The 72,089-nt window shown below is 36.9% G+C and overlaps 3 protein-coding genes and 1 pseudogene across 4 annotated transcripts; 3 read left to right on the forward strand and 1 right to left on the reverse strand.

The window, feature by feature from the left end:
• The first annotated feature begins 6,356 nt into the window (after positions 1–6,356).
• LOC145793767 (uncharacterized) lies at positions 6,357–7,184 on the forward strand. The gene has a single exon (XM_082876638.1). It carries the CDS (start codon positions 6,357–6,359, stop codon positions 7,182–7,184), a length of 828 nt encoding a protein of 275 aa, XP_082732764.1.
• Positions 7,185–33,856: 26,672 nt separating this feature from the next.
• Positions 33,857–36,343, forward strand: LOC114284751 (uncharacterized; annotated as a pseudogene).
• A 5,250-nt stretch (positions 36,344–41,593) lies between these two features.
• On the forward strand, positions 41,594–46,726 carry LOC145793004 (cysteine proteinase inhibitor-like). Its single transcript, XM_082875232.1, has 3 exons — positions 41,594–42,075; positions 44,236–44,443; positions 46,469–46,726. The coding sequence occupies exons 1-3, from the start codon at positions 41,794–41,796 to the stop codon at positions 46,537–46,539; spliced, it is 561 nt and encodes a 186-aa protein (XP_082731358.1). The 5' UTR covers positions 41,594–41,793; the 3' UTR covers positions 46,540–46,726.
• Positions 46,727–47,976: 1,250 nt separating this feature from the next.
• Positions 47,977–54,484, reverse strand: LOC114275494 (uncharacterized). Of its 2 annotated transcripts, none has more exons than XM_028217530.2 (5): positions 54,218–54,484; positions 53,169–53,984; positions 50,650–52,175; positions 48,608–48,668; positions 47,977–48,389 (listed from the first exon to the last, which is right to left on the reverse strand). In XM_028217530.2, exons 2-4 carry the CDS (start codon positions 53,887–53,889, stop codon positions 48,609–48,611), a joined length of 2,307 nt encoding a protein of 768 aa, XP_028073331.2. In that variant the 5' UTR covers positions 53,890–53,984; positions 54,218–54,484; the 3' UTR covers positions 47,977–48,389; position 48,608. The 2 variants fall into 2 exon arrangements, with proteins under 2 accessions (XP_028073331.2, XP_028073333.2); XM_028217532.2 differs by having other exon boundaries at positions 53,169–53,987; positions 54,218–54,363.
• Positions 54,485–72,089: the final 17,605 nt, after the last annotated feature.

Below are 72,089 nucleotides of genomic sequence, written 5' to 3' on the forward strand. Positions count from 1 at the left end.
TGTGCCTTAAAATCATTAAAAAAGCAGATGCACACTGTTACTTATGACTAGTTGTTTGTTATACAAAAAAATGCAAAAATTCTTTGATATAAACTTTTCCCTTGGTAATGTATTCAATTCTTCCTTCCTAAACATTGATTCGCTAAACATAGCCATAAAGCCTGACTTCAAAATTTGCATGTATTCTGCCCATAAAATTGGCCTGTATTCTAATGAAGTCATTTAAAGGGCTTCATTTTTTATAAGAAATTATAATTTATATATGGCCGTAATGCATCATCCAAGAGTTTTTCTCCATTTCCTTCTCCGTTTTACCTAGTAACATAGATTAAGGGAATAAAAAATGACTTCCATTTCTTCCTCTTTTGATACTTAGTGTTTGGACTGCAGCTTCCATGGTAGATAAAAAATACCGCCAAGTGAATCTTGTTTATTTATTTTATTGTATTTTTTCAGAGACTGGATTTTTTTAACAATTTGGCAGTTGGTTGCAATAATAAAACATTGAAGTTTTCACTGCAAGGTTAATTGAAATGGATGCAGCTAAGTGTAACCTTATTACTTGAAATTTCCTTCTTTCTGGATTTCAGTTTCTTTCAAGTGATATTTGAAATGATGGTGTCAGCAATACAGACTGTTGTCTTAATTAAGACATTTTTGGCATTATATAGGTGCTATTTGGGTCACTTGACAATATGGATATGTTTCAAGTCATAATCTTTGGTATCATTTGATACAAAGAGCGGGCATTTAGCCAATTCTTACATGTTTTATACTAATATTGAAGAATTGTCCAATGTTGAATCATGTAATCTGTAAGTATCAACATCAGTAAGCGGTGGTGGAGCAACATGAGGCTTTTGACCTCCATGAAAATGCAATTATTTCGAGTTGTTCCCACTGAAACACAATTTCCCCAAAAAATATTCCTATAGCTCCGCCCTCTCTGCTCCCCTAAACACAACATGTCCCCCATTTGTTGTGCATTGTAGATGTACCTCGGAGATTTGATTTGACACGACATATTTGTGGCTTTCCACAACTTTGCAGTAGCTCTTGTGGAATTTGTTTTCTTTTCAAGTCTTGTATACTTGTGGCATGAAGCCAAGTTTGGCATGATTGAAAAAAGACAAAAAGTCAAAAAGTCACTATCCTATTTAAGTCACATCATCTTATTTAAGTCACATCACCTCTCTAACATATCACTTCAAACCCAACCCAAACCCAACCCATATTTCATAAAAAGTCAAAAAGTACACTTATTTAGTTTTCCCAAACTAGGCAGTCAGAATGAAATTGATTTTCAAAGTCTAGCCATCTTGTCAAATGGAAGTTTCGTTTGGGAATATTAGTCCCCACCATTTTGTCTAGCTAATAGTATTGCTTTAGTCAATCCAAAGGCAGCAACTAATGTTGTGAATTGTTCCAAATATAGTCATGCTATTCTGCTTGTGCTTCCTTTAGGAAGTAAGTAAAATTTGGATAAGGTGATAGAATGTGTTTTGTTATCCTTTCCTTTTTTTACCCTCCCTCACTGTGTGGGTTTGAGTTTGAGCGTCTTCCAGTGTTTGGGAAAACCTCCAAAATGGTTACTCGGAATATTTTGAAATCAAGAAAAAGGAGTTTATATGAAAGTTCAAATTAAATCCAACTAGGTCTTTAAGCAACACTTGTGATATCCTGTTCATACCGATAGTATTAATTAGATTGTTAGCTAATTGATGTTGGTCTCTTCTTGTTTATATGCAGGTGATTTGAAACTGCACGAAGCTGTTATGTTTTATATGAATCAAATGAAAAAAGATTTATACCGAATCTAAATATCTAACTTCACGGCTTTAGAATGTTGGCTTAGCATTGCTGTCTATGCCCTAATTCACCAAGGACATCGACTGCTTATGGAATGACAGATAAAGTTATATACATATTTCTTCTTTGTGAAATTATGGCAACTGTTTGTTCTTTCTTGCACAGTATTCTCTTGTATTAGAGGAGTCTCATTCTGTCTATGCCTTTCTTGGCTTATGATGAGCAATTTAACAACGAAGATTTGGTACATTTGTAGAGACCTTAATTTTTTTGTAATTACACTTGAAACCCTGAGTCTTAGGTTAATAGCATTTTAGCCCTAGTTCTGTGAAAGTCTGCGTAAGAGCCCAAGTATAGAATAATTTCTCCGTGTGTTATCATAATTAAATCATAGAACACCACTTTATGATTGGAACTATCCTAAAATTTGGTTTTATTTATTTTACCTCATAATTTCTAAATTAATTCACACATATTATTTTTATTTTTATTTCTATTTTTTTTGTTTTTGTTGTTCTTTCATTTATTATTTATTTGAATGGAATACTATTGCTTATTTGAATATATACATAGTTTAAAAATATATATACATATATATATAATATATTGGTGGAAAAGTTGATTGGATAATAACAAACCAAAAATAAAAAAAAATAAATATCTAGATATTTAGTTCCCTTAGCCATTAAGTCACTCTTATGCTCTATAATTTGAGAGCTTGTCCAAATCCATTCCCACGTTTTTCAACAGCCCAAGAAGAGGGTGAGAGAGGGAGAGTTGGCTCAAGGGAAGTAGAGAAGTGAGAAGAAGAAAGAAAAAAAAAAAAAAAGAGAAAAAGAAGGAATTCTTGAAGGTAAGAACATACCTCTCCCTTATTTTCTCCAATCCTTTCATCATCTCATTCTATTGTCTAGTATGCCTCTTGTGTTACAAATTAATGGTAAATAGGTTTTGTTTGGTGTGTGTGAAGGTGTGGGTATGATATAGTGTCATTGTCTTGCAAATTTGTGAAATTAGGCACTGCTGCAACTTCTCTAATTTAAAAGAAATATCAAATCTATCTAATTCTCAAATCTGAATTTATTGTAGGATATTTTATGTGTTTAGAGCTTGTGACAATTTTATTAGCTCCTAATTGTGTTTTTAGGGCTTGGATAATTTGTTGAAAAATCTGGTGCTGAATCTTTGAAAAACAGTCCACTTTTAGCAATTTTATAAAATTCTAGAAAAATCATCTCATGTTGGTTCTCCTGTCAAAATTTAGAACTCTGAGTCCTCTTTTCAACAGATTTTATTTGAGTGAAAACCGTCAGGTAGATTGAGAGAAAAGCTAGTTTTCCCAAATGGTGACAAATCTGGACAGGTTTTCAAATTTAGTTTGTAGATGAATTTTTGGTGGGGCTGTGCAACTTCTGAAAATTGGAACTGAAACTAGACAGATTGAATACTGTTTCTGTGCAATTTCAGCCCCTAATTTGTCCTAGAAGTATTTTTACCAAAGCGTTCTTGTTAGCCCTGCAGAACCAAACAGTGCTGGAAATTGTGTTCTATTATGTTATTTGTTTCTAAGTGTTACAAAGCATTTCTGATGTTGTTTTCTTGCCTTACTATACTTATGAATGATGATCATGGACTATATTTCCTCTCGTATGTTTTTCTCATACTCTTTTATATGACCGAATTACCGAATGTGACTAACTTATCTAGCAAAAGATCTAACAAACAGGAAATAATAAGGGGCTGGCAATGGGTGACGTTCATCTTAGTGTTTTAGAACAATTTTATACATATGCATGACATGAATTATGATGGGATTAATACCAAATGAGTTAAGTCTTGTGTAAGCGTATTGAGCGAGCCCCTAGGTTGACACGGACGTATTCTGACTCTATACGGTGGTTTCAGGGTGTAAGCGAGCCCTTTGGTATGGTATGTGTAGGGTGTAAGCGAGCCCTAGGCATGATTTGGAGTGTAAGCGAGCCTATTTGTTTGGCCGTCCCTTTTGAGGTCCATCGATGTCATTGACCGGTAAATAACCAGGAGGTGGGCATGGGTGGTAAGGTCTGCAAAGTAGCAAAAGGGGGAGTTCTGAGTAGTCCGGTGCTTAATCTTGTGGTTGGGTAGAAGGATCTCTTTGGGGGGTTCTAGATGCCTAGTCTAACTACTAATTCATAAAACCTTAACGTAAGTATGTTATGTTTCCTGATTTATTTTGTGTATGGTTGATTGATTGATAGAAGATATAGGGGTGTGTGTGTTTTTATTGGGAATTCCAAGCTCATGGCGTATTATGCCAGGTGAAGAAGTAGCTTACGACGGGGAGGGTTATTCCGAAGACAATCAAGATGAAGTTTTAGAGTCGTGGTTCACTTGAAAAATTTGAACTAGTAGTTTGTTTTTGTTTTCTCTCTCCTTTTACCTTTTGGTTTGACAATGTTTTGTAAACCTCTAGTAGAACTCAAATCGGTTATCTATGTTATAACTCTACTTATATGTGTATATTAAAATATTGTGGTTATCTCTTTTGTTTGAGTTGTACTTTATATATTTCTCTTGTGGTCTCAAATTTTGAGGCGTGACAAATTGGTATCAGATCCCTAGGTTCAACCCTTAACCCACGCGTGCTGAGTTGTGATTTTTGATATCCTTGCCTTTCACATTACTATATTTTGTTAACATTATACTATATCATATTAAAGGTGGACTAAAAAAAAAATTGTTTACCTACCATAGGATGGTTTCCACGTCAGAAAGCATTGATGACTGGGGAGTTTTTCGTTTCCCGAATAGACGGGCAGTAGCTGTTAGTCCACAAAGACTTAACCGACGATGTCAATTGGGAGCGGAGCGTGTGATAAAGAAAGCTATTCGAAAAACAAAGGATGATTTTTCATACTACACCACGCAAGCAAGACAGACGAGCGTTGGTACGCCGACGCCTCCAGTGCAAATACCGGGAGCTTAGGTTTGCCCTACAGATAGAGCGGAATGGTTAGACTTTTGCTGAGCTTAGGCAAGAGGTATTCGCTGAGGATCCGCGTCCTGTGACGCGTCGCGTTGGACCCGAGAGCTGTGGCTCTCATCATCCTGAGTTAGAGGTTCCTTTTGTCTCAGTACTTCCCGGAGCTTCCCCTGCATTCCCTATAGAGGTGTCATCAGAGTACTCCCCTACATCGGCTCAGCAGTTTCTAGCCTCCCCGACATATGCTCCTTTACCACCAGAGGATCCCGAGGAAGATCCTAAAGAAGATCCCGAAGAAGACCCAGAGGAATCGTTTGACTTAGGGCTGTAGTAGTCGTGAGATGAACCTTTTTGTGTACCTTTGTAAATAGTGTTTTGTGTGGTTGAAGTGTGTTTTGTTTTATTGTATACACCCTACACGCTAACCTAGATAGTGTAACCTTTGTAAGAAGAAGTTATATATGTATATATAAAATATCTAGTTGGTTATTCTAGTGTATTGTATGTTATTTTATTTTATTCTGCTTGGTTTAATTGCATCATCCATTTAGAAAAAAAAATTAATTAATTACACATCGGACTACATTAAATTAACCTATTTATTGAACGCCTCTTCGCCTTCACAACAATCCTAAGCTTATATTACCCACAAACTTGGCAGATGGCGGACAATGTGGAAGCAAACGATCAAGTTAGACGCCGACGAGGACGTCCAGCTCGCAATCAAGGTGTTAATCGCGGTAGACCTTTACCTGCTGAGGAGTTGCCAAGACCAGTCGGAAACTAGATTCTTGAAGAATTAGGAAGGCTTAGAAGAACGCAACTAAATGAGCGGATATATTTGTTATCTGAGTTCAGAAAACAAAGACCGCCGGTGTTCACAGGTGAGCTTGACCCGAGAGTCGTTGAGAGCTGGATTCATCAAATAGAAAAGATGTTGGAAACCATGGGTATTACTGTGCATACAGACAAGATCGCCCTGGCAAGTTATCAGCTAGAAGGAGAAGCGGATCATTGGTGGTCTTTGATGAAAAATTCTCGGGACACGACAAGCATGACTTGGGCTCAATTCAAAGAATTGTTTCTAAGAAAATATTTCCCAAACAAAGTTAGACAAGAGCGAATTTGGCAATTTCAAACTTTGAAACAGGGTGAGATGTCAGTGACTCAGTATGTAGCCAAGTTTGAAGAGCTGGCTCGATATGCAGCCCGATATGTCGCAGATGAGGAAGAGAAAACACGAAAATTCGAGTGGGGTTTAGACCCTATTATTAGAGGTAAAGTGTTACCCTTGCGCCTCCCTACATTTGCTGATGTGGTAGATACGGCATTGGATGCAGAAAGAGAGTGGGCAGACTCAAAAAGGATTTGGATGATGAAAACGAAGAAAGGGGGTCAGTCCTTTGTAGGGCCAAGAAGAAATGACCGAAGAAATGTGGTGTGGACACCATACACCAGACTGTCGCAACAGTCGTAACAGTAAAGCTAGAAAAGAAGTTTACAAACCAAGCCTATTACACAAATTCAATGCTTTCACTGTCATCAGATAGGGCACAAGAAGTCGGAATGTCCCCAACTTTCTGGGATGGGAAATCAAGCAGGGGGTTCAAGTGCGAATGCTCAAGTTATCGGCGGGCAAAGGCCATGGATGAACAAGTCAGGAGGAAACCAAAAGGTTGGACCAACCGGTAATCAAAAAGCCATAGGCAGAGTTTTTGCTCTCCAAGAGGAAGATAATGAAGATCCATCAGTAATTAGAGGTAACATTGTACTCTATAATTCTTGGGTTCACGTTCTATTCGATTCTAGCGCATCGCATTCTTTTATATCTACATCATGTGTTAAATCATTAGGTCTTAAATGTGAACCTTTAGAAACTACTTTATGTGTTGCATCACCCTTGGGAGGAAGTATTAGGGTAGGATTAATTTGTCGAGGGTGTGAATTAGAAGTGTCAGGGTTACACTTGAGTTGTGACCTTCGGGTCATGAACATGTCCGATTTTGACATAATCTTGGGAATGGATTGGTTATCTGCACACCGAGCAGTGATTGATTGCTACCACAAGAGGGTGACGGTTTGCACACCTAGTGGAACGTGTTTCCAATTTAAGGGGGATAGAGAGGATTCCCTGAGCACGACAAATCGTAAAATGCAGTGGCATCGACAATTTGCTGGATGGTTAGCAAGTTTGATCATTAACGAAGAAGCTCAATCGGAATTAAATCTTCCGCGTATAGTTTGTGAATACGCTGATGTTTTTCCTGAGGAATTGCCAGGATTACCACCACATCGTGAAGTAGATTTTAGTATTGAGTTACAAGCGGGTACTACACCAATATCCCTGACACCCCACCGTATGGCTCCTGCCGAACTTCGGGAGTGGAAGACGCAACTGCAAGAATTACTGTAAAATGGATTTATCCAACCAAGTACCTCACCGTGGAGCGCACCAGTTCTATTTGCAAAGAAAAATGACGGAACACTAAGATTGTGCATAGATTATTGGTAACTCAATCAGGTGACGATCAAGAACCGATATCCACTTCCACGGATTGATGACCTTTTTGACCAACTTCGAGGTTCGAAGTGTTATTCAAAGATTGATCTTAGATCTGGCTATCATCAATTGCGAGTCGCTGATGATGACATACCAAAAACTGCTTTCCGAACCCGATATGGCCATTATGAATTTGTGGTAATGCCCTTTGGATTAACCAATGCACCAACCGTGTTTATGAGCTTGATGAATAAGATTTTTACTCCGTACTTGGACCAGTTCGTGGTGGTGTTTATCGATGACATTCTAGTCTATTCACCGTCGGAAGAAGAACACGAGCAACACTTGAGAGTAGTTCTCCAGGTTTTAAGAGACAACCAGCTGTACGCAAAAGCAAGTAAATGTGAGTTCTGGTTGAAGGAAGTCACATTTTTGGGACACGTCGCGTCGGAGCATGGAATCGCTGTAGACCCGGCCAAGGTAGAAGCAGTATTAGATTGGAAGTAGCCAACCTCAGTATTCGAAGTTCGTAGTTTCTTAGGGTTGGCCGGCTATTACCGACGGTTTATTCAAGACTTTTCTAAACTAGCTAAGCCGATGACTCATCTAACACCAAAAGCGGTAAAATACGATTGAAACGAAACATGTGAACAATCTTTTCAAGAACTCAAGAGGAGATTGACTAGTGCCCCAATACTCATCATTCCGGAGCGAGACATAGGATATACGGTATATTGTGACGCGTCCAAGGATGGGCTAGGCTGCGTGCTAATGCAAAAAGGAAAGGTGTGGCTTACGGCTCCAAACAACTGAAACCGTATGAAAAGAATTATCTGACACACGATCTAGAGTTGGCAACAATGGTTTTTGCGTTAAAGCTGTGGTGTCATTATTTGTATGGTGAACAATTTGAGATTTTCACGAACCATAAGAGCTTGAAGTATTTATTCACATAGAAGGACTTGAACATGAGACAAAGATGATGGCTAGAATACCTCGAAGATTACCATTTTACTCTATCCTATCATCTTGGCAAAGCTAACGTGGTGGCGGATGCCCTGAGTCGCAAGAACTGGGGAATTATTGCTAGTTTGGCACTCAAAGAATGGAACATGGTCGGAACACTTAATGAGTTTGGAGTACAGATGAAAGCTCAGGACGAGAAAGTATACCTTGGTGCACAAATCGCTACACCCAAATTACTGAACGAGGTAATAGAGTCACAGAAGTATGATCAAGAAGTGGCATTCATAAAAGCGCGAATAGCATCTGGCGATCCTATACCTGATTGGACGATTCATTCAGATGGAAGTTTGAGACATTAGGGTAGAGTGTTTGTACCACAAGATGAGTCGCTTAGAGAAAAAGTTCTGAAGGAGTTCCACCATTCGGTGTTCGCAGTGCACTCAGGAGGAACGAAAATGTACCAAGACTTAAAACGCCAATACTGGTGGAATGAAATAAAGAAAGATGTGGCTCAATTCGTAGCCAGATGTCTTACGTGTCAGCAAGTAAAGGCAGAACACCAGCGACCTGGAGGGATGCTTCAGCCCTTGCCGATATCAGAATGGAAATGGGAGTATGTAACAATGGACTTCGTCACTGGACTACCCAGGTCACCTAAAGGACATGATGCTATATGGGTTATAGTTGATCGTTTGACGAAAACTGCGCACTTTTTGCCATATAAAATCTCCGACACTTTGACATCGCTGAGTCATCTCTACATTAAAGAAATTGTCCGATTACACAGAATTCCTGTATCAATTGTGTCCAACCAGGACCCGCATTTTATCTCCCGATTCTGGGGAAGCTTACAGGAAGCGTTAGGGACCGAATTATGTTTCAGTACCGCATTTTATCCTCAAACTGACGGACAGTCGGAGCGTACCATTCAGACTTTGGAGGACATGTGTAAGAGCTTGTGTGATGGATTTCAAGGGGAATTGGGAGCGACACCTACCGTTGGTAGAGTTCACATACAACAATAGTTTCCAGTCTAGCATTGGCATGGCTCCATTCGAAGCACTGTTCGGTCGGCCTTGCAGATCACCAGTTTGTTGGACTGAAGTTGGAGAAGTGAGTCTATTGGGCCCAGAGGTCGTGCAAGAAACTACAGAAAAGGTGAAACTTATTCGACAAAGATTAGTGGCAGCTCAAGATCGTCAGAAGAGTTATACAGATAAAAGGAGAAGACCACTAACCTTTGCTGTCGGTGATTATGTTTTCCTGAAAATTCAGCCCCGCCGAGGGATCATTCGTTTTGGAAAGAAAGGAAAACTATCACCTCGATATATTGGACCCTTTGAGACATTTCAGAAAATCGGAGAGGTTGTGTACAAGTTGGCTTTACCCCCACAGTTGGCTGGAGTACATGATGTTTTCCATGTATCTATGCTACGGAAGTATATAATGCACCCTTCTCACATCATTAATTGGGAAGAAATCCAACTCAATGAAGACGCTACCTTTGAGGAGGGACCAATAGCAATTATAGACAGACAAGAAAAGAACTTGCGAGAGAAGACAGTTCATCTTCTTAAGATACTCTAGCGTCACCATGGTATTGAAGAGGTCACCTGGGAACGTGAAGACGCGATGCGGGCAAATTATCCACAACTATTTGAGACGTAAGGTACGATCTAATTTCGAGGACGAAATTTATTTAAGGGGGATAGGTTGTAGAGACCCTAATTTTTTTGTAATTATACTTGAAACCCTGAGCCTTAGGTTAATAGCATTTTAGCCCTAGTTCCATGAAAGCCTGCGTAAGAGCCCAAGTAAAGAATTATTTCTCCGTGTGTTACCATAATTAAATCATAGAACACCACTTTATGATTGGAACTATCCTAAAATTTGGTTTTATTTATTTTACCTCATAATTTCTAAATTAATTCACACATATTATTTTTATTTTTATTTTTATTTTTTTTGTTTTTGTTGTTCTTTCATTTATTATTTATTTGAATGGAATACTATTGTTTATTTGAATATATACATAGTTTAAATATATATATATATATATATATAATGGCCCCGTTTGGTGTAACTGTTAAAACAACTTATAGATTATACCTTAACAGATTCTAGATTATGACTTTAATCAGAAGTTGTTAATCTGTTTGGTGTAGCTGTTGGATTATAGATTTAAGTTGCCGAGTAGTGTTTGTTAAATAAGATGTGAAATAGCTTTTTCAATTAATTTTTATTTTTTGTTTGTGTACATTTCTCATAAATAATAATAATAATAATCTATAGTCCATTTGAGTCTTTTTCTATTTTTAAAAAAATAAAAAATAAAAAAATTTAAGAGTATAACTATAAATTAACATGTCCACAGCAGAAGCTGATAATCAGAAACAAGGGGTGAGCAGCTTCTCAGAATCAGCTTTTTTGAGTTAAAATAAGTTGTTAGAATCAGAAACTGTTTGAAATAAGTTTAACCAAACAGTCCAAAATAGTTTTTTCAAAGTTAAAAGCTATAAGTTGGCTCTGAAAAGCTGAAACAAACACCCCCAATATGTTGGTGGAAAAGTTGATTGGATAACAACAAACCAAAAATAAAAAATAAAAAAACAAAAAAAAAAAACAAATATCTAGATATTTAGTTCCCTTAGCCATTAAGCTACTCTTATGCTCTATAAATTGAGAGCTTGTCCAAATCCATTCCCACGTTTTTCAATAGCCCAAGGAGAGGGTGAGAGAGGGAGAGTTGGCTCAAGGGAAGTAGAGAAGTAAGAAGAAGAAAGAAAAAAAAAAAAAAGAGAAAAAGAAGGAATTCTTGAAGGTAAGAACATACCTCTCCCTTATTTTCTCCAGTCCTTTTATCATCTCATTCTATTGTCTAGTATGCCTCTTGTGTTACAAATTAATGGTAAATAGGTTTTGTTTGGTGTGTGTGAAGGTGTGGGTATGATATAGTGTCATTGTCTTGCAAATTTGTGAAATTAGGCACTGCTGAAACTTCTCTAATTTAAAAGAAATATCAAATCTATCTAATTCTCAAATCTGAATTTATTGTAGGATATTTTATGTGTTTAGAGCTTGTAAAAATTTTATTAGCTCCTAATTGTGTGTTTTTAGGGCTTGGATAATTTGTTGAAAAATCTGGTCCTGAATCTCTGAAAAACAGTCTACTTTTAGAAATTTTATAAAATTCTAGAAACATCATCTCATGTTGGTTCTTCTGTCAAAATTTATAACTTTGAGTCCTCTTTCCAACAGATTTTATTTGAGTGAAAACCGTCGGGTAGATTGAGAGAAAAGCTAGTTTTCCCAAAGGGTGACAAATCTGGACAGGTTTTCAAATTTAGTTTGTAGATGAATTTTTGGAGGGGCTATGTAACTTTTGAAAATTGGAACTGAAACTAGACAGATTGAATACTGTTTTTGTGCAATTTCAGCCCCTAATTTGGCCTAGAAGTATTTTTACCAAAGCGTTCTTGTTAGCCCTGTAGAACCAAACAGTGCTGGAAATTATGTTCTATTATGTTATTTGTTTCTAAGTGTTTCAAAGCATTTCTGATGTTGTTTTCTTGCCTTACTATACTTATGAATGATGATCATGAACTATATTTCCTCTCGTATGTTTTTCTCATACTCTTTTATATGACCGAATTACTGAATGTGACTAACTTACCTAGTAAAAGATCTAATAAACGGGAAATAATAAGGGGCTGGCAATGGGTGACATTCATCTTAGTATTTTAGAACAATTTTATACATATGCATGACATGAATTATGATGGGATTAATACCAAATGAGTTAAGCCTTGTGTAAGCGTATTGAGCGAGCCCTTAGGTTGACACGAACGTATTCAGACTCTATGCAGTGGTTTCAGGGTGTAAGCGAGCCCTTTGATATAGTATGTGCAGGGTGTAAGCAAGCCCTAGGCATGATTTGGGGTGTAAGCGAGCCTACTTGTTTGGCCGTCCCTTTTGAGGTCCATCGATGTCGTTGACCGGTAAATAACCAGGAGGTGGGCATGGATGGTAAGGTCTGCAAAGCAGCAAAAGGAGGAGTTCTGAATAGTCTGGTGTTTAATCTTGTGGTTGGGTAGAAGGATCTCTTTGGGGGGTTCTAGATGCCTAGTCTAACTACTAATTCATAAAACCTTAACGTAAGTATGTTATGTTTCCTGATTTATTTTATGTATGGTTGATTGATTGATAGAAGATATAGGGGTGTGTGTGTTTTTACTGGGCATTCTAAGCTCATGGCGTGTTATGCCAGGTGAAGAAGCAACTTACGACGGGGAGGGTTATTCCGAAGACAATCAAGATGAAGTTTTAGAGCCGTGGTTCACTTGAAAAATTTGAACTAGTAGTTTGTTTTTGTTTTCTCTCTCCTTTTACCTTTTGGTTTGACAGTGTTTTGTAAATTTCTAGTGGAACTCAAATCAGTTATCTATGTTATAACTTTACTTATATGTGTATATTAAAATATTTTGGTTATCTCTTTTGTTTGAGTTGTACTTTATATATTTCTCTTGTAGTCTCAAATTTTAAGGTGTGACAACATTTGTGTCTGAAAAATCTAGAAATCCCCCAGATGTTGATTTGTGATTATGTATCAATTTTAAGCAGAATATAACAATCCCAATCAAACAATTAAGACAAAGAGACACAACGATTTAACGTGGAAAAAACCACAATTGGACACCTCCAACTGTGATAAAAAAACCACGGGTAACAGCCACAAGAACAATCCACTAAGAAGATTTAAAGGAATTACACAGGTATACTCTCAATTACTGTCACGACCCAAACCCGGCCCTATGGGTTTAGCACCGTAACCGGCCAGTAACCCGAGATTACCGAAGGCCTGCAGAACAGTAATACAGTAAAACAGAGTACAGGGCCTGGCGGAAGCCAATACAGTAAATAAATAGTGTCCATTGAGCTGTGACAGTCTGTATGCAAAAGGCTTATCATACAGTTATACACAAACAGTACAGAACAGTATACTCAATATTTACAATCATTCAGACTCAACCCTATGCAACAGTACAGTAACACTCGGTCTATACAGAACAGTAAAACAGTACAGAAGGGGGAAAAACAACAAAACACCCCCAAGCCATAGCATGGAAACTCGGAACCTCGCAGTGAGGCACAAAGGCTGGCTTGACAAAACTGGAGTAACCCTGACGCCTCTAGCTGCGGTCTGGTGCCTGAACACCTACATATATATATATGAGCAGTGAGCTAAAGCCCAGTGAATAACATAAAGCGTAAAGGGGTTTAGAATGAATGTCCTTACAGTAATGAAAACAGTTCAATTCAATCAGTATTTCAGTCGTTCAGTACAGTAAACAGTCATATGTGGTACATCCATTAGCATAACAGTAACAGTAGGTCTTGAAAGACCGAATAGTAATGATGGCCATCAGTCAGTAAACAGTAGTGGTTCCACGAGGGAACCGACAGAGATCTCTGTAACAGTAACAGTAACAGTAAACAGTAGGTACTAAGGATGCCACAGTACAGTTCAGAAATAAAGGACATACATTCATTCAGTTAACAGTAATCAGTTCAGAAAACAGTACAGTTCAGTTGTTCAGAAAATAATCATTTGTGAACATATCTTTACACAATCGTTACTCACAGAGTTCTGGGCTACGGTATGCTAGAGCGTGTCTCCCCAGTCGCCAACCCTACACAGTTAACAGAATGAACACACTAAGCTACACAGTTGGGAAATCTCATAACTTAATCCCTAATTTGCCTTGGTGTGTTCTACAACGATATCCTCATCTAAATGTCTTAAACTAGGCCTAAGAATGCCTAGGATGAGATGAGGATGCAAAGATGCGATCAGAAAACAGTTACAAAATTTTCAGTAAAACAGAGTCCCGCTCGAGCTCAGGTTTCCCCGCTCGAGCGGTCATGCAACAAAGGTACACGCTCGAGCGTAACTTTCCCGCTCGAGCGTACTGTAAAAGTACTGGATGGGTGAAATCCCCGCTCGACGCCCGCTCGAGCTTGAGACATGACTCCGCTCGAGCGCCCAATATTACGCTCGAGCGGACTGTAAAACAGTGCAAGATGCTGGAAGCTCGATTTTCCCGCTCGAGCGGCACTTCCCCCGCTCGAGCGGACGACTGAAATCTGGAAATCCCAGATTCGAGCTCCAGGTCCAAAACCAAGCTCAAAAGCATCAAAACCAATCCTCTTGGGCCCATTTTCTGAAAAACATTTATAAACACATAGAATAACATGAATCAAGGCTCAATTTTGAGAAATCAAGGCCCAAGGGTGGTTAATTCAAACCCAATTTCAAACCATTCTCCAAGAACAATCCTCAAACATGACATGCATGATCATAAATCATTTTCAAAGCTTCAATGCTGTTTCAAAAGAGCTCAAACCTTCAAAAACAAGATGAACTCATGGAGTATGACCAAAAGATGGACATGCATGTGAGGCATTATGAACTACAACCTCAAAACTTCAATATATGTACATGCATGCAACAATTAAGCTACAATTCGCCATCTAAACCATGTTTGGCTCTACACTCCTTCAATATGACATAAATCATGCAAGATTCAACTTAAAACATGAACAAGAAGACAATGGAGCTACCTTAAGTCTTGTATTTCAAGAAGGGAGCTCAAATATGCAATCACTTCAACAATTTCTTCAATTACCAAGTAATTTACAAGCAAAATTGAGATGAACTCCACTCCTCTAGTTTTTCTCTCTCTAAGGTCGGTTGAGGCAAGAAGAGGAGAAGAAATGTTTGGTTTGATCACATACGTGGAGTGTAAAAGGCTCAAGAGGTGTGATGTGGTGGCCACTAAGTGGCGGAACGGTAATTAGGCCAAACCATGCGATTAATCGATATTTAATCTAATTTAATCATACCTAATCAATTTTCAGATAAATATACCATAAAATCACATAAATTATGAGGGTCATAAAACACTAATCGGTTTCTAATTCGGCCGCCGATAAGGCCTTCAATTAGCAGTTTAAACATATAAACATGAACAGATAATCAGACAATCAAACAGATAGAATGCAATTAACTAACATATACTCAGTCAATTCAATTTCCAATTTCAGTCAGTCAGTTCAGTACTTTAATCAGTTCAATTATCAGTCAGTTATCAGTCATCATCAGTTCCATTTAGTAGTAATCGGTGATTATCGGTAATCAATCAGTCCCTAATCAGTAAACAGTATGAGGGTTGTTACAGTCTCCCCTCCTTATAAAGAGTTTAGTCCTCTAAACTCAAGTTACCTTCATTTTGGAAGAAAACAGGATTCAGTGGAAACAGTTCAGGATATCTTTTGGCCATGTCATCTTCCCTTTCCCAAGTGGCATACACGCCACCGTGGTTTTGCCAGTCAACTTTCACTAACGGGATCTCTTTGTTCTTCAGTTTCTTGATTCGTCGGTTTACAATCTGTATAGGCCGTTCCTCGTAAGTGTAGTCATCACTCAACACTACGTGGATAGGCTCTATTACATGGAAGGGATCCCGGAGATAGTCTCTTAGCATAGAAATGTGGAAAACATTATGCATGTGTTCCATTTCAGGAGGAAGCGCAACTTGATACGCCACCGGATTGATTTTCTCAATAATCTCATATGGTCCGACGTATCTCGGCGCTAACTTGCCTTTGACTCCAAAACGAGTCTGGCCTTTCATTGGTGTCACTTTCACAAAAACGTGATCACCCACTTCATACTCTCTGTCCCGTCTCCTGACATCTGCATAACTTTTCTGTCTACTCTGTGCAGTTTTTAGTCTTTGCTGTATCAGTTTCACTTTTTCAGTTGTTTCATACACAATCTCGGGCCCAAGCAACGGCCCATCTCCAACTTCTGCCCAGCAGATTGGAGATCTACATTTTCTGCCATACAATGCCTCAAAAGGCGCCATTCCAATACTCGAATGGTAGCTGTTGTTGTAGGCGAATTCAACTAATGGCAGATGACTTTCCCAGTCTCCCTGAAAATCAAGGACACACATTCTCAGTAAATCCTCCAGAGTTTGGATGGTCCTTTCTGATTGGCCATCTGTCTGAGGATGATAGGCACTACTCAGTCTCAGTTCAGTACCCAATGCAGTTTGTAGACTTTGCCAAAACCTCGATGTAAACTTCGAATCCCTGTCAGAAACAATAGACACAGGCACTCCATGCAGTCTCACAATTTCATCAATATAGATAACAGCCAATTTGTCCGCATTATAAATCGTCTTGACAGGTAAGAAGTGAGCAGATTTGGTTAGTCTATCAACAATAACCCAAATTGAATCCATACCTTTCCTGGAGCGAGGTAATCCAACGATAAAATCCATCGTGATATGCTCCCATTTCCACTCTGGTATGGGTAGGGGTTGCAATAGTCCGGCAGGTCGTTGATGTTCAGCTTTGACCTGTTGGCAATGAAGACATTTGGATACAAAATCAGCAATTTCTTTCTTCATTCCCAGCCACCAGAAATTCTGTTTCAGATCTTGGTACATTTTCGTATTCCCCGGATGGATAGACAATTTCGAATTGTGGCCTTCTTGCAGAACTCTTCTTTTCAGTTCAGTATCATTTGGTACACACAGTCTTTCTTGAAATTTCAGTACATTATTCTCAAATTTGAATCCCGGTCTCTGTTTGGATTCTCTTTCCTCGATGATCTTCTTCAAGAAATCATCCAGTTGCTGTTTTTCTTTAACCTCTTCAATCAGTGCCGGTTGAGCAGAAATAGCAGCTAAGATTCCACCTTGTTCTCTCAAAACAATTTCAATTTCAGATTTTTCAAGGTCACAAAGCAACTCTTTCTGTCCTGTAAGCAGACAGGCTAAGTTTCCAATCGACTTCCGGCTCAATGCATCGGCAACGGTATTGGCTTTTCCCGGATGGTACAATATCTGTAGGTCGTAGTCTTTAATCAGTTCCAACCATCTCCGCTGTCTCATATTCAGTTCTTTCTGTGTGAAGAAATGCTTTAAACTCTTGTGGTCGGTGTATACTTCACATGTCACCCCGTACAGATAGTGACGCCAGATTTTCAGTGCAAATACTACTGCAGCAAGTTCCAGATCATGGGTCGGGTAGTTCTTTTCGTGCGGTCTCAGTTGTCGGGAAGCATAAGCAATAACTCTCCCATTCTGCATTAAAACACACCCCAGACCCTTATGAGAAGCATCACTAAATACAGTATAACCATCCGTACCTGAAGGTAAGGTAAGAACTGGTGCAGTCACTAATCGAGTTTTTAACTCCTGGAAGGCAGATTCCCTTTGGTCAGTCCAGTCAAATGATGTCCCCTTTTGTGTTAACTGTGTCAATGGTAGGGCAATTTTGGAGAAATCTCTGACAAATCTTCTGTAATATCCAGCCAATCCCAAAAAGCTTCGGACTTCAGTCACATTGGTCGGTCTAGGCCAGTTCACTACAGCTTCAATTTTCTGCGGATCAACAGAAATTCCATTTTTGCTAACAACATGCCCCAAAAACATAACATGGTCAAGCCAAAATTCGCATTTAGACAGTTTAGCATACAGTTTCTGTTCTCTTAAGGTTTGCAGGGCAAGTCTCAGATGATGTTCATGTTCTTCTATACTCTTGGAGTAAATCAATATGTCATCGATAAATACAACAATAAAGTCATCAAGGTATGGTTTAAAAATTCTGTTCATGAGGTCCATGAAAGCAGCAGGGGCATTCGTGACTCCAAAAGGCATAACCAAAAATTCGTAATGTCCATACCTCGTTCTAAAAGCAGTTTTATCAATGTCATCTGGTTTAACCTTCAGTTGATGATACCCCGATCGGAGATCGATTTTGGAAAACACTTGTGCACCCTGTAACTGATCAAATAAATCATCAATACGCGGTAATGGGTATTTATTCTTTACAGTTATCTTATTCAGTTCACGGTAGTCAATGCACAGTCTTAGTGAGCCATCTTTCTTCTTGACAAACAAAACAGGAGCACCCCATGGCGAAGTGCTAGGTCTGATGAACTTTTTGTCTAACAGTTCTTGCAGTTGCACTTTCAGTTCTTTCAGTTCAGTTGGAGCCATTCTGTAAGGAGCTTTAGAAACTGGTTGTGTTCCGGGAATCACGTCAACGGTAAATTCAATCTCCCTGTCAGTCAAATCTCCTAGGAGGTTATCTGGAAAAACATCTGGAAATTCTCTGACTATAGGAATACAATTCACATCAGTTTGAATGCTATCATCAGTAGACACAGTCAGTACAGAACACAGATATCCCTTACACCCCTTTCTAATCAGTTTAACAGCCTTCACAGATGAAATCAGATACGGGGGAGGTACTACTCCAACCCCATTAAACACAATTTCAGGCAAACCAGGTGGACGAAAAACAACTTGCTTGGTCACACAGTTAATAGTGGCATGATATTTTTGTAACCAATCCATCCCCAATATTACGTCAAAATGATCAATGTTCAATGGCAGTAAATCAATAAACAGATGCATATCCCCAACAATAATTTCACATGCGGGGTACATATAAGCACATGTCATGGATCCCCCTACGGGTGATGATACGGCCAGCAAATAGTTCATAGGTTCTAAGGGTCTATTCAATTTCCGTGAAAAAGCATGCGATACATAAGAATGCGTAGACCCCGAATCAATCAATACATATGCATTTTGCGTACAGATAAAAAGGATACCTGACACAACGGTCTCGGTATTCTGCACATCTCCCGGTACTAGTGCGAACACTCGGCCTTGCCTCACAGGCTCTTTCCCGGTAGCTTTAGAGTTAGGCTTTGGTGGAGCATTTGATGCTGCGCCGCTGGCTGCAGCTTTGCTATTGCCTTGAGGAGCAGAAGGGCAATCTTTAACCATGTGGCCCACCTTGCCACACCTGTAACAGGCTCCAGATAATTTGTGACAAACCCCTTTGTGCCTGTTGCCACACTCAGGACAGGGTGGTATGAAACCACTCCCTTGGCTGGGGCTAGTTGTCAACCCCGTATTCTGTTTCTTGTTGGCTGGGTTGTGCTTGCCTTTCTTGAATTTGAAACCCTGCCTTTTTCCATGCCATTCAGCTGTTGGTGTTTCAGATTGTTTCACTGCCGCAATGTTCGACTCGGCCATCAATGCCCGGTCGAGAACACCCACAAAAGTCGGTAGTTTTAAAACATTTATCCGGTCAAGTATTGCCACATTAAGGCCACCTTCAAATTTTCTGGCCTTCTTATATTCAGTATCCACCATGTGCGGTGCATAACGGGCAAGCTCAGTAAATTTCGTCTCATATTCCGCAACAGTCATTGTGTCCTGCTTCAGCTGTTCAAATTCAGTCACTTTTCTATCCCTGACACACTGAGGGAAGTACTTTTCAAAGAAGGACTCCTTGAACTGAGCCCAAGTCATAACAGTATTTGTATCACGGATCAACATCCACCACCTTCTAGCCTCTTCTTGTAAGGTGAAGGTAGCTAACAGTACTTTATTCGCTTCTGAGCACGGAAACATTTCGAATAATTTTTCTGTTTCCAGAACCCAAGCTTCAGCTTTTAACGGTTCAAGGCCTCCTTGAAAGGATGGCGGTTTCATCTTGCTGAATTTATGGGTGAGAGCAATAATATCCCCATCATCCACATTCACATTAGGCTCCGGCTGTACCGGAGGAGGAGGAGGTGGGGGCGGTTGGTTCTGTTGTTGTTCAAGTCTAGCAGTTATCAGTTCTATCATTCTTTCCATTCTTTCCATTCTTGCCTCAGTAGATGAGGACTCAGGTTCATTTGCATTGTCCATTTCACTATAAGCAGTTATAACGGTTTTAAACATAAGCAGTCATTTGTTTACCAGTTTAACACATTAACAGATATTCAGTCATAACATAACCACACACTTATCATGCTCATGAGATGCCCTAATAACTTTTCTAGGACACCCTATAGCTCATTTGGACACGTGTGTGCGGTATAACTCGTGGTAAGTATCGCTCTGATACTACTCTGTCACGACCCAAACCCGGCCCTATGGGTTTAGCACCGTAACCGGCCAGTAACCCGAGATTACCGAAGGCCTGCAGAACAGTAATACAGTAAAACAGAGTACAGGGCCTGGCGGAAGCCAATACAGTAAATAAATAGTGTCCATTGAGCTGTGACAGTCTGTATGCAAAAGGCTTATCATACATTTATACACAAACAGTACAGAACAGTATACTCAATATTTATAATCATTCAGACTCAACCCTATGCAACAGTACAGTAACACTCGGTCTATACAGAACAGTAAAACAGTACAGAAGGCGGAAAAACAACAAAACACCCCCAAGCCATAGCATGGCAACTCGGAACCTCGCAGTGAGGCACAAAGGCTGGCTTGACAAAACTGGAGTAACCCTGACGCCTCTAGCTGCGGTCTGGTGCCTGAACACCTACATATATATATATATGAGCAGTGAGCTAAAGCCCAGTGAATAACATAAAGCGTAAAGGGGTTTAGAATGAATGTCCTTACAGTAATGAAAACAGTTCAATTCAATCAGTATTTCAGTCGTTCAGTACAGTAAACAGTCATATGTGGTACATCCATTAGCATAACAGTAACAGTAGGTCTTGAAAGACCGAACAGTAATGATGGCCATCAGTCAGTAAACAGTAGTGGTTCCACGAGGGAACCGACAGAGATCTCTGTAACAGTAACAGTAACAGTAAACAGTAGGTACTAAGGATGCCACAGTACAGTTCAGAAATAAAGGACATACATTCATTCAGTTAACAGTAATCAGTTCAGAAAACAGTACAGTTCAGTTGTTCAGAAAATAATCATTTGTGAACATATCCTTACACAATCGTTACTCACAGAGTTCTGGGCTACGGTATGCTAGAGCGTGTCTCCCCAGTCGCCAACCCTACACAGTTAACAGATTGAACACACTAAGCTACACAGTTGGGAAATCTCATAACTTAATCCCTAATTTGCCTTGGTGTGTTCTACAACGATATCCTCATCTAAATGTCTTAAACTAGGCCTAAGAATGCCTAGGATGGGATGAGGATGCAAAGATGCGATCAGAAAACAGTTACAAAATTTTCAGTAAAACAGAGTCCCGCTCGAGCTCAGGTTTCCCCGCTCGAGCGGTCATGCAACAAAGGTACACGCTCGAGCGTAACTTTCCCGCTCGAGCGTACTGTAAAAGTACTGGATGGGTGAAATCCCCGCTCGACGCCCGCTCGAGCTTGAGACATGACTCCGCTCGAGCGCCCAATATTACGCTCGAGCGGACTGTAAAACAGTGCAAGATGCTGGAAGCTCGATTTTCCCGCTCGAGCGGCACTTCCCCCGCTCGAGCGGACGACTGAAATCTGGAAATCCCAGATTCGAGCTCCAGGTCCAAAACCAAGCTCAAAAGCATCAAAACCAATCCTCTTGGGCCCATTTTCTGAAAAACATTTATAAACACATAGAATAACATGAATCAAGGCTCAATTTTGAGAAATCAAGGCCCAAGGGTGGTTAATTCAAACCCAATTTCAAACCATTCTCCAAGAACAATCCTCAAACATGACATGCATGATCATAAATCATTTTCAAAGCTTCAATGCTGTTTCAAAAGAGCTCAAACCTTCAAAAACAAGATGAACTCATGAAGTATGACCAAAAGATGGACATGCATGTGAGGCATTATGAACTACAACCTCAAAACTTCAATATATGTACATGCATGCAACAATTAAGCTACAATTCGCCATCTAAACCATGTTTGGCTCTACACTCCTTCAATATGACATAAATCATGCAAGATTCAACTTAAAACATGAACAAGAAGACAATGGAGCTACCTTAAGTCTTGTATTTCAAGAAGGGAGCTCAAATATGCAATCACTTCAACAATTTCTTCAATTACCAAGTAATTTACAAGCAAAATTGAGATGAACTCCACTCCTCTAGTTTTTCTCTCTCTAAGGTCGGTTGAGGCAAGAAGAGGAGAAGAAATGTTTGGTTTGATCACATACGTGGAGTGTAAAAGGCTCAAGAGGTGTGATGTGGTGGCCACTAAGTGGCGGAACGGTAATTAGGCCAAACCATGCGATTAATCGATATTTAATCTAATTTAATCATACCTAATCAATTTTCAGATAAATATACCATAAAATCACATAAATTATGAGGGTCATAAAACACTAATCGGTTTCTAATTCGGCCGCCGATAAGGCCTTCAATTAGCAGTTTAAACATATAAACATGAACAGATAATCAGACAATCAAACAGATAGAATGCAATTAACTAACATATACTCAGTCAATTCAATTTCCAATTTCAGTCAGTCAGTTCAGTACTTTAATCAGTTCAATTATCAGTCAGTTATCAGTCATCATCAGTTCCGTTTAGCAGTAATCGGTGATTATCGGTAATCAATCAGTCCCTAATCAGTAAACAGTATGAGGGTTGTTACAGTTACCTAGCGAATCCACAACGCCTAATTGAACCAACCTCTATGTGCCTCTTCCAACCCCATCTTCACCACGGAATTGTCTTTCTGATGAGCCACTCCGGATTCCACCAAAGCTTCAGGCTCGAACTCTTCAGAAACCACAACTGAAGAACAACTCTCTATTTTGTGTATAACAAACAAACCTTTGATGTACTCTCTTTAAATCATGAGTTGAAAACTCAATAAAAACATCAAAGAAAACTAGCAAAATCTCTCCAGATATAAACCTTAAGATCCAAAAATAAGATCTGGAGAGGTTCCCCTAGTGTTGGGAGAAAACCAACTATTTATAGAAAACCAAAGCAATCCTAATTTCAGAAGAAAACCAACTCTTTAATCAAATCTGGAAATCTGGGATCGCGCAGTCCGCTCGAGCTCAACACAGCCCGCTCGAGCGGACTGACCAAAAACTGCGTGCGAACAAACTGAGATGTGCTCGAGCGTAGGAGAATCCGCTCGAGCGTAAAATCACACCCACCAGTATTTTTTGCTTGCCCTGACAAAATACTGAGACCTGCTAATCTACGCTCGAGCTCACAAGGCTCCGCTCGAGCGGACAGAACAAAAACACAAAAAATTACATTTGAATCAACACAATGTTTTGTCTCCGGATTTGACAACATAGGTAGTACCTTCTCTGAAAAGCACAATTCGGGTTGGATTCGCATCTAAACACTCATAGCCTCACTGAAATAAAAGTGCGAAAATAAACACAACTGAAAGGAGTTTTGTCAAACGGGATTGCCAAGAAATAAAACCTAACAATCTCCCCCTTTGGCAATACCGTGACAAAACACACCTAACAAATAAAACCTAACAGTGTCCTTTCTAAGGTTGTGTTTAGATAATGGATTTGTAAAAGGTTAAAAAAGAAAGAAAAAAGATTGATCCAAACACAGCATCCAAACACAGCTAAGTGTTTGACACGAGGATTCGTTATACACCCAATTGACATGTTTCCTATCAGTTTATTCATTCTATTACCTTAATGCTCTGAGTCTGTTGCCACTGAAAACCAAAACTAATTCTCCATTTGTTTCAAGCTGAAATTAGTTTCTTGGAGAAAATATTTTTGGGAAAATGGTTTGATGAAGCGTAATAATAATAGTAATCAGTGCCAACCCTGTACTACTGGATCAATAAAAAGAAAATTACCAAATACTTGTTGGCTTATTAAACTCGAACTTAAAAATTAACAACTATCAAAGTGTACCCAAGCTTCAAGCTGATTTATTTGTTTATTATCTTTCTTCTGAGAGAGAGAGAGAGAGAGAGAGAGAGCTATTTGGCAGTGTGTTTTGTTGAACACAAAATTGCATTTTTTTTTTTTTTGTATAAAAACTAGTCTTCCATTAAAATTTTCCATTAAATACTTAAAGATAAAAACTAGTCTTCCATTAAATTTTTCCTTCAAGGCCTCTTGTATGACTGGACTTTCAGGCTTCAATAAATTAGTTTCATGACAAAAGGATATTAGTTGAGAGAATTGGCCACAAAATAATCAGCTTGTTTAGTTCTAATTTTTAGAAAACAGTTTTTAAAAAATTCTACATTTTTATTTTTTGTATTTTTATGTTTTCAATGAATTTTTTTAATATTTTGAGTATTTTTTTTTTAATTTTTAGACACACCTAACATAAATACGCTTAAAAGTATAATATTTGTGAAACTTTTTTTAAAAAATACACTAAAAACCAAAAAATACAAAAAAAAAAAAAGAAAAGAAAATTCAATACATTTTTTTTTTATGTATTTATTAATTTTTTAAAATATTTTTACTATTTAGATACATCTAAGTAAGGTGCATCTAAAAAAGTAAAAAAAAAATTACTTAGAATTTAAAAAATATTCACTAAAAACAAAAAAACACCAAAAATAAAATAAAAAAAAAACTCAATTTTCAGAAAACAAAAACCAAACACACTGAATATTTTTCTTCATTTTTTATTTTATTTAGTTTTTTCTTCTTTTTTTTCATAAATACACTTAAAAAATAAATTTTTTTTGAAAAAAATCTTTAGAAAATTCACTGAGGACCAAAAATATAAAAAACAATATAAGAATTCAATATATTTTTTATATTTTTGTTTATTTATTAATTTTTTAAAATATTTTTTATAAACATTTTAATTTTGGGAGACTTATTTATAAGTCCTTTTTCGAATACTTATGTTATGCTAAGTCCTGTGTAATTTCTTATAGAGTCTCAAGTCCTATGTACATAGGAATGTATTCCACAAGATCCTATGAGTTGTAAATAAATGGTATTAAGTTTGCGAAACGTAACGTGACACGTTATGTTACGTTACGTTTATGTAGGTGTCACGTTACGTTACGTTTATGTAGGTGTCACGTCACGTAACGTTACGTTTATGTAGGTGTCACGTTACGTTTCGCAAACTTAATCTATGGTAACATTCAATTTGTTATATAGGAAATTGAATGTTACCATAGAAAGTAGCATTTTCACATTGAATTAAAATATCAAAAACCTAGTAAGTTTGCAAAACGTGGTAACATTCAATTTGCTATATATAGAAAATAACATTTTCAAATTCAATTAAAAAAATCAAAAACCTAGCAAGTTTGTGAAACGTAACGTGACACGTTACGTTACGTTTACGTAGGTGTCACGTCACGTTACGTTTATGTAGGTGTCACGTCACGTTACATTTATATAGGTGTGAAATGTGTCAACAAACTTCACACAGAACTTAGGGGAACATAAGTTTTTTTATAGAACCATATGTAGCATAAGTCACCCTAATAGGACTTATAAATAATTTTTCCTTTAATTTTTAGATATATCTAATTAAGGTGCATCTAAAAAAGTAAAAATATTACTTAAAATTTTAAAAATATTCACTAAAAATAAAAAATTTAATTTCCAAAAAATTAAAAACAAACACACTGAAAGTAGCCATTTTTTTTCAATCTAAAAACAGTCAAAGTAGATGACAACAATGTATATAAGAAGCATTGATAAAAAAAAAAATGTATATAAGAAGCAAAAGAGGAAAAAAATAATTATTAAATTGTTGCATGTGGAGCTATATTGTCATATTGGCAACATTTAAGGATTCGTTGTAGCTGTAGCTCATAAGTTAGGGCATTTACAATGATTCATCTTTTTTTATTAAATTTGAGTAAAAATTTAAGTAAAAAATTCATTTGATATCAAGTGTTTCAATAGAAGTTTTTAGGGCTTCATTGAACACCAAGTTGACCTGGTGGACGACCTAACGGATGTCTGGGTGGTCGATCGACCAATATAATTTTTTCACAAATTTTTGTCTTGAGGTGGTTATTCGAGAAGACATCCGGTGGTGAAAATCTAACGGATATGAACAGTGATTTGATGAAAGACACATCCATCCTCAATTTGATAAAAGATTTGAAAAATTCTGGATTTAATAAAAGATTTGGTGCTGGGTTGGTGGAGAAAAAAACGAATTTTTTTATCAAATTGGAATTTGATAAACTGTTTGGTGATCCATTGGAAAGGGTCTTAATAAACGCTTTTTTGTTTTTAATTTTTTTTTAAAATTATGTAAAATTTATTTATTTTTAAATGTTTTTCAATTAAATTAAAAAAATTGAAAAATATTTAGGAAAGACAAAAATAAGTCAATTTTTATAATTTATATATAGGAGATGTTATAATGTACACCTAAAAAAAGATATGTATGATATGCCTTGTATAACTTTTTTACAAAATTTTATAACTTAAACACAAAATGTCATAATTTTTCTTCACTATAAAATATCTAACAAAAATCACAAAAGTGTCGTAATAAAACTACAAAGTGTCATAACAAAAATCACAAAGTATCATAACATTATTATTCCTAACTTTAGGGTTCATACCATAAATTCATTATTCATAACTTTACCACAAAATTTCATAACATACGTCATAAATAATCATAACTTGCATTATAAAAAATCATAACTTTTTTACAATGTGCACGTTGTAGATTTCTGCTTTATGTATATAAAGTTTGGCATATTTTCATCTTAAGTGATTTTTGTTTTTCAAAATTGATTCAATTATTTATTTATATATTTTAGAATTGTCTAGTCGGGGCAGACTTAAATAATACAAAATTTGATTCAAAGTTTCAAAAAAGCTCAGAAAAGGAAAAAAATAAGTAGGGAAAAAAAAAAAGAAGCTAGAGTTTCAAATCTAAAAGGTACAAAAAAAATTGAAAAAAAATTATAAAAAATAAAATAAAACCAACTGTTTTTGTTTTTGTCATTTCTGGATTTTTTTTTTCTTTAATTTTTACTGCCCCGGTCCATTTAATCGAGTTGGATTTAAAAATATAATTTTTTTGAAAAAATTAAAAAAAGTAACCCCACATATAACTGCTTCCCAAAGAAACCCAACCTTTTGTCCTTGCTAAAATTTGAAATACGATCCAACGGGCTTGCGGCGGTGGCATCCTCTAAATTTTGGTGTTGTTCACTAAACTGTTACTTAAAGGATTAATATGTAAAAGCACGTAGCCAATAAAAACTGCTATGTTCAGTTTCTCCCCACTCTCATCCATAATCTCCAGAGTAATTCAATTGCACACGTTAGTGTGCTTAGGTCTTCTAGTATATATATATATATATATCAATTTTACACTCGCGTGTGAGAAAAAAATTTCTAAAAACTTTAGATTTTCTTAACAAAAATTACAATCGAAACGTCTTAATAATTAAGATTTATAAGAGTAATGAACAAATTTTTGAGAGATAACTCAGAGATATACAAAAAGGTAAACAAATTTCATTACAACGCTAAAAGTAAAGTCATTAGAACTAAAAATGGTATACAAAATGGCATACCTTTATGCTTTGACGGAGTGATGATGTCGATGTAAAGATCTATGTTGAATCGACAGTCATTGGAAAGAGATTTCAAAAGGCCTAACTATAAGAGTTGATGGTAAAAATGAGTTAGTAAATCAATCTCAAAGCAATTGTTTGCATTTATATATTGTCACATTTCATCTTAAACTTCACAATTTGAGGTGAAACCAAATGCGTAATATAACGCTTTTTCTTGTTTTGGGTTTAATTACTTAATATATTTTTTTTTTGAGATTTGCAACAACCCACAGAAAACTAATCAAATTTAAGTTTTAATCAGAAAGATTCTCTTCTAATTAGTTAGCGTAACTAAATAAAGCGTTTTTGGACCCTCTTCATTATTTTAGAATATATATATATATATATAATCAACAATGTTACGGATTGGTTTAAATGGGGTGGAAATTTGCGATACGATACAATAACACGACACGAATCGTGCACAAAATTAGCGGGTTAGGGTTGACTATTTCCTGGCACAAGTACGTATATGACACAATTCAATAACACGAATATTAATACAGGTCGTATTAGTGTCAAATTTATATAACACAAAATTGACACAAATAACCCGTATAATGAAAAATTAGTTACACATTTTAATAGTATTATTTCTACTAAAAAGAATTATGACATTTTTTAACCTCTTACGTAATTGCATTCAATTTATTAAAAAATATGTAAAATAAGATTTTAAGTTTAATATAGGTTTTGTTTATACTTTTAATTGAACTTAATATATTTTTTGTCTATTATTTGAGTTGATCTAGTAAAAAATATAATATTTATAAATTAAGAAAATAAAATTAAGTTGAAATCAAATATTTTTATAAATGATTTTATTTAATAGAAATTAGTTTCATTAAATTTAACTTGTGAAGAAATTTTTAATTTTTTTCATACATTTGATATTATTAGTTAATAGTGAAATTTTTTGATATGACACGTTAACACAAAATAAACCGGACACAGATCGAAAATGACAGACACGATAGTACGAAATAATAAACAGGGCGAGTTAGTGTTGAGATAATTTTGACACGAATTCGAGATGGCACAGCACAGATATGACACGGATATGACATGATGCCCACCCCTAAGTTTAATGAGTCTCATTTTCAGTCTTATATCAATATATTGGTGACACATTATGATTTTTGAAATTTGGTACACAAATGTAGCAACCCTAATTTTCTTAAGTCATTTATTTATTATTATTATTATTATTATCTTATTTTATTTTTGGCTTTATTAATTATGTGGTCACATGAAAATTTAATGTGATATTTAATGAATTTATTGTGGTGGTTAATTAATTTAATTTGTTATTTAATTATATATAATTAATCCAAATATTTATATATTTATATTTGTTATAAAAAAAAAAGAGGTGCTATATATATATATATATATATTTTATCTTATATTTATATTTATATATATTGTAATTATGTTGTATTATATAATATAATATATTAAAATAGTTTACTAAGTTAGAATAGGATTAGGTTTTAATATAATATTATAAATAAATAAAAAACAAAAGAGAAACAAACAAAAGGGTGTTACATTATATAGTCAATTAGGTTAAAATGATTAGAGGCTTAGTAAGAAAGAAAGAAAAAAAAGGGTAGCCGCAGCAGAAAGCTTGGGAAGAGAAGAAGAAAAAAAAGGGCGAGACGACTCGGGAGAGGAAGGGGAAGGAAAAAAGAAGATGAAAAGATTAGGATTTTGTTTTGGTGGCTCTATTAATTTTCAGATATTCTTTAATCTTCAATAAAATATTGTGAGTACAAAACCCACTTTCTTTAATTTATGTTTAATTTGCTGTTTTACTTATTTATTTGTTTTTATTTGTTTGATGTTAGTTTGATTTTGTTTTACATAAAGATGATAGATTAATTTTAATTATTTTGATTAGTTTTGGATATAAGATTTAGGGTTTATAGATGATAGATTAATTTTAATTATTTTGACTAGCAGTATATGTAAAGTTTAGGGTTCTTAGATAAGTGATTGATTTTAATTACTTTGATTTGTTGTGTAGGTAAACTTTAAGAATTTTTAGATGATTAATTGATTGTAATAATTTTAATTAGTTGGGTATGTAAGGTTTAGGATTTTTAGATGATTGATTAATTTTAATTATGTTGATTAGACGTAAGGTTTAGGATTTTTAGATGATTAATTGATTGTAATAATTTTAATTAGTTGGGTATGTAAGGTTTAGGATTTTTAGATGATTGATTAAATTTTAATTATGTTGATTAGACGTATATGTAAGGTTTAGGATTTTTAGATGATTAATTGATTGTAATAATTTTAATTAGTTAGGTATGTAAGGTTTGAGATTTTTTTTAGATGATTGATTAATTTTAATTATGTTGATTAGACGTATATGTAAGGTTTAAGATTTTTAGATGATTAATTGATTGTAATAATTTTAATTAGTTGGGTATGTAAGGTTTGAGATTTTTTAGATGATTGATTAATTTTAATTATGTTGATTAGACGTATATGTAAGGTTTAGGATTTTTAGATGATTAATTGATTGTAATAATTTTAATTAGTTGGGTATGTAAGGCTTGGGATTTTTTTTAGATGATTGATTAATTTTAATTATGTTGATTAGATGTATATGTAAGATTTAAGATTTTAGATAATTAATTAATTGTAATTATTTTAATTAGTTGGATATGTACGGTTTAGAATTTTTAAACGATTGACTAATTTTTAATTATTTACATTAGACGTGTATGTAAGGTTTAGAGTGTTTTTTTTTTTTTTTTATGATTGATTGATTTTAATTATTTGCATTAGTTGGGTATGCAAGGTTTAAGGTTTTATTTTGGGTGACTTTATTAATTCTTTGAGTGATTCTTTGATCTTCAAAAATAATTGTGAGTACAAAATCCACTTCCCTTGATTTATATTTAATTCTTTGTTTTTATTTTTTTATTTGATGTTAGATTGATTTTGTATTTGCATGTAAATGAAGGATTGATTTTACTTATTTGGATTAGTTGTGTATGCGATGTTTATGATTTTTATATGGATTTATTTTATGGTTGTAATTACACTCATGGTCAAATGAAATTAAAATTAATTATGAACCTATAGATAAATTCCTTATACTCTACCATGACTCCATGGATTGTTGTTTTATTTGAGTGATGGGGAGAAAGAGTGTATAAAAAAGGTGAGGATTATGAAAGTTGTTTAATGCCTTATGCCTGGCATTGTTATATTTGCCTCATGATGTTGATGAGATGTTATTTATATTGTTGCCTCGTTCTCATGAGTAGACGAGTGCTTTGATTTACGCGCGTACGTATATGCTAACCATCCGAAGAGTGTGAGTCAAACTCGGGACGATATCCCCGTGCAAGTTTGGCTTCGGAGCGGTGTTAGATATACGGGAGGCACATGGGATATATGTGTAGGCCAGAAGTGGAGGGCCGAAGTGGTGGAGTTAAGGAATAAAGAATTTAATTATGAATTTATTAGTAGTGTGTATGGTATTGTTATGTACATGATAAAAAAAATAGTAAACGATCTTGATAAATTATGAAATTTGAGCAGAAGCATGTATACGTGATTTTGGACAACTCTTGTGTTGTAGCTTTTTATTAAAAAGATCGATTAGAACTTATAATCGGATGACCTTGGTTATTGTCGGTTTGATTCACTTTGGTAATGCAGATTCTATAGGCTGTTTTAACCCATGAAACGAGTTCATTTTTATTGGTTTCGCATAAACTGAAGTAAAACATTATTCTGCACACTTTTCATGTTTTGAACTTTTTCGGAAAAAATCATCTTATGGCAGTTTTTGTTCGTTTTCAGCTTCATATTTTTCGATTGAATTCCGTCTAGATTTTTAGATCGAATTCCGTCTAGATTTTTAGATTAAGCCTTTCTCTTAACCTGTTCAGTTTCTGTTAAATTCGTTCACGTTGTCTTTTAGGAAATTTGATTCTGTACAACTTTCGTTCTTTGAGTTTTGATCAATTCGAATTGTTTAAGTATGAAACGGTGTAATTTTATATAAATTTTTTTAATAAGTTACTTATGATTAAATTATACTAACTTTATTTGTTTTGCAGGATGGTGGGTCTTACTAACTTTTTATGCAAGGCTGACCCACCATATTTTTTTTATTTCTATTTTGTCTATTCTGTAATCAATTTATATTTCGTTGTGTACGGACAAGAAACTAAATGCCATCGTATCTCGGGAAACTACACATTCGTCTCGGTACGGTTGGAACTACTTGTCTTGTTCCGTAACAAGAAATAATGTACTTTTTGTTTGTGTCTGGTGGACACGTGGGTGTCAATTCTTGTACTCATACCAGTATACATGTATACTGACCCGTTTTGTCTCTTGACAACTCGGGTGCGTTCTGTTGGAGCGCAGCTGAACTTCCTTTGCAAGATTAGTAAAGGCTTTGGTGGTGACGAGAAATAACCGTGATCGTAGGACATGTCGTTTGGAGTTCTTTTATTTTTCTTGAGCTTAGGGTTGATACTAATTTATGTAATTATTTTTTTTTTTAATGACTTTAGTATTGGAATAATTTGACATGGTTTGTAACCGTATTTTATTTAAGTTGTTTTGACTATTTATTGTTACCTTGATGTTGAGGTATTGGTCAGTTATGAATTTATGGTGAATGGTTTGGTTATTGTAGTTTTTTTTGTTTCACTCCCAGAATTTGGATGATAGAATATCGATTGGGGTTTAGCCCTAAATTAATATTTAATTGTCCGAATTTTGGGGCGTGACAACAAATCTAATCATCATAATGTTGTTGACATATAGCTAGAAACCTAAAACATGTTAATTCCTTTTAATTTGAAATTTTATATTTAATATATATTATCAGGAATAATCAAAAATTAATAATATGCAAGAATGCTAATTAAACTAATATCCAAGCTTTCTTGGAGTAATGAACATATTTTTCAGAGATAACTTGGATATGAAAAGGTTTGCAAAATTTCATTACAACACATACAGGTAAAGCTATTAGAACTAAATATGGTTTAGAAAAATGGCTTACCTTTTATGCTTTGGCGGAGTGATGATGTTGATGTAAAGATCTATATTGAATAGATTGTCATCGCAAAGAGATTTCAAAGCACCTAATCATACGAGTTGATGGTAGGAATGGGTTAGTACATCAATTCTAAAGTAATTGTTTGAATTTATATATTGTCCCCTATCATCTTAAGTTTCGCCAATTGAAGTGAAACTTAATTCATAATATAACATTTTTTTTCTTATTTTGGATGTAATTAATTAATAATTTTTTTTCAAGATTTGCAACCAGGGGCGTAGCTATGCTTTGGTCAGTGGTGTCAATTGACACCACTGAACTTCAAATTTTTGATAGAATATATGTAAAAAAATTATAAATATTTACAAATTGAACCCAGCAGGTCTAAATAAAATAAATAAAATTTTAAATTTTTACAAATTGACCCCAGAAAAATAAATAAAAATTTAAATTTTTACAAATTGACCCCAATAGGTAAAAAGAAAATCAAACTTTATTCAGAAATTTAGGCTTCTAGTTCTAGAAATAAACCAAACGTTTGTTTACTCTGAAGACTGAACAGCGATTTTTAGTTTTGGTTCTCTGCATTGACTATTGCTTTGGGTGTCTCTTACCTTACTCTCACGTTGTTTCTTCTCTTCCTTTATTCTTTTTCTCTCCAATGTTCCATTCCAGTTACAGCAACTAGTTCATTCGTTCGGGTCTTCGTTCATTCGTTGTGGTAGTTGTGATTGCCGAGACTTTTGATCTAGTTTAGGCCCTTTGGTCTTTGATTGTGGCACCAAGATTAGCTTTCTTTTACTCTAAAACCTTCTCTCTGTTTTTTTGCGTGATTCAATTGTGTTGATGATGGGTTTGTCAATATTTGGGATTATACAACAACTATGCCTAGGGTTTTTTTTGGGGTTTATTAAGTTTTCAGATTTTGGGGCTTATAATATTGATGATCTTGAACAAGCATTCTGTTAAACTCTTTTGCATCAAATTCTAATTTTACTAGTTCACGATATTGATGATTTTGAATTCCATCTATGAAGTACATATGATAAATTTGTGTTTGTCCATTGTATTTTGAATTGGAAGTCTATAGGATATACATATATTTATATATATATATGGATGCTATAAATTTGTGTGTTTTATCATTGCTTTTGTATGATGTGTGAATCTAATAATACATCTTATTCTTATTATAATTTTAGGATCAGTTCTACTACTATGGATAAATTTGTGATAAAAAATTCTTCCAAGCAAGCCACTATGGATAAATTACTAAAGAGAAAATTGATTGTGTCTCAAGATTCATCTCCCATCCAAGAAACTTATAGTAGTGATCAGATAGAACTTGCTTCCAAGAAAAGTCATATTGACTTGGAAACTCTTCCCACAGATCCTGGATTACGTAAAAAAATATCAGGGTATCATCCTAATGATCAAGATGAGATTAGAAGGGCATATTTGCTAAAAGTCCCTTGTCAACCTCGTAGCCACAAATTTCCACAAAGAGGTGTCGGTGGGATTTTGCGTCGATTTAATCCAAAATGGTTTAAAGAGTTTGGCAATTGGTTAGAGTATAGCATAAAAAAAGATGCTACATTTTGTTTGTGTTGTTACTTATTTAAGCTCGACATTGGAAAACAAGCCGGAGGTGACACTTTTGTTACTGGAGGCTTCACATCTTGGAATAAAAAAGAAAGGCTAGCAGTTCATGTTGGAGATTGTAACAGTGCTCATAACCAAGCTTGGAAGCAGTGTGAAGATTTAATGAAGCAAAAACAACACATCCAAGAAGTTTTCCGTAAGCAATCAGATCAAGCTAAGATTGACTATCGGACTCGCTTAAATGCATCAGTTGACTGCGTAAGATTCCTTTTACGCCAAGGGTTGGCTTTCCGTGGTCATGATGAATCAGAGAATTCAAGTAATAGAGGAAATTTCCTAGAGATTTTACAGTTTCTTGCTGATCACAATGAGAGCATAAACAAGGTTGTCTTGCAAAAGGGTCCTAAAAATATGAAGTTGATTACACCTGAGATTCAAAAAGATATAGCAAATCGTGCTGCATGTGAAACTACCAATGCCATCATTGAAGAGATTGGAAATCAGTTCTTTGCGATTTTAGTCGATGAGTCTCGTGATGTATCAACTAAAGAACAAATGGCAGTTGTTTGGCGATATGTGGACAAAAGAGGGATCATTACAGAAAGGTTTCTTGATCTCATGCATGTTGCGAATACCACTGCTTTATCACTTAAGGCAGCAATTGAATCCTTGTTTTCTAAACATAGTTTAAGTTTATCAAGAATACGTGGTCAAGGTTGCGATGGAGCTAGTAATATGCAAGGTGAATTCAATGGTCTTAAGTCCTTAATTATGAAGGAGAATGGAGAAGCGTTTTATGTTTATTGCTTTGCTCACCAACTTCAATTGACTCTTGTAGCTGTTGCAAAAAATCACATTGATATTGCTTCGCTTTTCAATTTGGTTAGTAATGTATTGAATGTTGTTGGAGCTTCTTGTAAGCGTCGGGATTTGCTTAGAGAGACACAAGCTGCTAAAGTTGCAGAATCATTAAGCAATGATGAGATTCAAAGTGGGCAAGGGATGAATCAAGAAATTGGTCTTAAGCGGGCTGGTGACACGTGTTGGGGATCACATTATGGAACACTTCTAAACTTGATTGCCTTGTTTGCTTCAGTGATAAGTGTTCTTGAAGTTGTTGAAGAGGATAGCTCACACTCGGAGCAAAGAGCTGATGCTCGTACTTTTATATATGCATTGGAATCATTTGATTGTTCCTTTAATCTACACCTGATGAAAAATGTCTTGTCAATCACAAACGAATTATCTCAAGCTTTGCAAAGGAAGGATCAAGACATTATAAATACTTTGTCACTAGTCAAAGTGTGCAAGCAATGATTGCAAACAATGCAAGATGAAGGATGAGAATCTCTATTAACTGAGATTTCCTTATTTTGCAAAAAGCATGATATCCCTATTTCTAATATGGATGATATATTCATACTTCTAGGGAGATCGCGACGTAGGGCCCCACAAATTACAAATTTACACCATTATTGCATTGAGCTATTCTATGCAGTTTTAGATATGCAACTTTAAGAGCTAAACAGTCGTTTTACTGAGTTGAATATCGAGTTACTTATTTGTGTAGCTTGCTTGTTCTTTTGATAAATCAAGATTGGTTCGTCTTGCTCAATTATATCCATTTGAGTTTTCTACAGTGGACCTCTTGGCACTTGAGAATCAACTTGAAAACTATGTTGTTGATATGCACTCACACAGTGAGTTTTCTGAATTAAAAAATGTTGGTGACCTTGCAAAAAAGTTAGTAGAGACAAAGAGAGATATTGTATATCCTTTGGTCTATATGCTTGTGAAACTGTCATTGGTTCTACCAATCACAACTGCAACTGTGGAAAAATCTTTCTCTGCAATGAAATTCATAAAAAACCGATTGCATAACAGAATGGATGATAGTTGGATGAATGATTGTTTGGTTACATATATTGAAAAATATCTGTTTGATAGCATATGAGGCCATTATGCAGTGATTTCAGAAAATGAAAAGTCGTCACGGACAATTGTAGTAGTGTAGATATTTACTTATTTTTGTTAAAGTAATGGTGTTAATATCCCAATATTTTGTTTTTACTTATAATTTCACTAGTTTGGGTTACTTTGTCAATGTGATTTGGGAATATATGAAATTTACAGAGTATTGTGTGAATGTTAATGTTGACAGATTGTGTATAACTAAAAATATAATATATGACATTGATGATGCTTCGTCAAATGACCCCACTAAAGGAAATTCCTGGCTACACCACTGTTTGCAATAGCTCACAGAAAGCCAATCAAATTTAAGTTTGAATCAGAAAGAATCCCTTCTAATTAATTAGAGTAATTGACTAAAGCATTTCTGGATTCTCTTTATTTCTTAAGAATATATATAATCAATAATGTTACGGAGATTAGATAATATTTGATATGTCGTACATCATTAATTTAATGAGTTTCATTTTTTCGGTCTTAAATGTATTGCTGACACTTGAGTCCAGAGAGAGATTAGAGCTTCTCTCTTTAGGAAATTTCCGACAGTGCTCCAGCAATACTTCGGTGACCCCTTTTACACTTCTAAAGTGTTGATCTACACTCCTAGAGTATAGATCTGCAGTTTTAGAGTGTAGATATGAACTTTTTTATGTCTAAAATAAGGGTTTTTAGAGTTTCTTCTCCGATTTCAACATAGATATTTAGATTTTCAATACTTACAATGGTTTCTTCCTCTCTCAAACCTTCTCTAATACCATTGTGGGTGTACTTCCTCCTCAACTCTAACTTCTAGCGGTGTTCGAATTACGGAGGCAGCAGTAGCAGAGTTAGGTAGCAGCGATGAGGATGGCAAGCTTTCAAGCAGATCTTGCTTGGTTTAATGCAGATCTTGCTTTCCAGACCCATCTTTGAGAAGATCGGTGATTTTCTTGAATCGTAACCGATTTTTTTAGCAGATTTGTTTTTGTTTTTGTTTTTGTTCGTTCTATTGTATGGCTTGTATTGCCCTTTGAGGTCTTATTTATGTATGTTGTTTTTAAATATAAATATTTTCATGTCCTCAAAAAAAAAAAAAAAAAAAGACAAAAAAAAAATTATTGTTCACATATAGCTAGAGTAGAAACCTAAAACATGTTAATTCCTTTAATTTGACATTTTATATTTAATATATGGCATGTATTATCAAGAATAATCATAAATTAATGATATGCAAGAATGCTAATTAAACTAATATTCAAGCATTCTTGGAGTAATGCAAATATTTTTGAGAGATAACTTGGAAATGAAAAGGTGAGCAAAATTTCATTACAACCCTTAATGCTGTGTTTGGTTGGGGTTTTTGGGGTGGGATTTGGAAAAGGAATGAGAAATGTAATCCTATTTATGTTTGGTTATAATAAAAAATATATGGGAAAAGAAAGGGGGTGAGAAATAAATAAAGAAATTGGAGACCTTTTAGGACATCAATTCTATTTTATAACCAACACAACCAAACATAATTGGGATTTGGAATTCTATTAATTCTTTCTCCTTTTCCTTTCATTTCCATTTCCCTTTCCATTTCTCTTCCCAAATCCCCCAACCAAACACAGCGTAAAGGTAAAGCCATTAGAACTAAAAATGGTTTAGAAAAATGGCATACCTTTATGCTTTGGTGGAGTGATGATGTTGATGTAAAGATCTAGGTTAAATCGACTGTCATTGCAAAGAGATTTCAAAGACCTAATTATAAGAGTTGATGGTAAGAATGATTTTGTATATCAATTTCAAAGCAATTGTTTGCATTTATATATTGTCTCCTCATCTTAAGTTTCGCCATTTGAAGTGAAACCTAATCCGTAATAGAACACTTTTTCTTATTTGGGTTTTAGTTAATTAATAATTTTTTTTAAGATACATTACAATTCAAAAATAAAAATAAAAAATCAAACTTAAGTTTTAACCAGAAAGATTCTTTTTTGATTAATTAGCATAGTTGACTAAAGGGTTTTGGGCTCTCTTCATTTGTAAGAGTACATGTATATAATTAATAATGCGACAGACGCAACAGCTAAGGAAACACCAATTACATTCAAACTCGAACAAAAAAGATTCTCTCCTAATTAATTAGGTAACTGACTAATACTGTGTTTGGTTGGGGGATTTGGGAAGGAATTTGGAAAGGAAAATGGAAAAGGTAGGTGAAATGCGAATAAATCATGCCTATATTTCACATAGTTTCACACACCTTTTCTCTTTCCCTTTCCAAATCCCTTCTCAAATCCCCCAACCAAACACAGCATAAAGGATTTCTGGGTCCTCTTTATTTTTTTAAGAGTATATGTATATAATCAATAATGCGACGGAGATTTGATATTTATTGGTTTAATGAGTTCACATTTTCTATCTCATATCAATGTATTAGTGATACATTATGATTTTTTAATTTGATGCTCAAATCTAATCACCATAATATTATTGAAATATACTTTCAATGCATTGTTTAATGGCACATCTGAAAAACTAACAATCTATGGTTCTAAAACGGCGACGTTCTCGTACCCATTAATTGAAGCAAAAATCAAAGTTGTTACATTCATGGATTAGTTTATTAATCTAAATTAATTATTTTACTTTTATATTGTCACGATTTATTTCATTTCACTATTTGAAGAGAAATATAAACGATAATGTGGCCTTTTTCATTTTAGTTTTAGCTAGGTAATTAATAGACGTATTTGAGATTTCACAAAAGTTAAGGGAAAATCAGCAGAATTAATGCATTAAACCTTGGAAAAAAAACACAAATATTGAAAAATGGATGTATACTGAAAAAAAAAGGGGAGTCTTGATTTCGAAAAATTGTTGGTTGGTTTGGAACATCATGTGACCATATCTCAAGCCAATCACAAATTTCCATACCCCTCATATTTTTCAATAACACCAATTACAATACATGTGGAGCGTCACGTTATGCTGTCCATGAACTAACTTCTCTTTGATTCTCCGCATTAAATTTGCTACATGACAACTCTTGATTGGCATACGCCGCTTTTAAGAAATAACTTATAAGTTAATTTATCGATTTTTTGATTTATTTAAATCACGTCATTTTCTTACTTTTGGACATCTTTTTGTAATAATTAAAAAAAAAAAAAGGAGCAATTTATTCACCAAAAGAACCAATTAGCAATTTGAGTAACAACGTCATTTTGAACAGTACATAAAGATTCTTTTTAAATTGTCCTGATCATCCTATTCAAACTACCCGACAAAACAAAAAAAATAAAAATGTTATGGATCTCAAATAAATTATTAAATTTTTTATTAAATCTCTCATATAAGTGTCTCACTCACACACCCATGTGAAAATGCTATAGACTCCAAATAAATTATCAAATTTTTTATTAAATCTCTCATATGGGTGTGAGACTCACACACATGTGATTTGTGTGGGTTCCACACCTGTATGAAAATGCTATAGATTCCAAATAAATTAACAAATTTTCTACTAAATCTTTCACATGGGTGCGAGACCCACATACATGTGATTTGTGTGGGTCCCACACACTATATGAGAGGTTTAGTAGAAAATAGGTGTGGGTCCCACACCCAATGAAAATGCTATAAATTCCAAATAAATTATCAAATTTTCTATTCAATCTCTTACATGGGTATGAGACCTACACACATGTGATTTGTGTGGGTCCCACACCCATATGAGAGGTTTGATAGAAAATTTGGTAATTTATTTGGGATTCCTAACATAACTAAAAAAAAAAAGTCATGCTAGATATATTGGGTATTTTTGGTTTGATTTTGAGAAAGTAGTTTTTAAAAATTGTTTTGAGGAAAGAGTTTAGAAATTTTTTTGATTTGTTTGGTTGTATATTTTGAAAGTAGTTTTAGAGTTTAGGAGTTTGGAATGATTTGATATTTTGTTATAATTGAGTAAATGTGTGTGAAAGAAAAAGTGATTGAGAATGAGACAGAAGAGAGAAAAAGTGATTGATTGATGTGTAAGAGAGAGAAAGTGATTTTGAAAATTGTTGTAGAAAAATTACAAACCAAACAAATTTTTTAGAAATTTTTTCCCAAAATCACTCTACAAAAACAAACCAAACATACCCAAAATTTTGAAAAATGTTTTGAAATTTTAATTCTTGAACTCTAAAACCAGCTCTAACGAGTTGGCAATGGGCTCCATCCGCTGTGATGAGATGTTTTGTTCTTAGTTAGTTTGTTTGTTTACTTGTTTTTTTTTTTTTTCTTACCATGTCACTAGTGCTCCATTAAAGCACCAAAATTAGTACTATGAATCATTGCTATAAATTTCTTACCAAATAAATAATCAAATCTTTTATATAGATGTGGGGTCTACAAAAGTGTGAATCCTACACTTATGTGAGACATTTGATCATTTATTTGGTAGAAAATTTAAAACTTATAACATTTTTCAAAAAAAAAAAAAAAAAAAGATGGAGAGGATCCAAATGGTTAAGCATTACAAATTTTGCTATATATATAAAAAAAAATATGATTGAGTGAGAGGATCGTTTATATAGTTTAAAGTAAAAATATTTATATTTTTATGATAGAATGATAATTTACACAGACAGAAGCAATTTCATTGAAAACTTTCAACAAATTTATCTCTCCAAGTTTTTTCATTTCATTTAGACTATCATTGCCTTAGTTTAAGCCTTAATATTAATTTTAATTATTTGATATGTAAGATTTCCTTGGCCAGCTTATCCATGGCCCCATGAATTTTACTAACAAGAGAAGTTGAATCTAACACCCTGAATGAAGCAAACTCCTGACTCTTAATTTCATCCACGGGGCCAAACCCTTGAGATTTAGCTCAACTAAAAAGCACATTATCTAACATAATACTTTTCCATGTCTACTATTAATTGGGATTGTACTACCATTTACTTAATTATGAAATTTAAATGGATAGTTAGTGAAGCAAAAAAAATTGTGAATTTTTTTTTTTTTAAGATTTGCAAAAAATAAAAATAAAAAATTGAAGTTGAAGTTGAAGATCTAAGTTGTAAACTAAAGAAAATTTAAAATGATCAATGGAAGAAAGCAAAAAAAAATAAAAAAATCCTCCTATGGTATCTTAAAATAAAATAAAAAAATTAGACCCGTAAAATTTTAAAATGTATTATAGTAAAAAAAAAAATTCTAATCAAATCAAACACCTGGGTAATATTAATACATCAATTTTAATACTAGTAATAACATTATTCTTCCTCAAAATTCAAAAGGTCGGCCAATTTATAAATTGAAAATAAATGAAGATTTTCTTTTTATCAAAAATAAAAATATTTTGTTTGGGTCTGGAATTTTTATTTTATTTTATTTTTTTTAAATACTGAAAATTATGGAATATGGTGAGCCCTGAAAGTTTGCAAAGGCAGGGCTGTTCATAATCCCCTACCACCACCATGAAATGCCACAGATTAAGCTCATCCAAACCCTGATCTACTTTTTCTCCATACCATTATTACTTCAGCCCCAAGTTTAATATAAACATTATGATTGTTTGATCTAACAAATGTTATTATGAGAGAATTTTTAGAGTTATTAATGTCATGGCCTTGAGATTCATGCCATTACTAGGAAGCAGAGTGAAACCCTGTTCCCATCTCAAGATTGGGGGTCTGTGGGGTCCACTCAGCAAGACACCATGGTTCCCTTCTTCTTCTTGTATTCGGAGTTATGGGTATTCAATCCCTGTCTTAGCAAGTGAAGCTGTCAAAACCCTAGATGATAAAGCTTTGTGTGGAGGCACTAGCATTTACAAGGGTGCTCACAAGGATGATTGGATTATAACCCTTGCCAAGTTTGCAGTCACCAAACACAATGAGAATCAGGTAAATTACCCATTTCCATTTTTTTTTTTTTTTCATTTTTTACGTTGTGATGTTTTGAAAAGTTGATTAAAAAACTGACTTTTTGATTTTTTTATGATTTTTTGACTTTTTGCTAAAAGAAAGCTAGAAAGCCAAAAAAAAATTGACTTTTTATTATTATGTACCCAAAACACTCCTCTATATATATATATATATATATATGTACTATATAACTTTAATTTTTTGAGTCATAACTAACACACAAAAAATATTATAATTAAACACAACATGAGAACATGAGACTTAACAAAGAACTGATAGTCATGGCTAAAAAAAATTAGTCATAATTAAAAAATATATATATATATATATATTATAATTAGGATGCATATGATCCATCATTTTTAAAGGGTATATATTAAAATTTCCCCTAATTTATATTCACAGAAATGCATTGGGTGTCAGCTTCTTTTTATTTTTTTCTTTCTTTTTATCTTCTTCCTTTGTGTTAAAAGTATGTGTTTCATGTTAATTTGGTTTTTCAAGTTTCAATTTTGATAATTTGTCTCAAAATTTTCACTTTGAATCAAATTAGTCCAATTACATAATTATAAATTTTACACATGTCCTTGAATTATGCATTTTGTGTTACTTTTTTTTTTTTTTTTTTTTGAACGTGGTAAAATCCATTAAGAAGACGCCAAACGGCACTTACAAAAGACTCCATGCCAAACAGATAGAGCTTACACTAATCAAAGGAAAAATGAGAAAATAAGCACACAGGTAAAGCTAAAATAGCATCAAAGACATGATCAAAACACGATCCTAACCCATACTGCAAAGCAGAAGCGATCATAAGAGATCAACACTAGGGCTAGTCAGAGACACCACAAAAGCATTCACCCCAGAGAGAGTAAGCTACCAATGAGCACACTCATGGAGTCCAAAAATACACAAACAGACTGAAAAAACAAAGAAACTAAAAAAATAAAATAAAAAACTCAAAAGACCAAAACCGGAGCCGTCGATCTGGAGGATGGAAGCTAACAGATCTGGTAGAGGATGGCCACGGCGTGGAGATGGGGGCTTCGGCGGCAAGAGAAGGCGACGGGTGGTACAGATCTGGAGGAAGGGAGGTAGTTAGCAGAGCTAGTGGAGGATGTTCGCGGCGGGGGATGGTAGCTGCTGCGGCGAGGAAAGGCAAAGGGTTGTAGAACCGGTGGCTAGAACCTGCAGGTCGTGCTCCGGCATGAAAGGGAAGGAGGAGGAAACTCAAAAAACCACCCGAAGGGGAAGAAACACCTCAAAAAGAGGGAGAGATTGGGAAGACAGAGCTCCCAAAGATTATTTTGCAGAAAATAGAAGAGAAAATTCCTTTAAAGTTTCAACTTTGTTAATTTTGTCCATCAACATTGTAAGATTTTTTTTTATATTTGAACTTATCAACATTGTAAGATTATGCTTTTGTCTTTTTCATCAGTGTTTATGAGCCAACGGGACCAAATTAAAAACTTTTAAAGACCAAAATTACACATAACTCTTAGTTTAAGTATCATAGGGATTAAATTATCATTCCTATCAATTTGGACTGTTGGTTTGAAATTGGAACAGATTGACTCAAATTAATAAATTTAAGGACGAATGTGACAATTTTGAAATTTGGAGGACCTAAGTGACACATAACTTATAAGGCATATTTTAGTGACTAGTAACTTATCATTTATTTATTTTTTCTCTTATGAAGCAAGAATACAGACCTTGATCTCTCATTGGCTTTCAAATCACCTTGCCGAGAATGGCCAATTTTAACAATGCACGCGCACGCACGTACACACACACAACCTCACCTCTGAGTTACATTAATTAGGGTTTTCCCTATAGATAGTGTAACATAATACTTTCTTTTGGGTAGGTTCTAAATTCCAATGGGATTTTGGATTTGCCAGCATTAAAACAAGATTTTTTTTTTTTATTTTTTTTTTTTTTTTAAATATTACAATCGGTGTGAGGGGATAGGGGCATTCACACCCAGCAAGGTAGCCCCTCACATATTTTGAATTCAATGCCATTGATTAACAAAATTCTTTTTCTAAAGCTAATCTATTAATTTAAGTTTTGTTGGGATTCATTTTTTTGGTTATTAAATGTGATTAGTATTTGTTTTTGTTTTTTTTTGTGTAGAATGTGCATCTTCAATTTGTAAGGGTAGTAGGGGCAAGCCACACAAGGGCATCTTGCGTATTGTACCATATTACCCTGGTGGCCACTGATGCTAGGAGGCAAAAGATATTCCATACGGTCGTTTGGTTGCAGCTATGGAGGAACTTGATGGAGTTGCTGGTGTGGAAGCCTGTTAATGATGCCCTATCAGCTGTTGGCGTGAAGCGTGGTAACTACATACTTCACACCATGGCCATTTATTTTGTGTTATTATTATACACTGGTTTCTATGAATATTGCTGAATTCAATTATGTGCCCTCCTTTAGATTTAGCTTTGTATGCTAACATCAATTGATACAGACATAAGTATGCAAATTGAGTTCAGAGTCCACTTAAAATGGTTTCAAGATTCCTGTGCATATCTTATTATTTGAACAGATGGAAGTATAGGTTAGGATGTACTTATGCGGCGTTAAGTCCATTTGAACTCTGGTCAGAGGTAGGAATTGATAATGTTTTCACTGTTTTATGTACTTGGCACTTTGCAATAGGGTTTATTTATTTTAAATTATTATTCTTTTTGACCCTTTGCCCCATTTGAAGCTATACATATTGTTATCAAGGAGAAAAAACACTGTCATACATTTTGTTTGGTAACAAATTGATAAATACTAGGTGTCTGTGCCTTTAAAATTATTAAAAAAGCAGATGCACACAGGTATTTATGACTAGTTGTTTGTTGTACAAAAAAATGTGAAAATTCTTTGATATAATCTTTTCCCTTGGTAATGTATTCAATTCTTCCTTCCTAAACATTGATTTGCTAAACATAGCCATAAAGCCTAACTTCAAAATTTGCATGTATTCTGCCCATAAAATTGGCCTGTATTCCAATGAAGTCATTTAAAGGGCTTCATTTTTTACAGAAATTATAATTTATATATGGCCGTAATGCATTATCCAAGAGTTTTTCTCCATTTCCTTCTGTGTTTTACCTAATAACATAGATTAAGGGAATAAAAAATGACTTCCATTTCTTCCTCTTTTGATACTGAGTTTTTGGACTGCAGCCTCCATGGTAGATAAAAAGTACCGCCAAGTGAATCTTGTTTATTTATTTTATTCTATTTTTTCTGAGACTGGATTTTTTTAACAATTTGGCAGTTGGTTGCAATAATAAAACATTGAAGTTCTAACTGCAAGGTTAATTGAAATGGATGCAGCTAAGTGTAACCTTGTTACTTAAATTTTTTCCTTCTTTCTAAATTTCAATTTCTTTGAAGTGATATTTGAAATGACGGTGTCAGCGATACATACTGTTGTCTTAATTAAGACATTTTTGGCTTTATATAGGTGCTATTTGGGTCACTTGACAATATGGATATGTTTCAAGTCATAATCTTTGGTATCATTTGATACAAAGAGCGTGCATTTAGCTAACTCTTACCTGTTTTATACTTATATTGAAGAATTGTCCAATGTTGAATCATGTAATCTATGAGTATCCACATGAGTAAGCGGTGGTGGAGCAACATGAGGCTTTTGACCTTCATGAAAATGCAATTATTTCGAGTTGTTCCCACTGAAACACAATTTTCCCAAGAAATATTCCTATAGGTTCGCCCTCTCTGCTCCCCTAAACACTACATGTCCCCCATTTGTTGTGCATTGTAGATGGACCTCGGAGATTTGATTTGACACAACATATTTGGCTTTCCACAACTTTGCAGTAGCTCTTGTGGAATTTGTTTTCTTTTCAAGTCTTGTACACTTGTGGCATGAATAAGTCAGAATGAGAGTGATTTTCAAAGTCTAGCCATCTTGTCAAATGGAAGTTTCGCTTGGGAATATTAGTCCCCACCATTTTGTCTAGCTAATAGTATTGCTTTAGTCAATCCAAATGCAGCAACTAATGCTGTGAATCGTTCCAAACATAGTCATGCTTATTCTGCTCATGCTTCCTTTGGGAAGTAAGTAATATTTGGATAAGGTGATAGAATGTGTTTTATTATCCTTCTTTTTTAACCCCTCCCTCATGGTGTGGATTTGAGTTTGAGCCTCGTCCAATATTTGGGAAAACCTCCAAAATGGATACTCTCAACATATTTTGAAATCAACAAAAAGGAGTTTATATGCAAGTTCAAATTAAATCCAACTAGGTCTTCAAGCAACACTTGCGATATTCTATTCATACTGATAGTATAAATTAGATCGTTAGCTAATTGATGTTGGTCTCTTCTTGTTTATATGCAGGTGATTTGAAACTGCACGAAGCTGTTATGTTCTATATGAATCAAAGGAAAAAAGATTTGTACCGAATCTAAATATCTAACCTCACGGCTTTAGAATGTTGGCTTAGCATTGCTATCTGTGCCCTAATTCACCAACGACATCAACTGCTTATTGAATGGTAGATAAAGTAATGTACATATTTCTTCTTTGTGAAATAATGGTAACTGTCTGTTCTTCCTTGCACAGTATTCTCTTGTATTATATGAGTCTCATTCTGTCTATGCCTTTCTTTGCTTATGGTGAGCAATTTAACAACCAAGCTTCTGGTATATTTGTGTCCTTTCTAAGGTTGTGTTGTAATAATGGATTTGTAAGAGGTAAAAAAAAGAAAGAAAAAAGATCGATCCAAACACAGCTGTGTTTGACACGAGGATTCGTTATACACCCTATTGACATGTTTCCTATCTGTTTATTCATTCTATTACCTTAATGCTCTGAGTCTCCTGCCACTGAAAACCAATAATAATTCTCCATTTGTTTCAAGCTGAAATTAGTTTCTTGGAGAAAATATTTTTGGCAAAATGGTTTGATGAAGCGTAATGATAATAATAATCAGTGCCGACCCTGTACTACTGGATCAATAAAAAGACAATTACCAAATACTTGTTGGCTTATTAAACTCAAACTTAAAAATTAACAACTAACAAAATGTACCCAAGCTTCAAGCTGATTTATTTGTTTATGATCTTTCTTCTGAGAGAGAGAGAGAGAGAGAGAGCTATTTGGCAGTGTGTTTTGTTGAACATAAAATTGCATTTTTTTTTTTTTGTATAAAAAATTCTATTAAAATGATAAATTCTTAAAGATAAAAACTAGCCTTCCATTAAATTTTTCCTTCAAGGCCCCTTGTATGATTGGACTTTCAGGCTTCAATAAATTAGTTCCATGACAAAAGGATATTAGTTGAGAGAATTGGCCACAAAATAATTAGCTTATTTGATTTCAATTTTCAGAAAACAATTTTCAAAAAATTCTACATTTTTATTTTTTGTATTTTAATATTTTCAATGAATTTTTTTAATATTTTAAGCAATTTTTTATAAAATTTTTAGACACACCTAAAATAAATACACTTAAAAGTATAATATTTGTGAATTTTTTTTAAAAAAATACACTAAATACCAAAAAATACAAAAAAAATAAATAAAAATTCAATACATTTTTCATATTTTTATGTATTTGTTAATTTTGTAAAATATTTTACTATTTAGATACATCTAAGTAAGGTGCATTTAAAAAAATAAAAATAAAAAAAAGTTACTTAAAATTAAAAAAATATTCACTAAAAACAAAAAAAAACAAAAAAACAAAAAATAAAAATAAAATCAGTTTTCAGAAAACTGAAACCAGACACACTGAATTTTTTTCTTCATTTTTATTTTATTTAGTTTTTGCTTCTTCTTCTTTTTTTTTTTTTTTCATATTTAGTTCCCCAAAATGCAGAAGTGCATACCCACAAAATGTACCTCTTTTCCAAGCCAACATACATAGCATTAAAATGTACAAATACATATATACATTTCACCACAACCAGGAAATGGATTTTGAGAAACCACTTTGTAGACATACAAGCTGTTGGTCATCATACCACACCCCACCTTCATTGCTAACTTTATACAACATATTGAACCCAAAAAAATAAAAAAGAAGAAAAAATAGAGGGGAGGGGATCTATTACTAACCGAGACTTTTGTCGACTACTTTATTAGGGAAACTTTGCAGCCTAATTGCTTACAACACTAATGAGACAAAACTAGTTTCTATATACCTCTCCTATCCACTTGATGCTGCAATTCTACCATCTCCAGGAAATGATCAGACCAATCACACGCTTTGTGGATGTTGATCATGAGGCTTCTGATAGAGAGGATCCCCAGCAGATCTATGGAATGAGCCAAGGAAGATGACAAATACAATAAGCACCAATAACCATCCCCAAAAGACAAATCAATAAAAGGTAATTAACCCTACGTCTAAAAATAAAAATAAAAATAAAATCACTTCAATGATATTCAACATTTAGGCACTGTTTGAATCTCAAAATTTATAAGGGAAATAAATCACTTCTGTATTTGATTTATAAAGCAACGAGACTCGTACCTTATGAGTTTTTGTGAACTCCTAAAGATACACTTCGATGGCGCCTTTTCTTTGACAGAACCTAAAAACAGAAGTTGTGGAAGTCAGCAGCAGATATTGGCCATAAGGAACTATAAAAGAATCATTAGGAGCTTCATGTGGAACGAGGAAGACAACCTATTATCACTTCTTTACCTACTATTTGTAGCCTTGCTAAGTAAAATTCATTAACAAGGCAACCGAAATTTTCTGTAGGCTGTGTTTGGATCATAAATTTGGAAAGAGAAAGGAAAAGGCGAGAGAAATGGAGAAAAAAATTAGCTTATATTTCATTCATATTTCCCTCACATTTCCAAATCCCTACCTAAATCCATGGTCCAAACATAGCTTCAAGTTGTGTTTAAATCTTGAATTTGTTAAGAGATTTATCCAGTATTCAATTTTCCTCTCTCCATGAATCCAGGATCCAAACATAGCCTCAGGGGCAGGGTAAGACAAATATTGCCTTTTAATCTATTTATTCATTGATTTCCTAAAGCATTAATGGGTTTTTGAAGCTTGGTTTGACAAAATTTGGGTTGGGCTTGAGAGAAGTATTGGCTTGTACATTAAACAATACAATATGGGAAAGAAAACCAAAAACCCCAGAAGAGAAACAATCTAGAAGAACTGGTCAAAGAAAATATTTAGTTGTGATGAGAAAAGCCTCCAAGAACATGTAGTCTTCATACAGGTTTACACAATAAAACAAATCATTTTTGATGTGTTGGCATCTAGTTAGCACATTAGGCCCCGTTTGTTTTCAGAGATAGAATGAAGGAGATTGATAGTGAGGAGATTAATAGTGAGGGGATTGTTAGTGAGGGGATTGATAGTGAGAAATTGTTAAATTACTTTTATATAAAATAATAAAACAAATAAAAAAATATAAAAATTAAACATTAATATTTTTAAAAAAAATTCCCAATATATAAAAAATTTTAAAAATTAAAAAATTTCTAATTCCCTCACTATTTTTCTAATACCATCTCTACCTCCTCACTATGAATCCCCCTTCCAAGAGTATTAGTAATACCAAGGTATTAGTAGTCCTAAAGCCATCTCTCAAAACAAACAAGGTATTAGTAATACCAAGGTATTAGTAGTCTCAATCCCCTTCCTATAACTCCAAACAAACGGGGCCTTAGAGTATTAGACAACAGTGAGGACCAAGGGGAAACGGATGGGTTATGTGTTGTTTCTAACCTCATTTGATTTATTTTTTTCTTACAATTGTTCAGTGTCTTTTTATTAATTTTGAACATTAAAATTTTAAAATCTTAAAAACTGCCCAAGTGGAAGGTCCAAAACATTTAGGTGACAGCATGCACCTAGATGCTGCATATGAATGATCATGAGGTAGGATGATCACTTGATCAAACCTGTTTGATGGAAGAAAACATAAGCTTCAAGAGAACAAGCATGCAACATGAGAACTCTATTTGGCACTTCATTTGGAATCCAGGCAGGTTGGCTTAAGTGGAGAAGTGTTTCTTGGCATATTATTTGATCGATGACTACTAACAAGATTAAAAGAAAAATATAGAACAACTATAAGGCCAATAATGTTTTACGGAACAGAATATTAGGCAAATAAGAAATAACACATTCATAAAATGAGTGTAGCTGAGATGAGATGAAAATGCTTAGATGGATATGTGGTAACGCTTGAAAAAATAGAATTAGAAATGAATATATTTGTGAAATCATAGTAGTAACACCAATAGAATAAGACCATATAGTTATGTGCAATGAAGATCTATAGATGCAACAGGTAAGGAAAAGTGATATGATCACCGTAAATGAAAATGTTAGGAAGGGAAGACATAAAATGACATGGGATGCAATAGAAAAAAATTATACAAAATATATTTAATTTAGTTGAGCATATAACCCTTGATGGAATGGAAAAGAAAGATTCATGAAGCGGACCACACCTAATTGGGACACAAAGCATAGGTTGGTTTGATTATGTATTTGATGTGGATGTAAAAAGGAAGAAAGAGGAATCTATATGATCAAACCTTCGGGGATAACAGGGGCAAAGAAGCCTGGCGCACCGCCTTTCCAGGTTCTGTTAGTTGCCGAATCTCTCGAAGTTGGCATGCTATATCCTCCAGAAGTTGCAATTGAAAATTTTCCCTTTCCTGATGCTCCACCGGGAAGTTGAGCTTCTCTCTTCCTTCTTGCACAATCCTTAACCTTTCTCTGAGCCATTCAACTTCCGAATCAATTTTCAACCTTTCATTCTCAACTACTGGTGTGGAATTTCTCTGCAGATTAGAAGGTATAGATTTCCCACATAAAGGTGGCAGCCCAGGTGTCATATCTGAACTGCTTCTATCAATGTCTGGCTCAGTGTTCATCCCGCTAGTGCTTGAACAATCGGTTTTGACATCTATCCTCTGAACCTCAGAACCTTTTAATGGCATATCGTTTATTCTGTGAACATTTGAAATGTCATTCTCCAAGAGCAATTCATTTTTGTTTTCTCTGATCTCATTAAACAAATTGGATTCACCATCAATGACATGAACGTCATGAATACAAGGCTCCCTATCAAGTATCAAGTTGCCAGGATCTTTGCTTCCCTGAGATGCTTTTTTTCCATGCTGCTCTAAAATTTCGCCATCATATGGAACATCTATGTCAGGTACATTATGGGTTTCAACAGTCTTTATTGCCATTCCTTTGCATTCATGGGCATTAATGTCTTGCTCTTCTTGTTCACCTGATAAGAGTATGGTTTTCTCTGAAAAATTGTGTTCCTCAGAACTAGTCAATGTCTCTGAAAATTGTTTGTCTAGGTCTACTGGCTTTGAAAAATCAGGAGGTCCATCCCATCCTGAAATTTGTAATTTCTCCCCAACAGCAAGGGCACAGTGTTTTTCATTAATAGACGAGGCCTTATTAACTGAACTTTTTTCTTTCACTATTTCCTTCTTATCAATGGATTTGCTAAGCTGTTGGAGCATCAGGAATGTATCCTCCTCACCCAGATCAAGTGGCGAAGAAAGTTGTTCTCTCTGTTTGTTCTCCATACTCTGAATATCATCTTGTAACTGCTGATTTCCATCATAAATCATCTGTATATAAGCTTCAACTTCCTTTTCCAAGAAATGCTTCTCCGTCTCTCTCCTCACAAGGATTTCTTTGAGAATGTTCATTTCTTCAGCATCATAGGCAGATTTCTCTTCTATTATCCTCTGGTATTGCCGAGCTTCCATTCCTATAGATGCCTTCTCCTCTTGTAGACGCAGTATCATAGCCATGGCCTCGTCTGCAGCCGAAGCAGCAGCACTTCTCTCTTTCTCAAGCTCAAGGTAAAGAGCTGCACGAGCAGCCTGCTCTTCTTCAAGTGCTTGTTCCAAGATTCTGATTGCATTTTTCTCATTACCATCAAAATCCAGCTCCCTTTGTGCATTACTCTTTATCTCTTCAAAAGATGCATTCTTCTCAGCCAGCTTATCTTCATCAAAAGGTTCAATCAGGTCAAAACCATGTGAAGCTCTCTCCACAATATTCCCCATAACATGATCCTCCTCATCGTCTAAAATCACAAACCAGGAAGGCACAAAAGCATTAGTGTTGGCACACATATTATTTATTAGCAAAGGCGCGATTAAATACTTGCATTTTACATATGTATAGGATACCATGTAAATTCTAATAGACCAACTTAAAAGTGCTGCCGATTCATATCCAAAATATCATTTTGAAATGCCAAGGCTCATGCTTTGAGGTGAGCACATGGAAAAATATTTGAGGTTCAAACTCTCAAGCAAACAACTTAAAGTGTTTAAGTGAAAGAGGGACCTAAACATATAACTTAACCCTTGCTATCTATGTAAAGGTGGTAGTACATATTTCAAACCAAGAACACTATTTTTTTTTCTTTTCTTGTACATTTTTATTAATTGTTAGTCATTTAAATTATGCTTTATTCTTTCTGACAAAGGAATTATGAGGCATTTTAGAATACTTGAAATACTCATAACGAGTGGATTAGAAACCACATCTTAAATCTCAAAAATTGAAAAATATGTTATTAGGAGATAGTATATTAGTATTTCTTATCCAAGTTTAAGTTTTCACATCCATGATTATTTTAAAGAGGTCACAATTATATGTTTCATTCAGAAATAAGAATTGTAACAGTAATGTTGGGGATTTGATCATTAAAACCCAAAGAGAATTTGCAAATCTTCTTTTCTAAATCTAAACAAACGATTTTAAATTATCCCTTTTTGGTTTAAATCCCTCCCCAATCCCTTACCCATACCTAGCCTAGAGTTTTTCAAAATCCCGAGACAAAATTTCAACAGAGAGCATTCCATTTGGGACATTGGACATGCATAGAACTGGTATTTCAATACACACAACTATTTTTGTAAGTGAAGGGCACTGTGCAGCACCAAGCTTCTTGTAGCTCAAAGAAGGCAACATTAATGCCTCTGGTCTTGTCTCATGTCCAATGGAAAAGATGCTAACAACAATAAAGGTGCAAATGTTTTTTTTTTCTGAAACATAAATCAACACTCACAGTGAAAGCGATTAGCATCAACCCCAGAATCAAAAGGCACTGAGCTGAGTTCAATCTCCTCACCCCCTTTATGAATGATGCTAAAAGGTGACTGAGCATCTGCACATGAAGGATTCTCTGATGAAACAGAAGAAACTTTCCCAAAATCAGTAACACGTTTTCGACTACGCCTAAGACCACTCCTTGGCCTTTGATTTATAATCCCCTTACCCTTAAGATCAAACCTTCCCTCTTTGACATGGAGTGATGAATTCACTACACCAAGCCCCACATCCAATTCATTCCTCAGAACCAAGTCCCTTTCAGACACATTTTCTGACTTCCCGGTGCCAGATATTGAGCTACACGATGCATCGCCTTCCATTTCAATTAAACCTTCAACATAACTGTCCCTATCTCTAATTACCTTCAAATTCAAATGATAATTTTGGTCCTTTTCCCAAATTGAACTGAAGGGCAACTTGCTCTTCACAGACAATTGAACAGAAGAGACAGTCTCAATTGGGAAATCAACTAATAGTCTCTGCAAACAATAACTGCCCTTGGGATTGCCAAACAGTCCATTACAAGGACATGGCAAGCAGAGTCCAAAGAAACCCAGAAATTTCGAGGCCATAAAAGCAAGAGTTGACGCACAGAGTAAAAGATAAGCAATAGCAAGGTCAAGAAAAGCCCCAACTAACCCACCAAATGTCCATGAATGCATTGCCTGGCATGCCATTTTGTCCCTTGCTTGGTTCCACAGAAAATTTAGCAAAGTCCCAAAAACAAAAACAAAAACAAAATTTTGAATTGAATTAAGCCCTATCAATTCCGCTGCTTTGCCCCACAAGAAACCCAGAAAACAAAAAAACAAAAAAACAAAATCAATACACAAATCGACTCAAAGCCAAAGAGAATTATCTATCCAAATTTTCTTTTCTTGAACTTTCTTGGCACCCAAAAGGGAGATAAAAAAAAAAAAAAAAAAAAAAAAGGAAAAGATCAAGAAACCCCAAAAACTAGATAAAAAGATGAGTACCCATATGATGAAAAAGAGAGAGAATTACCCAAAAACAAAAGGAATAATTGACTGGGGTTTCACTGAAAAGCCTTCCTTTTTCTTCTTTGTTGTAGTTTCTTGTTTGTTGTTGTTGTTGAATTGAGAGTTGTGATTGTGATTCCAAGAACCCTAAAATTGAATGCTGTGAGTAAAATTAGCTAAGAGAAAGTGATATTTATTTATTTATTTATTTTGAAAGTGATATCTGCATATAACTGAGTACAATAGACAGAGAAGAAGCAAAGACAGAGATGGACGAACAAAGTGTTGTTTTTTTGTGGATCGCTCACATGGTTTTGCTTTTGGACTTGTTTTTTTGTTCCAAGTAGATATGATACGACGTCGTGGAACTACTGAATTGGCCGTCCATCTGTCCAACATAGAGATTTGCATTTTGTTTACGCGCGTTTGGTGATTGTAGTGAACCGCCACGTGGAAAGTAATTTGGTCGTGTTTTTTACGCGCGATGAGAGAGAGTTTGGATGTATGGAAAAGATGAATGTTATTGCGGGTCAGTATGAGAAATTATAGCTATGTTGGATCCTTCGTGCTGGCTTAACAGTAATACATACCATTTATGAATATAAATTATTTATGTTTTTTTAAAAATTATAAATATTTTTTTGTTAATTTTTTAATTAATTGAATTAATAAAAAAAACTAATTACTCTTATATAAAATAATAAAATTATTTAAATTATTAATTAAAAAATATTTTTTATGTTATCAAAAAATATTAATTTACTTAACAATTTATTATTAAATTAGTCATTTCATAAATTATGCGATTTAAAATTTTGAAGTGTAAGATGTTATTTCTATAACTACAAGCAATTTGCATTTTAATAAAATTTTAGGGGATTTATTTGTATTTTACTCTTATAATCTTTTTATTTTGAAAATTTGTAGTAAAATTTAGAATTAATTACACAAAGAATTTTCAACTATTATTTAATTAGTGAATATCACTGATTAAAATTTAAGATTAATTAGTGAATATCACTTATTTCTCTTATTTATGAACTCGTATATATTAAGCTTTTCAATTATGAAACTATACAAATATATTTTTTTTGGAGATGGTCTAAACAAGTGAAAGATACATATTTTTACTAATGATGAACCAAAAAAATACACTTTCCGACGTATCCAAAAAAAAAGAAAGATATATAATTTTAAAAGTGAATGGGTCAAAATTTATAAATTCATAAATGATGGCATAGAGCGATATTTACTAATAATTAAAAAAATCTTGTTATAATTCATCCTAAAATTTAAGGCCTAGTTCCGTGAGCTTTGACTGGTTAACGGGTCAAGCTCGAATGGCCCATCTTAGATTCTAAAGCGTAGTCCCAATTTATGGGTTTGTGGGCTTCAAGTCAGGCTGGTTCTTATGGACTTAATTTGGTGATAAATTAGTTTTTGATTTGAACTTTTAATATAATTCAAAATTTATTGAAAAAAAAAAAGAAGAAGAAGAAAAATAACATTTTGAGATGCTTCACAAAAATTGAAGTTGCATACTGAATTTTGAAAAATTAACAAAGGAAAAATTGCCCAAAAATCTGGGGCAATTTAGTTCTCATATTATGCCTCCGTTTGGAAAGTGGGTTGATTTTTTAGTTTTTTGATTTTTTTAACTATTTAAGCGTGGGCTAAAAAGTTTGGTTTGGGAAAGATTTATTGATTTTTTAACTTTTCTGATTTTTTTTATGAGAGAATAGTATAATGATTATAGATTGGATACATAATGCATTTAGTTCTCATATTATTATTGTTTGGTTTAACGACACGGCTATTAGAATTCATTGATGGAGACACTGGGGCCTTATTTGTTCGTCGTTGGTGGTAAGATTGTGTTAACAATATGATGGGTCTTGCATAATTTGTTTTGCAAGAATATTGCAAGACTACGAATCCTCATAAGGGAGGATATTAGCAAAGTCATTTTATATATTGAGGATTTTTATACAAATTTATATATTTTAATCTCAACTAATTAATACCACTATACTATTATTAATACATAAATAAATACAATTTATCTTTTCTCTCTAAATTAATAATATCGTACTAATAATTTCTTATTCAATTTTATTGTACTAATAATTTTAGAAAAAATTACTCATAAATCTCATTTGGAGAAATGTTAGTCCATTTAGTCCTACATGTTTTTTTATAAACCAAATAATCCTTTTTATTTGTAGTACTGTACGGGGAACAAATATTCCGGCAAGCCCGTACTCCTTTCTTCCGAGCTCCGTTTCTGTCCGATCACTTGCGAGCAAATAACGGTGAGCTACCCGACGGTGTGTGGCCGGAAAAACCCTCCGACGATCAAGTTAGCACACACCTTAGGATAGAGGGAGAGAGAGAGAGGAGTGTTTGAGTGTAAGAATTTCCTTACAAAATGTTCCTGTGTCCCGTATGGGGGGCGCAGACATGCTTATATACCCTTCTGCGCCCCAAATCTACTCCCATTGGTCTCTAGACACGTGGCTCTGTTATCCCATCTGTCAGCACAAATCTTGTTATACATCACCTAACCCAACTGCCAGCCCACTCTGCTGGGAGCACAGCAGCCGGGCAACATTACCTCGGCTATCAACGGCCATACTGAACATATCGAAATGCAGTTGATATAGTTTCCTACTACCGAGCCTAATTCCAGCCGTACTCAACTGTATTCCGGCGAAGCTGAGCTGGAGATTGGTTGTGCCGGTCAGCCAACAACCTTCTCGGCCACGTTCCAAGTGCCGGCCTTCCTACCGGGTTAAGGTGCGTGCATTACAGCCTTGCAACGCGTGAGCCGGGGAGCCTCATCTAGGCTGCTCCTCCACCTGTTCGCCCTTCGCGGAACCGAGATCATATAGCTCGGTTCAACGCGGGCTTTGCCATTACCGAGCAATATCACAGCCTGATCTTGGAGCCCAATACCTCGGCCCAAATCTGTCCGGCTAACGTCACGGTCCAATCTCAAATCATAAATCTCCCTCTCAATTGCCCCTTAATTCCGTCCGCAAAAGCGTGACTGGGATTACTTATTTCTACCGGGATAACACTTCCTCGGTCCTCAGAATGCGAAATGACGACCGGGCTAGTTGACATTCCCGTCTGCAAACTTGCTCGGTTATATTTCTCGGTAGACGTCCTCTTCTTTAAAAATTGCCCGGTTGTCTCCTCGACTCTTCAACCCGTCCTTTCAGTTCTGACGTCATCATAAATGGGGACACGTGGCAGGCTTCCATTGGACCTCGAGCAGCCAACCCAGCCGTCCGCCAGAATTTGAATTCTTGGCGGTTTCTCCGTCTATACATACAAGCCCCCTCTTTCTCATTTCGCTCCTACTGCCTCTCTGCAATCCGACGCTTCAGAGCTCAAGCAACTTTCTCCAAGCCTCATCTGCCATTCTTCGTGCTCGAAGGAATAGTCCCTTCCCTTCACTGGTAAGTCCTTCAACTCCTCTTTTGTTGCTATCTTCTTAAATATTTCACACATTAGGGTACTAAAACATAGTTCTTAGGATGTAGGCCATAGAAATTGTTCCAAACCTCCCACTGTTCATGGTGTTCTTCATTTTTGCTGATGAACTTTGAAGAACTGGGGCGGACCGGGCTCCAGGTCTTTGTTTGATCCAAAAAACCATCTCGACCGAGTAAATAACCTGTTAGATAGAACCATAGCAAGAACCGAGATAACAAAGGTCTTGGCCGCTCAACCGAGCTAAAATCTGGTCTGCTTGGGCGGCCGAGCTCCTTGTCAGCCTCTACGACCGATGTGGTTTGGCACTCTAGACGACCGAGCTAAAGTCAAGCTCGCTTTGCACGACCGTGCTCCCTCTTACACTTGCCCTCCTTTTCCTGCAGAGTCCAAAGGGACCACTGTCCAATCCTGAGGCTCCCAAAGACCGAGCAGCCACAAATCACCTGACAGTGCCAAACCAAAGCCGAGATAATTTAGCCGATCGTAAATGGGAAAATTCCGTTTCCTTGTAGATACTTTGGCTGCCCTAGCTACATTCAGGGAGGAGTACGGCATCCCGGCCGATGTCCACCTTGAGCTTGCAGAAATTGAGACAACGCCTTGGGGCAGAGAGGAGTGCCCCTTCACCGTGCTATCAATCGTCGAAGGAGGCCTTCGTTTTCCACTCAACTCACCGAGTTCCTCCACTGCACCGGGCTTGCACCCACTCAAGTGTCCACCAACACCTACCGAATAATAAACGGTGTGCACGAGCTTAACAACCGGCTAGGCATTAACTTAGGTTTAGCCGAGATACTGCGGCAGTACACCCTGGGGCACACCGGCGACGGCCTCGCCTATTTCCTTAAGATTAGGCCGGGCAAAGAAAAAATCGTGACCTGAACACCAGACAAAGACTTGTACGATGACGATTTCTTCTGGGTAACCGGCAATTATGAAACAGCCGAGGTACCGGGCTGGTTCATAAGCAAGAACTTCGGTTCCACATGTAAGCCGTGTTGTCTTGTTCGGTCAATTCACTTTATTATTCTGCACTTAACCATTTTTCCTGTTCCTCCTGCAGTGATTCAAGCTTTGCAAGCAAACTACCAATACCCCAACGTAGAAGCAATCCGAACCGTGCTCCGCTACAGCAACCGAGATTGCAACGAATTGCTCGGCTACGTTCCAACTTATAGATACTCAGCACCCCGCTGGAGTAAAGTTACAGACTTTCTCCGTGCTCCAACTCTTCCCCGAGATCCAACTCTGCCAGACATCCCATTCATCCGGTTAACTGAAGCCGAGGAGATGGCGAAAAGGAGTCGCATCAAGAACTTGCTCACTGCGACCTCAGGCAAAATACCGAGCATCGTTCCCCATTCTCGAGCTGTCGGTCAATCCAGCGGCCCTATAGTTGCCTTGGCGTCGCCGGCTGCCGGGCAATCCAAGCAAGAAGCTCGCCGGGCTAGCAAAAGGCCTCGCGCAGACCCATCGGCCGAGCTGGTTGCCGAGCTCACCACCGAGCAACCCACAGAACCCGCAGACCCAACTCCAGCCTGGCGACCGCAGCTTAAACACTGGGGAAAAGACATCCCAGCGAACGCTTCGATCAAGGGTGACAAAGAGCACCTTCTTGCCTTTGATCTCTCAAAAGCCCTGCTCCTACCGAGCGATGTAGTCGGCAGCGACCACGTTCCGGACACTCGTCTTGTGAAGTCTTCAGTCAAGTCCATGGCCAGGGTAAGTCTCAATCATTTGCTGAAATTTTTATTAAGTGTTTGCACGGTTTCTGATTTGATCCAGTTTTTCCCCTTGTAGGCCATTCAAAAGCAGCACTTGGTCATAGAGCGCATCCACCGACTTCGGCAAAAGGCAGCAGACACTGCCAGCCAAGTCCAAGGCCTCCAAACCGAGCTTGGCCAAGCAAAGTCCTCACTTGAAATCGCCAATGCCGATAACAACCGGCTGCTCGGCCAACTGGACGAAGCCGAGAAAAAGAGGGACGAGCTCCAGACCGAGCTGGACGCGCTCAAGAAGTCCAGGGAGAACGATTGTAAAGACGCCAATAATGCCGGCTTCAAAAAGGCGGAAGACAACTATAAAAAACAAGTCTTCGCCACCCAGGACATATATTTCAAAGCTGGATGGAAGGCTGCCTGTCAACAGCTCGGTCAAGGTCCTGACACTGACGTGTTTGCCTCTCCACCGGCTGTCTTCTTACCGACCTACCTCATTCCATATGCCAATGACGTCTTCAGCGCGCTGCAAGCTGAGGCTGAGGAAGGACTCAAGGAAGTCGAGGCAGACGCTGAGGGAGATGACCAAACCGAGCAGGGGCAGACCGGCCAGACTGGGACCGGTGTCCAGGACCAGACAGCAACGGTCAACTTGGAAGCAGAGGAGGAATTCCCAGACCTCTCCCCTTTAGTTTAGTTTTCTTTTTTGTCTGCAAATGTAACCGGGCTAAGTTCCCCACCTTTTGTATCAACTTTTTATCAATTAAAAGCTTTAATTTCATCAAGTGTTTGCACGGTTTCCTCCATCTCTATCTTCAGCAAAACATCTCGGTTTGAATGACTAAGTTGCACAAATCACCAACTAGCTTGACCGGAGTTAGCACCTCGGTAAACAAACTCATCTCGGTTGGAATCTTTGAGTTGAACAAACCATCAACTCCTTCAACCGGCGTAACTCATCTCGGTTGGAATCTCTGAGTTAAACAAACCATCAACTCCTTCAACTGGCGTAACTCATCTCGGTTGGAATCTCTGAGTTGAACAAACCATCAACTCCTTCAACCGGAGTAAATCATCTCGGTTGGAATCTCTGAGTTGAACAAACCATCAACTCCTTCAACCGGAGTAAATCATCTCGGTTGAGAATACCTAAGTCGAACAAAACATCAACTCTTTCAACTGAAGTAAATTATCTCGGTTGAGAATCTCTAAGTTGAACAAAACATCAACTCTTTCAACCGGAGTAAATCATCTCGGTTGAGAATACCTAAGTTGAACAAAACATCAACTCTTTCAACCGGAGTAAATCATCTCGGTTGAGAATCTCTAAGTTGAACAAAACATCAACTCTTTCAACCGGAGTAAATCATCTCGGTTGAGAATCTCTAAGTTGAACAAAACATCAACTCTTTCAACCGGAGTAAATCATCTCGGTTGAGAATCTCTAAGTATTCAAAGTAATCAATCAAAATGCTAAGGCAAAGAAGACACCTCTATATATTGACAAAAAGAATTACATTCTGAAGTGTAAGGCAAAAAATTTCTTTGCACAAAAAGAAAACAAAAGCTAGAAAAAGTACAGTTTGAGGTTGGCCGCATTCCATGGCCGGGGTATTCCTTTACCATCAAGATCCTCCAAGTGGTATGCCCCCTTGCCTGCCAGACCGGTTATCTTGTAGGGTCCTTCCCAATTTGCCCCTAGTTTGCCTTCACCTGGCACTAGGGTGTTGCCCATAACTTTCCTCAAAACCCAATCACCAACTTTAAACGGTCTGGGGTGCACCGTTTTATTGTACTTCCTTGAGAGCTCTTGTTGGTAGGCAGCGATGTGGATGAGGGCCTTTTCCCGGCGCTCTTCCACCAGATCCATTTCCAGAGCAATGGCCTCGGCGTTTAGCTCGGGTTCAAAACTTTCACTTCGGAGAGTGGACATATCTACTTCCAAAAGTATGACCGCCTCCATGCCATAAGCCAAAGCGAATGGAGTTTCCCCGGTAGAACGCCGAGGGGTAGTTCGGTATGCCCAAAGGACGTTGGGAAGTTCCTCGGCCCACTTTCCCTTGGCCTTCTCAAGTCTCTTCTTCAGTCCATCAAGAATAGTCTTGTTTGACGCCTCGGCTTGACCATTGGACTGCGGGTAAGCCGAAGTGGAGTTGTAGAATTCAATCTTCAAATCTTCACAAAACCCTCTGAATAGGCGACCGTCAAACTGGGTGCCGTTGTCAGAGATCAAAATTTTAGGGACGCCAAACCGTGTTACCACATTCTGCCAGACAAACCGCTTCACGTCTTTCTCTTTGATTGTTGCCAAAGGCTCCACTTCAACCCACTTGGTGAAGTAGTCTGTTGCCGGGATGAAGAACTTCCGGTTGCCTGGTGCTGTTAGGAGCGGCCCCACTATGTCTAATCCCCACATTGCAAAAGGCCAAGGGCTGGTTAGGGAAAGAAGTTCTCTGGCCGGCTGATGAATCTGGTGCGCAAACTTCTGGCACTTCTCGCACTTGCGAACATATTTCTAGGCGTCGGCTTGCATGCACGGCCACCAATAGTCTTGCGAAATAGCGCGGTAGGCCAAGGACCTGCCCCCTATGTGACTGCCACAGATGCCGTCGTGAATTTCGTACAAGAAGGCCTCCACGCTACTCGGGTGCACGCACTTCAGATAAGGACCGGTGAAGGACTTTTTATACAACGCTCCAGATGGAGAGAGCCAAAACCGTTCTGATTTCACCCGGACTTTGTGCGCTTCTTTCTTCTCGGCTGGCAAAATCCGATCTCTGAGAAACAAGACTATAGGGTCCATCCAGGAAGGACCTAGCACGGCGCAGAATACATCCGTCTGTCCGGCTTCCTCTATGCTCGGCCGTGGAAGAAATTCAATTAACAGGGGGTTAGGAGATGTGCAATCAACCATTGAGGCGAGGCCGGCCAACTTATCAGCTCGGTTGTTCTCTTCTCGGCCAATCTGTTGAACTTTGATTGCCTGAAATTGCTTGATGTGCTCCCTGACCAAAGCTTGGTACTTTGCCATTCTATCGTCCTTTGCTTCAAAAATCCTAACGACCTGGTTAACCACAAGCTGGGAATCACTGTACACCATTAGCTCGGAAGCCTTCATCTGAAGGGCGCTTTTGAGTCCGGCCAAAAGTGCCTCGTACTCAGCCTCGTTGTTGGATGCTGGGAAGCCAAGGGTGGTAGAATGTTCAATAGTTAGGCCATCCGGCGAGATAAGAACGATACCTAGCCCGGCACCATGGCGGTTCGACGCTCCATCAACGAAAAGTTTCCACATCTCCCCCACAAAGAGCTTCCAGCATTCTAAGGGGTCTTGAGAGGCTTGAAGGTTGATGAGATCACGACTGCTCGGCTGTGCGGTTTCAAGTTCTGTGTTGATCGGTTCCAATTCAGTCACCCTTGATGATTCAGCACCGGACTCAGCAAGTTGATTTGCAATGCTCAAGTCCGTAGGCGAATCACCAGGTTGTTGAATTATGCCAGCCGCAGGTTCTGAGCTGTGTGGTTCCATTTCTTCCCCCTTTGGTGATGCGGGACCGGACAGAGCTGGTTGGTCGGTGATATTTAACTCCGTCATCGCATTACCGGGTGGTAAAACCGTACAAACTGAGGATGTTTCAGTGCTGCGCGCAAACTTCGCGTCGCTACCTCCACCAACTGGTTGTATCTCGGATGGTCTTGCGTGCACCTCATCATCTGCCGCGGTAATATCGACTGGGCATACCGGATGAGTTCCAAGTGAGAATTCGGCGACGAAGTCGGCCAAAGTCTGGGCTTTGATGGCAGTGCGCGGCTGGAACTTCACATCAAACTGTCCCAACTCGACCGCCCACTTAAGAATCTGACTGGAGAAGTCTGCCCGCTCGAATAAAGCTTTGAGGGGGAATTCGGTCAAGACGATGACGGTATGTGCATGGAAATAGTGCGCCAACTTTCTTGAAGCCATCATTAATGCCAAAGCAAGCTTCTCCAACGGCAAGTATCTCGATTCTGCCGGTAGCAAAGTTTTGTTAACATAGAAGATGGGGAGGTGCTTGATTCCTTCGGCCCGGACAAGCACTGCACTGACTACATGCTACGATACGGCCAAATAAAGATAGAGCTCTTCCCCAAGCTCTGGTGTGACCAACAGTGGCGCTGAAGACAGATACTCCTTGATCTCGGCCAAGGCTCGGTCACACTCTTCATCCCAGGAGAACTTTGATTTTAAGGACTGAAAGAAAAGGCTGCAGCGATCTGATGACCGGCTTATAAATCGATTAAGCGCGGCGGCCATTCCGGCCAGATACTGCACGTCTTTTGCCGAGCTAGGCTGTTTTAACTCTTGCACGGCTTGGATTTGTGTAGGATCTGCTTCGATACCTCGGTTCGTGACTAGGAATCCCAAAAATTTTCCGGATCCCACGCCGAAGGCACACTTAGACGCATTCAGGCGTAGCTTGTGTTTTTTGAGAATGGCGAACATCTCGGACAAGTCGGACAAATGATCTGCCTGATGCCGGCTTTTAACCACCATGTCATCAATGTAGCTTCCATTGTCCGGCCCAGCAAAGGAGCAAACATCTTGGTCACCATCCTCTGAAAAGTTACCCCGGCGTTCTTCAAACCAAAAGGCATAACTCGGTAGCAAAAGAGTCCCCTTGGTGTAGTAAACGAGGTGATTTCTCGGTCGGGGCCATGCATGGCAATCTAATGATAGCCGCGGTAGGCATCCAAGAAACTTAGCTTGTTATGTCCAGCCGTCAAATCCACAAGCTGGTCAATTCTAGGCAAAAGGAAGCTATCTTTCGGACAAGCTCGGTTGACGGTCTTGTAATCAACGCAAACCCGCCACTTCCCATTCTTCTTCGGTACCACCATTGTATTTGAGATCCAACGAGGATAGTGTACTTCTTGAATTGCTCGTGCCTCTATCAAATTCTTGACTTCTTCCGCAACTACCTCGGCGTGATGCAGCGCCGATCTCCTTGTTCGCTGAATGACTGGCTTGGCTCCGGGGAAGACATTGAGATGATGGCAAATGAAACTAGGATCGAGGCCAGGCATGTCGTACGGCGACCATGCAAAAATTTCGATGTTGGCCATCAAAAACTCAACCATCTCGGTCCGTTCTGTGGCTGTAAGGCTTGAGCCGAACAAGAAGAACTTGTCCGGCTGCTCTGTATCAATTCGCACCTCCACCAATTCCTCGACAGCTTTATCTTCGGCCTTGGTGCCCACATCATCCAAGACACCCTGGTCCTCCGGTCCCTCAATCATTTGAACAAATCCTTTGGCAGCCCGGCTCCCGTTGACCGCCACGAAGCACTGCTTTGACATGACCTAATCGCCTCAAATCTCCTCGATTGCCCCCATAGCCGAGGGCAATCTCATTACTTGGTGGAAAGTCGATGCCACGACTTGCATAGCGTGAAGCCACCCCCTTCCAAGGATCAAATTGTAAGTAGATGGCACCTGTAATACCCAGAACTCCACCTATTTGACCACGGATCCCGCTTTGACTGGCAGGATAATCTTTCCCAAAGGCCACACCGGTTGTGAGTTGAAACCAACCAACGGCGATGTTGCCGGGGCCAAATCCGCATCTCGGAGCTTGAGCTGTTAGAAAGTGTCGTAGTACATAATCTCAACCGAGCTTCCTTGATCGATCAAGATCCGTTTTACTTCAAAATCTTTGACGCGGAGTGTGACTACTAAGGCGTCATTGTGCGGTGTCTGAATGCGCTCCAAGTCCCTTGAGGAGAAACTGATCACATCTTTCGCTTCCGTCTTCCCTCTCTTGAGCGCAGGCTGAACTGACAAAACTTCCCTCATGTTCTCTGCCTTCTTGATCATACCACGGAGCTCGCAAAAACGCGCCGGTTCCACTATGCCGTGGATGACATTCACAACCCCTTGAGGAGGTGCATCCCGGTCGTCCGGTCCCCGCGAATCAACCGGAACTTGATTTGCCTTGACGCCCCCATCAATGTAAAGATCCAGGTGGCCGGCCGCGACTAGCTCTTCCAGGTGTTGCCTCAATGGCAAACAGTCCTCAGTCCGGTGGCCTCGCTCCCGATGAAACGTGCAACGATACCGCGGATTGTAGCCCTTTTGTCCATCGCCCAACTTAGCAGGAAACCGGACATACTCCTCGTCTCGGATTTCACTAAGTATGCGATAGATCGGAATCTTGAAGACCATGGTTATGCCAGTCCTTGCCTTCAACCTTCTGTTGGCATCCGCTACGTCATCTCGGGGGTAGTCATCCCGGTCATTCCGACGTCCTCTACCCCGGTTTTTGCGATTCGAGCCACGGTCCAATTCCTCAATTCGGTCACTTGAGCGGCTGGACTCTTGCCCAACTGCGTGCACTTTGCCTGCTGTCTTCTTGTCTGTTGTTACTGGAGTTGCCTTCACGGTAATCGCCGACGCGTCATCCTCGACTCGGATGTGCTCATTGATGCGCTGTATGAGCTGGCCCATGGACGTCGGTTGGTGCATAGTAAGCGAGTCCCGCAGTCTATATCCGACCGGGAGACTGCGCTTGTATTGAGTGATTGCAAGGTTGACCAGGCAATCTAAGATCTCGTTGAAGGTCTCCCAATACCGAGAGTTATATGCCTTCAATGTGTCACTCGGTTCCATCTTGACACTCAGTAAATGATCGACTTCCTTTGGTGTTTTTGTGTTGGTTTTGAAATGCGTGACAAAAGCTTCGGCCAGCTGATGCCACCTCTCAATACTCCCCTCCGGCAGCCTTTCAAACCGCTTCAAGCCCAGTTCGCCCAAACTTGACGGAAAGATGAGGCACATAAGAGCGTCATTCCGCCTATGTCCAGCCATGACCTGTCGAAAATGACTTACATACATGTAGGGATCGGTTTTCCCGTCGTAAAGCGTGGACTTTGGCTGGTGGAAGCCCGCCGGAAGCGGTGTAGTTTCTATTTCCAGGGAGAAAGGTGTGGCACTCAACCTGGCCAAAACTGAATCCACTAGGAGTGGCGCTGCTTGGCGGAGTGGAGGCATTTCGACCTCTTCGCTGGCGTGAACCCCGTAGGATAACCGCCGGAACGCCGGTATCCTTTGAGCTTCGCGCCGGCGAGCCCGCTCCTTCAAGACCGCCCGCAAATCCTCTGAATGAGCGGAGTAAGAATACCTCAACGTCGTCACCAGACGTGAGGGCCGGTTGGTGCTGTCTTGCGCGCTAGACTTCTCTGCATGCATGTCGGAATCACCAACCTGGTAACTTCTGGTAATAGAAATGGACGGAGTGAGTCGCTAACTCTGTCCGCCTGAACGGCGGGATGGGGTGCGCTCACTGTGGTCACCCACTCCAGCTACACCTTTCCCTTTGACATGCCGCTTGAGCTCCTCCATCTCCGCTGCCATTCGCCGGATGACAGCGTCTTGGTCCCTCAACTTGTGTTCCAGACGTCGAGCATGTGATTCTCTCCGCCGCCGATAACCGTCCGGACTTCGTGAATGACCATAACTTCTTCCGCGCTTATCCCGCACGTCTCCTGACTGTCCTCCGGTAGGCGTCTCCAAGTCCGCCATTGGATGGATGGCGGGAGGTCCCTTTCTCCTTTGGGTATACTCCGGTGTGGCTCCGTCTATGGCAGACAACGGAAACTCGTCGTTGTTCGCCATGGACGACGATCAGACTAGCCTGGAAGACAAGGTTTTGTCTGTCAAGCGTTCCCACAGACGGCGCCAATTGTACGGGGAGCAAATATTCCGGCAAGCCCGTACTTCTTTCTTCCGAGCTCCGTTTCTATCCGATCACCTGCGAGCAAATAACGGTGAGCTATCCGGCGGTATGTGGCCAGAAAAACCCTCCGACGGTCAAGTTAGCACACACCTTAGGATAGAGGGAGAGAGAGAGAGGAGTGTTTGAGTGTAAGAATTTCCTTACAAAATGTTCTTGTGTCCCATATGGGGGGCGCAGACATGTTTATATACCCTTCTGCGCCCCAAATCTACTCCCATTAGTCTCTCGACACATGGCTCTGTTATCCCATCTGTCAGCACAAATCTTGCTATACATCACCTAACCCAACTGCCAGCCCACTCTGCTGGGAGCACGGCAGCCGGGCAACATTACCTCAGCTATCAACGGCCATACTGAACATGCCGAAATGCAGTTGATATAGTTTCCTACTACCGGGCCTAATTCTAGTCGTACTCAACTGTATTCCGGCGAAGCTGAGCTGGAGATTGGTTGTGCCGGTCAGCCAACAACCTTCTCGGCCACGTTCCAAGTGCCGGCCTTCCTACCGGGTTAAGGTGCGTGCATTACAGCCTTGCAACGCGTGAGCCGGGGAGCCTCATCTGGGCTGCTCCTTCACCTGTCTACCCTTCGCGGAACCGAGATCATATAGCTCGGTTCAACGCGGGCTTTGCCATTACCGAGCAATATCACGGCCTGATCTTGGAGCCCAATACCTCGGTCCAAATCTGTCCGACTAACATCACGGCCCAATCTTAAATCATAAATCTCTCTCTCAAATACGTATTATTTATTTGATTTAGTAATATTTGAGTTTACTTGTTTGTCTCTAATTGTGATTATGTTTTTAATATTTTTTCGAGATTGTGTATGTGGATAAGGTATGATTTAACCTTTCCATTTTTTTTAGGGATTTTGTGGAGTGATTGTGGGAATTATTGATGTTACCTACTTGGTATTTTGTTATTGGTGTTAAATCATTTGCGTTTTCTTGGGAAGGTGTGTGGGTTGTAACATTCATATTTACCTACATAACATCAGTCCAAAGCCACATTGCCATACCATTAAGTCTTCCACTAACAACCTATAACATTAGCACCAAACACCAACCACATAACATAACATCGACACAGTCTGACAATACCCGACAATTAACAACCACTACCTCCTACTACCACCAACACTTTCAGGCATACATCCTCCCACTAACCCCCAACATTACAAAATACACACCCAATCATACAAACATTAGTTATAACACCATACGTCGTTTACATTACATACATACACAACATCACATTTGTAATCACTGGAAAGCACCAAACTCGTGAAAATATTACAACATTAACCAACAAAACCATGTGTTTTTCACGTTACAAACATGCATAACATCACATTTCCAATCAATGGTAAACCCCAAACTTGCGACGTGAACAAGATCACCTAAAACCCCACATGACTCATCAATTAAACAAAAACCCATTTCAGGCATCGACCTTGATGTCGTATTGTTCCACAAACAACCAAACTAACATCGAAGACACCTATACTTGTTGTCATCGCACTAACACACGATCAACGATGCTGTCGATGGATTAATTTTAAATCGCCGACGTTACGTCCTCAATATTAATATCACTCCAAGATGTCCCAGTGCCTACGCCGCTTTACCTCTGTAAATGTGATAGAAGAGATTTCCATGATTTTCTAGGGTTTTTTTTTTGGGGGGGGTTGTAATGTTATTTGGGGAATAATGAATTTTGAGTGTAACATTTCCAAATCCAGCATTCAACTCACAAACTGAGGATCAACATTGCAACATCGTTAAGGAAACATTGATGTTCTTATTTTTTAGCTTCTGTTTTGTTCGCAATGGAGGAAAAGGATAAAAAATGTTATAGTATATTTTTGGACTTTTTGGTAATTACAACATCACCTAAACACCCAATATACCCCTCCAAACAGGCAATCCACGCGTTACATTCGCGGCTCACGTGTAATTAACATTGACATGGGAACAATCAGTCTACAAAATAAATTGCAGGACTAAATGGTTCAAACTATCTAAACTTGGGATTTATTGGTGTTTTCCCCATAATTTTATTTAACTTAGTGGGTGTTTAGATGTGTAAAGTGCATACCATATACATTTGTATAAATTTTCACAAATATAAATAAGTTATTTTACAAAATTACGTAAATTCTCATAAATATACATAAGTTGTGATTTCTCAAATTTTTATAGATTAACTTATGCATGTTTGTAAAAACTTATGCGATTTTATAAAGTAATGTACTTATATTTGTGAAAATTTATGCAAATACATATGGTATACACTTGCACACAGCAACGGAGTTAGAAAACTAAATTAGAATGAGCACTTATTAATTACAACTACAATTTTTTTTTCCATAACCAACAATATGAAGATAATAATAATTTTTGAAGTAATATCAAGTAAAAAAACTTAAATAAATTATTACAAAAATATTTCACATAAAATTTTACAATTAACTTAGAATAAAATCAAAAAGAAAGTATTGCATATAACTAGCATGTCATGAACAATGTAAAAAAGTCATATATTTGAGTCTTAAAATAAATTATATAATTGTAAGATAAATTAAATTTTTACAAAATTTGAGTAAAAAATTCATATAATAGTGATATCACGTCATCATTGACATATGATATCACCAACCAATAGTAAAGCAACACCTGAAGGATGAACTTCACATGCAAATATAACTAACATTCTAATAACTTTTACATATATATAATGAGATTAAGTACATTTATATATCAATAATGATGGATATTACCTTTATAGTGAGATTTTTTTTATAAAATTTTCATATATAAAAATATAATTTGTCATAGTTTATTCATTTTCAATAAAATAATCACTATTGTTCTCATAAATTTAGAAATGTCATTGACATTTTATTCTAAATATTATTTTTGTTTAAAACTGTATTTATATACATATGTAAAAAAAAAAAAATGTAAATCCAAAACTCGGCGTTCCCACCCCCACCCCCGCCCCGCCCCGCCCCCGGCGGCCTACATGTAGCTCTGCCACTGCTTGCACACTTAAAAATTGTCCATTTTCGTACTAGACTTTTAATGAACACTTGAATCTAACTTATAAACCCGATTAATAAACAGGTCCAAGTCTGATCTTGAACATGGCCCAACTCGGTCTAATTGGCTCATAAATATCAGGATGAGGATTGCACACTCTTGGCCATGTTTTATCTGTATAGATCATGCGATTGGATTAGTAATCGGTGAATTTTATATAAATCATGTTTATTTATAAAAAATGACATAGAATTATGAGTTCTTCAAAATAGCAGGATTAGCATTCGCATAAAGGATGATATTGGTAAGAATATCTCCAATAAAAAGTGAAGTGTGAAGTGTTAATTGTTAAAAAGTGAGCCATAATTTTATGTGTTGTTTTGCTTGGGGAGTTAATAGGAATGATATAACTAAAATGTGTATAAAAAATTAAAGGGTTATTTGGAATGATCTAAATAAATATATTATTTGATTTTTTATGAAATATGGGTTGACTTTGGGTTGGTTTGAAGTGGTGTGTTAAAAAGGTGATGTGACTTAAATAAAATAATGTGACCCCACCACTCCTACTGTTTTTTGATTGGTCCAAAAAAAAAATTTTTTTTTTTTTTTTTTAGGCTTGGTCTCACAGCCCTCCACGTTGTTTTTTGATTGGTCCAAAAAAAAAATTTTTTTTTTTTTTTTTAGGCTTGGTCTCACAGCCCTCCACGTGGAGGTGGGGGTGCTGGGGTCACCCCCACTGCCAGTAATTTTTTGATTTTTTTCAAACATGTCAAACCAAATCTAAATATAAAATTTATGCCAGAAGGACCCTGTCTCTCACTGACTTGTGTTAGCACCTTCTCCCCTGTGGACTCTTTTCTTTCTCTTTCTGCTCTCTCCCCTTTTTTAACATCTCCATTGTTAACTAACCATTTAACTTATGACACAAAACACACACAACTCCATTGAGTCTAACAGCACTCATTAGAGATATTCTAATCCTATTTCATGAAACTAGGGGCCGAAATATTATTTTATCTTTATTTTAAAAAAAATAACAACAATTTACATAAATGTAATAGATCTTACTATAAATTTCAATCATAATAATAAAAAGTATCTCTATATAAAAATTACTCATACATTAGAATTTCAATTTAGTGACCATCACACTACTAAACTCAACCTTCATTTACTAGGGTCTGATCTGAAGTGGTTGTGGTGAAGGAGAGTTTGGATGTGATGCATAATAAAATGCATTAACTACCTTTACCGTTGACAGTTAACATGCGGTCCCCTCGCTTTCAATTCAAAGTTTCTATTTTTCTAATAAATATATATATTTTGAAAATTTGAATCTCATGTTTGAGTGAATAAAATGGGACTATTTAATACAGCTTAAAAGAGTTAATTATAATTTATTTTAATTTGAAGGTCTATCTATCAGACAATTGACACAAATAATTTTAAAAATTTTAATTATAAAAAATTGAGAAAAAAATACTTTTAACTTTTAATATTTAATTATCAATGTTTAGTTATATATAAAATTAAAAAAAAAAAAGAAGCTAATAATCTACCAAAGAGGCCAATGAGAACTACTTGTAATTCTTTGATATTATTGTTTGCCTATAAAAGATCATTTATATGTAATAAATGATAATGTAGGGGTGTCGGTGTAACAATCCGTATATGCATGCAGGTATATAATATTTGCTGTATTCCTCTGAATTTTCAGTAAGTGTAATGTTTCGGCTCCCTCTCAGAATTTTGTGGGTGTTTGGCGCGATTTTCAAAGGCCTCTTACACCATTTTTCAAATCATATTTTTTTATGTTTCGTGAAATTACTGAAAAGGCATTTTGGATGGACTGGTGGGCGTTGAT

This window comes from Camellia sinensis, chromosome 6, assembly GCF_055761805.1.
Source record: "Camellia sinensis isolate YWXY chromosome 6, ASM5576180v1, whole genome shotgun sequence".
NCBI classification, from domain to species: domain Eukaryota; kingdom Viridiplantae; phylum Streptophyta; class Magnoliopsida; order Ericales; family Theaceae; genus Camellia; species Camellia sinensis.

Coding starts and splice junctions, on each gene's coding strand:
- LOC145793767 (XM_082876638.1), top strand. CDS start 6,357: ATGGGAAATCAAGCAGGGGGTTCAAGTGCGAATGCTCAAGTTATCGGC.
- LOC145793004 (XM_082875232.1), top strand. CDS start 41,794: ATGGCCTTGAGATTCATGCCATTACTAGGAAGCAGAGTGAAACCCTGT. Junction 42,076..44,235: donor CCAAACACAATGAGAATCAG/GTAAATTACCCA, acceptor TTTTTTGTGTAG/AATGTGCATCTTCAATTTGT. Junction 44,444..46,468: donor AGCTGTTGGCGTGAAGCGTG/GTAACTACATAC, acceptor GTTTATATGCAG/GTGATTTGAAACTGCACGAA.
- LOC114275494 (XM_028217530.2), bottom strand. CDS start 53,889: ATGGCATGCCAGGCAATGCATTCATGGACATTTGGTGGGTTAGTTGGG. Junction 52,176..53,168: donor TGATGCTAATCGCTTTCACT/GTGAGTGTTGAT, acceptor TTGTGATTTTAG/ACGATGAGGAGGATCATGTT. Junction 48,669..50,649: donor TGCCCCTGTTATCCCCGAAG/GTTTGATCATAT, acceptor TTCTGTTTTTAG/GTTCTGTCAAAGAAAAGGCG.